Source organism: Chiloscyllium plagiosum, unplaced genomic scaffold (assembly GCF_037043375.1).
Source record: "Chiloscyllium plagiosum isolate Xiang-an unplaced genomic scaffold, Cpla_swu_hap1 HiC_scaffold_38, whole genome shotgun sequence".
In the NCBI taxonomy this organism is placed as follows: Eukaryota; Metazoa; Chordata; class Chondrichthyes; order Orectolobiformes; family Hemiscylliidae; genus Chiloscyllium; species Chiloscyllium plagiosum.
This window is the reverse complement of record NW_028270176.1, coordinates 70,070,752-70,142,840: the sequence shown is the minus strand read 5'-3', so window position 1 is coordinate 70,142,840 and position 72,089 is coordinate 70,070,752. Positions and strand designations below refer to the sequence as shown.

At 44.1% G+C, this 72,089-nt stretch overlaps 1 non-coding gene across 1 annotated transcript; it reads left to right on the top strand.

Moving 5' to 3' along the window:
• Window positions 1–37,638: 37,638 nt before the first annotated feature.
• Window positions 37,639–37,720, top strand: trnas-gcu (transfer RNA serine (anticodon GCU)). Its single transcript has one exon. It is a non-coding gene; the product is annotated as a tRNA-Ser (tRNA).
• The last annotated feature ends 34,369 nt before the right edge of the window (window positions 37,721–72,089 follow it).

The window sequence follows — 72,089 nt, the reverse complement described above, 5'->3', positions numbered from 1 at the left end:
AAAATACACATTTGGCCCGTGTGGTTGCAGGGTCCTAAGGTGGAATATGGGACGTTCTTTCTCCAGGCATCGGCTGGTAATACATTATTGAAACATCAGGCGGTGGCTTGTGCCTGAAGCAGCGATTCTCTTCTCCTCAGATGCTGTCTAACGTACTGTGCTTTTCCAGCACTACACTCTCGACTCTGAGCTCCAACACCTACAGCCCTCACTTTCGCTTAACTTTTCAGGGGAAATAGTCGAGCTCAGGCACCACCTTAGTAAATCTCCTCTGACCACCCTCCCGTGCAAACACAGGTTTCCCGAAGGCTGGCGATAAGAACAGAACAAAATTATCCAAAGAAAAGCAGACATATCGGAACAAAACCAGCAGGTTTAGTGGATCTGGGGAGAGATTTTCGAGCCAAACGATCCACCTTTGGAACGAATGGTATGGGTAGGTGGGGCAGGAACGTGAAAGAAGGTGGACAGGGTCTAAACTGATTGAACCTGAGACTGGGGATTGAAGATTGCACCATGTCTCAGAAGAAAATGACGTTCCGCTCTTTCAAATAGCGCTGTGCTATGCGGGAGCTCTGCAGCAAACCAAACTGAAATGGAGGCATGGAAACGCAGTGGGCTGTTGCAGTGACAGGAACCTGGAAGCTCACGGTCTTATTTTGCTTGCAGACAGAACGAAGGTGCACACACGTTGGTCACCCGCTCTGTTTTTCTCTCCCCAGTCTGGATGAGATCACATTGTGAGCAGGAAATGCAGTTTGCTAAGTTGAGTGATGGGCAGATAAATCACTGAAACTTACACAATGAGGAGAGACATCATAAACGATCAGCATTGCACCTTCTTGGATTTCATGGAATGGTGCCATATGGGGAAGTGCTGGAAGTCAAGAAGGATTGGACGATGGCGTACAGAGAGAAAGTTTCCTGCATTGTGCCGGTATTCAGTGGTATGGGCTAGTGGGGAAAGGGCAGAATGTATATCTTCCTGTGCTACGTGCTATAAATATTTAGCTCACTCCAGAGCTAAAGTATTTAATGATTTTCATTCAAACACTGACAGTAGGTACAGCTTGCAGAAGTCACGTGTTTGCGCTATCACTGTCACTCTGTCTCCCCGAGAGCATCAGTACTCCCCCACGTTGATTCAGACAGAACAGTTCTTCCTGTGACATGTCCCTTCGAGAATGGAAGGACAGGTGTTAATAACCCGTCCTTGGAACGGAGTAACTGTATTGCTCAGTAACAATCACTGAACTGTCCGAACTCCATTTTAAATAACTTTACCCATAGCCTTGTATGTCTTGGCATCACAAATTCACATGCGAATATTTCGGAAAGTTATGGGGATTTCTGCCTCTTCGATCCTGGCATACACTGTATTCCAGATTTCAACCACCCACTGTTTGAAAACGTTTTTCCACGACTCAACCGTGATCGAAGTCTCCATCAAAGTGTAACATGTACTTCAGTCTATTCTATCCATATCCCACCGTACTTTTTACATCTTAATCAGGCCCCCCTCAATCGCGTCTGCTCTAAGAAAAACAACTCTAGTTTGTCCAATTCCACTTCTTTAGCCCAGACAATATCTTATCAAATCTCCCCTGCATCGTTTCCCGTTCTATTACATCCCTGCTGCAATGTAAATTGCATAATGACACACATTGGTCTCGCTTGAGCCGAATGAACAAGTGAAATAAATGATGCGCAATTCGACAAAAAACTGGTGTTTTTTTTTGAATAAAGTTTATTTTCCTCAATGCTGCCCTGTACCCTTTTCCTGAGCCTGAAGTTTCAATAATCGCTGATGCATGTCAGTAAAAGCTGCGACATGAGGATTGATCTCACAACCGCGGTATCCAAATGGATCAACTAGTTTGAAGGTCCCGATGGTGAGACTTGGGCATGGTCAGACAGCAACAGTGAGTGCAGCAACACCAACTGAACGGGGTCAATGTGAAAGTGATTGTAAAGGAAATGGGAGGGGGGACTTAAAGGAGGTATGTGATTGCGGGAGGGAAGGAAGACTCCGAGAAGGGGTGAGTCTGAATCCTGAAATATGACTCGCAGAGATGTGTGAGAGAGAGGGGTTTGGTGGCAAAGTAATCATAATCTCTGAGAATGTTTTCATGTAAAATCAACTAATTTCTTTCTGTGTGTTCTCTGCATGAGTCACAAGGAATAAAATGCAGTGACTCGGATTCGTACGAGCTTACTGCGGCCACAATGCAGAATATTTTATCATTGAAACCATTACTGAGTCATGCAGAGACACGCGTTTAAAAACAACAATAATTACAGTGACAGAAGATATGTTAGTAAGAGTAGCAGATGCACAACAGGAATATTAGGCGAGGGATAGCAGACATGTGGGAATTCAGAATTGGCTGAATTTTAAATTCGATATCCTCAGACGCTGTTGTGGTTCCATCGGACTGCATGTTGAAGACTGAGAATTTGATGAATTTCGAGAAACAAAAAGTTTCAGGGGATAGTGCGAGATATTAGTGCAATGTATGTTTCAATAACAATGAGATTGAAAACTTTTGCTTCACTAACTTACCCACACAAGGAGGTACCCATTGCTGCAGTCAGTCACATAACCCCAGTACCTAGAACCAGAATCAGGCAAACTTTGTGGCACAACCGCTAATATCAAACCGGAAGTGCGGGGCGGAAATGAACACGTGAAGCTATTCTGTGGCACCAGTGACATGATTGGTAAAGGTGCGGACATTGAGTCATAGAGATGTACAGCAAGAAAACAGACTCTTTGGCCCAACCTGTCCATGCCGACCAAATATCCCAACCCAATCTAGTCCCGCCTGCCAGCACCCTGCCGATATCCCTCCAAACCCTTCCTATTCCTATACTCATCCAAATGCCATTGAAATGTTGCAATTGGAACAGCCTCCACCACTTCCTCTGGCAGCTTATTCCATACACGCACCACTCTCTGTATGAAAAAGTTACCCCTTAGGTCTCTTTTATATCTTTCCCTTCTCAACCAAATCTATGCCCTCTAGTTCTGGACTCCCCGCCACCAGTGAAAAGACATTGTCTATTTATTCAAGCATATGAAATGCTGAGGATGGGAGTGCTTCTGGTCAAAGGCGAGGTGGAAGGGCATCTTGGTCTCAATTTATTATATTATTAAGATTCAGCAGCAGCGTTAACCCACACGGAGAATTGGCTCGGAGGATGCGTGCTGGAGCCTTAAGTGAGAGGCCGATATATTGAAAGCATTCTAAGAGATTTTCCTTAACAAAGCGGTATTTTGTTACTTTGACAGTAAGAACTGATTTTGCTCACATCGTCTCCACATCAGTCTCTTGCTCCAGTAAACATTCCAATCCAGCGTACATTGCTTCCCTTCCAACACAGGAACGCGTAGTATTCTTTCTCCATCCGGGATAATCAAAATTGACAATGTCGTTCTTTGAATGGAGAAATGCAGCAGGGAGTTGTGAGTGCAATGGCGATATGTTGGGCGAGTAATCATGAAGACTGGAACGGGGCAGATGCTGTCATTTAAATTCGATGAATAAAATCTGGAAAATGAACCCAATCTCAGGAACAGAGAAAATAACTTTAATATGCTGAAAACTCATTATTCATGTCCCTTCGAAAGGGAAATCTGCCCACCATAACGAGTCCTGTCAACATGTCACTCCAGACCCACAACAATGTGGTTCACCCATAACTACCCTCTGACGTATTCAAGGTGAATGAAGAATGAAGAACTAATGGTCTTCTGACCAATGATAACAACTTTTCGTCGGAGAATAAGGAAGCATAAAAATACATGGACAATGGGGGAAATGGGAATCATGTGGACTCGAATTCAATTATTTATCAAACTAAATAGACAAAAGCATACCCGCAACGCCAAGAAGTCAGGGCCATGGGGTGACTGCAGGAAGGGATTCAATTACCCGCTGAGGTGTAAACTCACTTGCTCAGTCGGAACACGCACAGGTCACTCACCACATCCATATGTGAGAAGTAATCACTCTGGAGAACAACTGACAGAGTGAACAGCAAGTTTAAAATGATAGCAGGAGTTCGATTCTGCTGTTATCGCAGCTGTTAACCCCAACCAGCAATGAACATTGTTTGCATGTGTGTTTCCAGTGGAGTTCCACTGTTTTTTGATGTAGACCAATGATTTAGACTTAGTTGTAGGAGCCATGATTCAGAGGTTTGCTGATGATTCAACAATTGGTCGTGTAGTTGACTATGACGAAGAATGTCAGAGACTGCAGGGATGTATAAATAAGACGGAAAGGAAAAATAGCGAATTGCATTGAATTCAGACCAATGAGTGTTAACGAAATTGGGGAGAAGAAACAATAGCAATGAGTATTCTGTGTGGTGTAAACAGACAAAGAGATCTTGGAATGGACATTCATGATCGCTGAAGATCAATGGACAGGGGTATCAGTTGGACGGAAGTGCGTACTATAGATGCTGGAGATCAGAGTCAAGAGTTGAGTGTTGCTGAAGAAGCACAGCAGGTCAGGCAGCATCCGAGTTGCAGACAAAAAATGACGTTTTGGGCAAAAGGCCTTCATCAGGAATAAGGCTTGGAGCCTCGAGGTTGGGTAGATAAATGGGTGGGGTGGGGTTTGGGAGAATTTAGCTGAGACAGCAATAGGTGGATGGAGGTGGGGATAAGAGTGTTCGTTCGGAGAAGAGGTTGGAGTGGATAAGGTGGGAAGGAAGATAGACAGGTGGTACAGGTCATTAGGACGGTGCCAAGCTGGAAGGTTGGAACTAGGGTAAGGTGGGAGGTGAGAGGAAATGAGGAAACAGGTGAAATCCACATTGATGCCATGGGGTTAAGTGTCATGAGGCAGAAGATGAGACGTTCTTCCTCTAGGCGTCAGGTGGAGGAGGCCAAGGACCTGTATGTCCTCGGAAGAGTGGCGGGGGGAGTTGAAGTGTTCGGTCACGGGGCGTTAGGGTTGATTGTTGCCGGTGTCCTGGAGATGTTCTCTGAAGCGGTCTCCGAGAAGGTGTCCGGTGGCACCACTGTAGAGGAAACTGCATCGAGAGCAACGGATGCAATAAATGGCATGTGTGGAAGTGCAGGTGAATCTTTGATGGATGTGGAAGGCTTCTTTGGTGCAGTGGGCGGAGGTGGGGATGTGTGGGCGCAGGTTTTACAATTCTTTTGGTGGCAGAGGAAGGTGCCAGGAGGGGACCGTGGGTCTTTGGAGGGCGGGGACTTGACTGGGTAGTCATGGAGGGAATGGTCTTTGCGGAAAGTGGATAGGGGTAGGGAGTGAAAAATATCCCTGGAGGTCAGTGTTATTGATATTTTTTAGAAACCCACTGACTCCCACAGCTATCTGGATTTCAACTCCTCCCACCGCACCTCCTGCACCAATGTTATCCTGTGTTCCCACTCCTCCGCCTCTACCGCATCTGCTCCAAGAGGACCAGTTCCAGAACAGAACACACAACAGATGGCCTTTTTTCTGTAAAGACCGAGCTTCCCCTCCCATGTGTTTGAAGATGCCCTCTAACGCATCTCTTCTAAGTCCTGCACGTCCATCCATGAACCCCATATCTCGAAACACAACAGGGACAGATCAAGGACAGAGGAACTTCCATTCCACCCACCCCCACAAAAATCACATCATCCGCCGACATTTTCGCTACGTCTAAATTGACCACACCACCAGGGATATATTTCCCTCCCCAAACCCATTCGTTTTCCTCAAAGACATTTCCCTTCGCGACTACCTAGTCATGTCCATTCCCTCCCAGCACCTTCTTCTTCCACCGCAGGAATTGCAAAACCTGCAGCCACATCGTACCCCTCACCTCTGTCCAAGGCTCCAGTGGAGCCTTCTACTTCCATCAAAAGTTCACCTACACTTCCACAGATGTCATTTGTTGTATCTGCTGTTCCAGATGCGGTCACCTCTAAATTGGGGAGACCGGATCTCTTCTGACAGAGCACTGCAGAGAACATCTCCAGGATACCTGCAAGAATCAACTCCACTGCCCTATGGCCAAACATTTCAACTTCACCTTCCACTTTCCTGAGGACATGTAGGTCCTGAGCTACCTCCATCGCCACTCACTCACTACCCAACGCCTGGAGGAAAAACGCCTCATCTTCTTCTTCGGGACCCTTGAACGCAATGGCATCAATGTGGACTTCATCAGTTTCCTCATTCCTACTCCTCATCTTACCCCGGTTCTAACCTTCCAGCTCAGCACCGTCCTCCTGACCTGTCCCAACTGTGTATTTTCATTCCCACCTATCCATTCCACCTTCCTCTCTGACATATCACCGACAACCCCCACCTCTGTCCACCTACTGCACTCTCAGCGACCTTCTCCCCAGACCCAAGACCACCCATTCATCTCTCCACCCCATAGGCTGCCTGCCTCATTCCTGATGAAGGTCTTTTGCCCGAAACGTTGATTTTTCTTCAGATGCTGACGGACTTGCTGTGCTTCTCCAGCACCGCTTTCGTCTTGAGGGGAATAAGTTGATTGAGAGGGATTTTGGATTTTTCTGTTGTTGACCACAGACTGTTGCAGCTAGTAGAACTTTAGCAAACACCAGTGTAGGGAATAGCTAAACGTCTGAGCACAAGTCTGGTCACTGCATTAATCAACAATTATTAAGGTTTTAGATTGAAGATGGCGGGCTGAAGTATGCAACTTTTCCCATCAAGATTGATTCACCACTCAATGGGTTTATCATTGATTCCTTTCAAAGTCAGGTTGCTATTGGCCTTGGAGGGGACCTTGCAAATGGTGACGTTTCGTTGCATGTTCCAACTTTTTCCTGTTAGTCAGTACAGCTGTTCAGCTTTGAAGGTTCGGTCAAAAACTCTCGGATGACTTACTCCAGTGCATCGTGCAGTTCTTGCACTCTGCTGCTATTGTGCCTTAACGGTGAAGGGAATAAATATTCAGGTATGGAATCGGATACAATCAAGTGACTGCATTGTCATGAATGGTGTCCAGTTCCTTAAATGTTGTTGAAGTCACACCCATCTCGGCAAATGGAGAGAGTTCTGTTCCACATCTCATTTGTACCTTGCAAACGATGTAGGATTTACGGAGCAATGAGTTGAGTTTACAATCCACAACTGTCTACCAACGGACATGTTTTTGTTGTGAAAGTGTTTATATAGCCGGTCTCAATCCATTTTTCCAAAATTCTAGCTCCGTGGACGATTACACAGGGTAATTAGGTTACAGTAAAACCATTGAATGTCAATGGAATATGATTAGGTTCTCAGTTGTCTGATTTATAATTACTCTATTTCGTTCTTGTGTGGACCAATATGATTCCAATCGTTTGCTGATTTCAAGTTCCAATTCTCAGCTGTGCTTGAAATTTCAACCGTTGCCTCACATAAATTTCTCCACCTGCCTTAATAATATGTAAGGACGCTATAAGGGACAGCAGTGATTTACAAACATGGTGCCAACCCTGTATAAAATGGAGCTCTATGATCACATAATTACAATTATAAACGTTCAATATTTGTGGGATCTTGACAGGGTAGATACGTTCAGGTGGTTTGCCCTCTGGTATGAGGAAAGCACCAGAGGACATGAACTCAGAATTAGGTATTACTTATTTAATTCAGAAATGGGGAGGAATTACTTTGCTCAGGGCCCAGTGATTCTGTGGAACTCTTTCCTGAAACTGTTTTTGAGGCCGATTTGTTGTGTATTTTCAAACTGTGCCAGACAGATATTTAACCAGAAAGTCGATGAAGCATGATTGAGGTTAGGCAGGAGAATGGAGGTGAAGATTATCAGATCAGCCATGAGTTCGTTGAATGGTGGAGAAGACTCGGTGGGCTGAATGGCCGACTTCCAATCCTATATCATTTGATGTAACGCCTTATTTTATTGATAAGTTTAGAAATCTGAGGGGATGGGATGAAGTGATAGAAAAGGTTTCTCAAACTGATTAGACAGATCAGGAACTAGGCTCATAAACTGATGAACAAGAAATGTGCTGTGGCTTGGAGACATAAAAGGCACTGGGCACACCACAGATGGGTATGTGCAGACGCTGTGATTGCTAAAGAAAATTCGTGGATCTTATGTTGTTGCCAACTTGGTGATCACGCTGGATGATGGATCGCGTTATGATTCACACAACAAAAGGTTGTCAAAGAATGAATGATTCGTTTCATTGGAAAAGTTTTCTGCGGTTCCAATTCAATTGACTGTTTAAAATACTGATCAGAACTTTGTGTGGAGTGTGACATTAAAATTCACAATCCCACTGGATAAACTATTGCACCCGATCTCTCCTTATTTGTTCAAAGAAAGTCAAGATGGAATGAAAGGAGGAAAGAAACGTTGCCCTCCTTTTCATTATCCCAATGTAACTTTCAACAGAAATAAATTGCTTAATTACAACTTTGATGAGGTATCGATTTATCACAAATCTCCAGTGCAATGAAGGGCAAGAGCAAGATCCTCCATCCAAGGTATCCTAAAGATACGAGACACAAAGGAAAACCACAGCTGCTTACGGTGGAAGTAACAGCTAGAGAAGGATTCAAATCCACACGTTCGCAATGGAAGAGCAACCCGTCGCCTTCACCTCTGGGCCACTTCAGCCCATGGAAAAGGCGCTCACACGTGAACACATCAAGATTACGTATGTTGCATCGAGGGGATAAGAAATTCCCTGAGCGGAATCGAATCCATTCCGTTATGTTTATGCTTTCAGCGGAATAATAATACCAGCAAAATCCAAGGAATTGACCACGTCCTTGGAAGGAATACCTTGTCCTTGATTTATTCCGAGTCGGAACTGTCTCAGAATGAACCAGCAAACATGAAAATCACGTCACATTCACACACACATTTAAACTTGACGCATAATGAGGGAGAGTCCATCACGACTACTGGCAGGTATAGGGGGGTAGGTATAGGACAGATGTTCGGGGTAGGTTCTTTACTCAGCAAGTCGTGAGTTCATGGAATGCCCTGCCAGTAGCAGTGGTGGACTCTCCCTCATTATGGGCATTTAAGCGGGCATTGGATTGGCATATGGAGGATAGGGGGCTAGTGTAGGTTAGGTGGGCTTGGATCGGCGCAACATCGAGGGCCGAAGGGCCTGTACTGCGCTGTATTCTTCTATGTTCTATGTTCTATAATTTCTTCAGACAGTTTCTCTGTCACGTGAAGAAGTATATATGGAGAGAGAAGTGAAGGTGATGTTTTATTTCGATGGGCTTTCTCATATGGCTGAACCTGAAGTGGATAGAATTCCCAGAAATGCAGTGTTGTTCGTTTCATTTTATTAATTTTGCTGCAACTTCACACTGTTCATTGCAATGATCGGAAGTGAATTGGATTAATATGATTGAAACTTTTAATGTTGCATTCAATTTTGATCCGAGTTTATTTCAGCTTAAAGAAAATACTTATGAGAAAAGCAGAAGGTTAAACTACAAAACAAGATGCCAGTTTTGAGTCTCAGTTACTTGGGCAGATTTCATTGGGTATCAAATGAACCCAATATCATGGCGATTGTCCTCCCATCTTTAAGCCATGGGATTAAAGCAGGAAATCGATCTCTAAGAGACGGGTCACTTCCTGTTCATTATGGAATAGCTTTCCTTGACAATATGCAAAATCTGCTCAGTTCCATTTATAATGCTTCATGTGGAATATGAATAGAAATCTTTCAAAACTCTGAGTTTTTTTTGCTGAATCTTACTCACGTTTCCGATATACGTTTCCGATATTTCTTTGCATCTGAAGTCATCCAAATTAGACATTGTTTCCTCGCATCTTCTACCCGCCACCCCCCACCACCACACACCACTTTCACACTTTTACCTGGAAACAGGCTGTCTCTCTCCTGGTGAAACGCACTGCTTGTGTGACTCTAAATGTGCCTTTCCAAATGTTTTGGAAACGGATTCTCTGAGTGACAGAAATTCTGCTCCCATCATTTCTTTGTCCTACATCGATGGTTTTGAAAGCCTGATGTTCAGAAATATACGAACTTGAATGAGTGAATTTACCACTTATTTACTCTCTCCAAACCTCAAATACTCCGGAAAACTTCCATTCGGTTTTACTTGGTTCAGTTTCAAATTTTCCAACACACAAATAAATAAAATTCCATCCCCACTAAACGCCGTCAGCATCGTCTCTAATGTCTTAGCACCCTAATAAACACTGGCAGTGTCTTCTCTGATAGAATCACAGATTCCCAACAATGCAGAAAGTACATTTCAGCAAACCGAGTCTGTAGGGACATTCTGAACAGCACCTCAACCAGACCGAGCTCCCTTCTCTATCACCGTAGGCGTCCGACTTGTGATTTCAAATAAACCCTTTGGAATAAAACCTGGCATCATGTGACTACTGACCTTATTACTGCGTTACCCATGGCTAATTCACTTAACATACTAAATTCACTCCCTGGACACGTCAGCACAATTTAACATGGCCAATCCACCTAATCTACAGACTTAACAGCAGTGCGAACCACTGAGCAAATGTACCATCACATTGAAAATGATCTGTATCATGTGTAATGGCTTTACACTGGTAACTCCGCCTCGTGAAAGCAAGCTGCGCCCACCAACCTGTTTTCAATGCATCCAAGCGCGGTTCTACGTTGTACAACCTCATTAGTGCTGCTGGAAATATTTCTGCACTCAGATCTGAATGGGTTTGCTCTGTTTTCTTCCTCAGATTCCTGCTTTAAATAAACACATCAGTCAGGAACAACTCTATATAATAGTTTTCATTCCAACACAAACACAATGTGCAGTTTGCTGAACTTCCATGTTTGCACTTTCACTGACACTCTCTCTCCCCAGGAGCTGCAGTCCTTCCCCAGCTGATTCAGACAGCACTGTCCTTCCTGTGACATATCCAATTGAGAATGGAAGGCCAAGCATTAATGATCTCAGTGGGGAACAGAGCGACAGGTTTAAAACCTTTACGATGCCCTCAGTGGAGAATTGAGCCCTGTGACAGGAGGGGACACTAACCACGATACTGTGAAGGAGGACAACATCGAAGGAAGCCCTTCATCCTGTTGTGGCCGCATTTGTCCAACGCAACTGCTTAACCACCTGAATCAAGTTTTCCATCGTTTAGCCCATAGTCTTATATGTTTTGGCATCACAAATTAACATCCTAATTTTTTTAAGGTTAGAACGATTCCCGCCACTCTGACCATTTCCGCATATCTACTCTAACCTTTCTATCTTTTTCCGAAATCTCTTGGCCCCAGTGTTCGATCCCTCCATCAATAAGAAACGCTTCTTTCAGCCTATCCAATCCAAATCCCTCAGCATTTTGTACACCTCAGTCATGTCTTCTCCAATCTCCTCTGCTCGTTGACAAACTACCCCAGTCTGTCCAACCTCTCCTCATAATTGAAACTCTTCAGCCCAGACAATATCCCAGTGAATCTCTACTGCAACGTTCCCAGTGCGATCACATCCATGCTGTACTGTGAATTGCAGAACTGCACACAGTAATCTAGCTAGAGCCGAATGAACTTTTTTTCTGTTATGTTACAGTATGAGGGCGTCGCTGGTTCGGCAGTAATTATTGCTATCCCTAATTGCACAGCGGGCAGTTGAGACTCAACCATATTGTAGTGAGTCTGAAGTCACATGGAGGCCCGAGCAGGTAAGAATGGCAGTTCCATTCCTGAAAGGACGTCAAATGGTTTTGATTTTTCAACAATTGAACATGGATACAGATGAGTTATGAGATTCGTAATTCCAGATATTTACTGAATCCCAATTCTACCACCTAGCATGGTCGGAGTCAAACCCGGGTCCCTGGTGTCTGAATTAACAGTTCAGTGGTTAGTCGTAATAGCGCTCGGCCATTGCAGAAAAGCAGTGAAACTGATCTTATCCAATGAAGTCCCTTTTCCCCGATACTGTCCTCTGCCATTTTCCTGAGCTTGACCCCCCCCCCCCCACCCCCCACCAATGATCTCTGGTCCATGTCGGTAAAAACTGCTACATGAGTATTGATCTCACAACAGTGGTAACCAAATGGATCAAATGGTCTGCAGGTCCCGATGATGGGTCTGGGCACGTTCACCCAGCAACAATGACCGCAGCCACACAGACTGATCGGTATCAATGTGAGAGTCTGTATTAGATTCTGCAATGCCTTAGTGAAATAGGAAATGACTCCACAAACACATGATGAAAGAGCAGCGCTCTGAAAGCTAGTGCTTCAATTAAACCTGTAAGACCATAACCTGGTGTTGGGTGATATTTAACTTTGTACTCCATAGTCCAACGCCTGCATCTCCAAATTAATGAAATGGGGTGTGGGACGGAAAGTTCGGTTAGTGGTCGGAGGAGGAAAGAAATCTCTGACAATGGGTGGATTTGAATTCTGACATATGAAGCACAGAGATGTGACCGAGCAGAGCTTGAAGGAAAAAAAAAATCACCTTGGAGAAAATCACCATGTTAAAACAACTGATTCCTTTGTGTTTCACAAAAGACTGGGACACATAGAGCAATTACTGTCGTGACTCGGATTCAAACCGAGGTTGCTGCGGCCACAACACAGAGTACTAATCACTATACGATCACGGCAACCCAACGACAGACACACTAACCACGAGCAATAAATAAAGTATCATTAGAAATGCTAGGCAGAGCACCAAATGCAAAATATCAGTGCTTATCAAACCGTGGCAGATATATGGGAACTCAGAATGGGCTGACCGTTTAACATCAGTGCCCACAGAGGCTCTGGCGATTCCATCATTAATGTGCTGAAGGCTGAGTCGTTGGACTAAAAAATGTTACATGGAGTTCAATCTGAATAAATGCAGGTATTGCATTTCGGTACAACAAAAAGAATATGGCTTTGCGTATGTGCAGGCAGCTTTTGTTACCTGCACAACCACCAAATCATTTATGGTATCCGTTGCTCCCGGTGCGGTCTCCTCGACATTGGGGAGACTGTACACCTCCTAGCAGAGCGCTTTAGGGAACATCTCTGGGACACCCAATCAACCACACCGCCCTGTGGCCCAACATTTCAACTCCCCCTCCCACTCTGCCAAAGACATGGAGGTCCTGGGTCTCCTTCACCGTCGCTCCCACACCACCAGACCCCTGGAGGAAGAACGCCTCATCTTCCGCCTCGGAACACTTCAACCCCAGGGCATCAATGTGGACTTCAACAGTTTCCTCATCTCCCCTTCCCCCAACCCACCCCAGTTCCAAACTTCCAGCTCAGCACTGTCCCCATGACTTGCCCTGACTTGTCCTACCTGCCTATCTTCTTTTCCACCTATCCACTTCAGCCTCTCCCCCGACCTATCACCTTCATCACCTCCCCCATTCAACTATTGTACTCTATGCTACTTTCTTCCCACCCCCACCCTCCTCTCACATCTCTCCACCCTTCAGGCTCTCTGCCTTTATTCCTGATGAAGAGCTTTTGCCCGAAACGTAGATTTTACTGATCCTCGGATGCTGCCTGAACTGCTGTGCTCTTCCAGCACCAATGATCCAGAATCTGGTTTCCAGCATCTGCAGTCATTGTTTTTACCAAGCTTTTGTTGAAATACATGCTTCAATAGCAATGCAGTTTAACATCGTATACTTCACGAGTTTCCCCCACAAGGCAGTAACCACTGCTGCTACATAGTCCCAGTTCCTAGCCCCAGAATCAGAGGAAATGAGGCGCAGTCGCGAGAATCCAACTTGAAATCGAGATGGGAATGAGGTCGCAGAGATACTCGAGGGCTCAAGTGACACAACCGGAGAATGCATGTTATTTCTATGATGGTTTAGAGGCCCAAGCAATTCCGAGGTTGGGAGTGCTCCCGGTCAAAGGCGGGACAGAAGGGAAAATGTGTTCCCGTTTATAATAACAGCAATCTACAGTGCATCTTGCTGAGACAGCTGAGTGCCACAACTGGAGCGGGGGCAGCTGGTTTAAAGTTTAATTTTGCCTCACTATCACCCAGTTCCCTGGAATGAATTGCTTTCACCATTTTTATTTCCAATTGTTTGATATCTCCCTGCAGTTTGCGGATTTCTTCCTCATGGTTAATTGCATGACTAACTGTTGTATGATCTGCACACTGCTAAATCACGGCCACTATAAGTAAATATGAATCATTGATCTATATGAGAAAACAGTGGGACTCACTGCAGGCATGCTTCGTAGGCTTGCAGGCGACTCCAGAATTGTAGACAGTGAGGAAGTTTATCTAAGTTTCAAAAGGATCTTAATCCAATGAGTCGTTGGCCTGAAAAATGTAACATGGAGTTCAATCTGAATAAATGGCAGGTATTGCATTTTGGTCCAACAAAAAGAATATGGCGTTGCGTCTGTTGGAGAACATGGAAGCTCGGTGTGCAGGTACATAATTCCTTGTAGTTTGCATTACCTACAGACAAGGTGGTTCAAAGGTATTTGACACACTTCCCTCCATTGCTCAGTCCTTTGTGTATATTAGTTGGGACGTTATGTTGAAATTTTGCAGGACATTGATGAGGCCTCTTCTGGAATATTATTTCCAGTTCTGGTCGCCCAGTTGTAGGAATGATATTATTCAGCTGGAGCAGGTTCAGAAAAGGTATACACGCATGTTGCTGTGTGTTGCATGTTTGAGTTATAATGAAAGGCTGGATAGGCTGAGACTATTTTCAGATTCGAGATTGGGGTGCTGGAAAACCACATCAGGTAACACAGAATCCGAAGAGCAGGAGAATCATTTCTTTTCGCGCAAGTGCCGTTCATCAGGCTCTTCCCCGAAACGTCGATTCTCCTGCTCCTCAGATACTGCCTGACCTGCTGTGCTTTCCCAGCACAACACTCTCGACTCTAATCTCTGATTTGCAGTTCTCACTTTCTCCTAGTTGAGAGTGTATTCACTCTAGGTTAGGGGTTTGAGCGGCGACCTGACAGAAGTTTATGAATTATTGAGAGGCAAGTTAGAGTTAACGATAGCTGCCTTTTCCCAGGATGTGGATTTCAAGGCGAGAGGGCATATGTTTAAGATGAAAAGAGAGAGATTTGTTTTAAAAAAGTCATGTGAGGCTTTTTTTTAGGGAAGGTGTTTTACGTGTGCAGTTACCTTGCTGAGGAAGTGATGGATGAGGGTACGTTTGCAACATTTAAAGGACAATTGATTCCAAACATGAATGGGAAAGTGGGATTTTTAAAATAAATTTATTCATGCCTAGTACGTCAGTTATTTCCCAGAGGACATTTAAGATTCAACCACGATATTATGCATCTGGAGTCTCCTGTGGGACAGAGCAGATGAATATCACAGTTTGCTTCCCGAACTGACATGAGTGAATCAGATGGGATATTCCACACAACTGATTCAGGTAATCACGAGACTCTTCAATTCCAGATGCGTATTGAATTCAAACTCCACTATCTGTCATGTCAGGACCTGAACCCTTTGTCCCCAAAATATTACCAGATTTGTCTGGATTAACAACGCAGTAATAAAACTACAAGGGCATTATAACCACTCAACTGGTACAGAAGGAGGCAGATGGGACAAGGTTAGTTTGGCAGTATGTTCAGCATAGATTGGTTGGACTGACGGGCCTGTTTTCATGCTGTATAACTCTATGATTGACGCTATGGAACAAATAGCTGGTTGGGATTAACAGCAGCATTGACAGCATAATCGAACACCAGATGGGATAAGTAATCCTGCTGAAGTGTCCGGAGGTTGTTTTGCTCAGTGACCCCTTCCCACACACGGGACTGGTGAACAGTCTCTCCCCAGTGTTACTGATTAAATGAGTTTCCATTTCTGCGGTTAATTGAATCCCTTCCAGCATTTCCACATTGCTCTGCTTTCTCTGTGGTATCAGCGTCCTTTTTTCTACCCAGGGTGAACGGTCCTTTCAAATTGTGTCCACACAGATACAAATCCCTTTTTCCATGTTGTGAATGTGTTTTCCTTGTTTCTCATTCACCCACAGGGTGTGAGTATGACTGGTCAGGACAATATTTATTCTTCGACCCTCGTTCGTTGCTGTCTGGCTGCACCACAAACCCGGGCGCGATCCCAGCCTCGGGTGACTGTCTGTGGAAACTCTGCACATTCTCTGTGTGTTTGTGTTTTTATTTCTCCCTCTGACGTAAGATGTGCCAGTTTCAGAGACCGAAAATGGAAAATGCAGTCTTATGGGATAGGGAATACCGTGAGGTCTGGTGGGATGCGCTTCGGATGGATGTGTGGACTGGAAGGGCCGACTGGACAGCTTCCCACACAGTGGAGATTCTTGGATTAAGGGTCAGCTCATGTTTTGTTCTGGTCCTGGAGTCTCTCGTAGGCAGGACTGGGTGAAGACGGGAGAATCCCCTGCATAAGAGACATGAATGAATGGGATTGCAGGAACTTAAGGTCATGATCTCTGTTCCTGAGGTCAGGCTTGCATTTCAGGTTTTATTCGTCGAACTTAAACATCACCCTTTCCGTGTTCCAGTCGCCAAGGATGACAAGTTTAAAATATCACTCCAACACCAGCTTCTCCAGATTGAATTCTTGACTGTGTGGAAGAAACTGATACTTAGCTGATGCGAGCAAATGTAGCTTCCACTGCCAGTGTCGGAAAAACAGATCCAAATAGCAAAATCATCTTTTAAACCCACCACTGCAAAGTTAAGGACTCAACATGCTCCAGTTGTGCCACTCAGCTGCCTTAGAAAGATGCACCAGAAATCGTTATGATAGTATAAACGGGGACAACCATTCCCTTGAGCAGGACCACACTCAATCTCGGAATTTCTTGTGCCTCTATACTATCATAGAAGGACAGCACGCTCACCTGTTGCATCACTGGAGCCAAAGAGTAACTCTGCGCACTCATTCCCATCCCCATTTCCGGTCGGATCTGGGCGGCTGTGCCGACGTTAAGCTAAAATGCTATTAAAGCATACATTTCAACAATATCCTGTATTGTCCCCCGAGACTTTGATGTTTTGTCGAAATCGATCAATCTCAGTTTTCAACCTTCTCATTCAAGGGATCGCCACAGCCTCTGAGGACATCGAACTGAAAGATTCAGCTCATTCTCAGTTCCCGCATGTCTGTCACTGTTTACTGAGTACTGATAATGTACATTTGATATTCTTCCGAACATTTCCTCTGCTAGTATACTTATTGCTGCTTGCAAGCATCCAGTTCTGTGATTGCTGTGATCGTGGTTGTCGGTATTTTGCATTGTGACCACAGCAACCTCGATTTGAAACCAAATCACGGCACTAAGTGTTCTCTCCGTTGTCCTTTTTGTGACACATGCTAAGAAATTAATTGTTTTACCTTCAAATTCCGCTCCCTTGCATCTCTGCGTTTCATACATCAGGATTCAAACACACCCGTTGTCGGAGATTCCTCTCCTTCCCACGATCATTAAACCTCCTTTCCATCCCTCCCCCCATTTCTCTGAGGCAATGCACAATCTATCACTCTCTTTCACACTGATGCTGTTTTGTCTGTGCTGCTGCTGCTGTCACTGTTGTTGCGCGTTGGTGCCCCAATCCCACCAGCGGGACGCCCAAACAAGTCGATCCATTTGGATACCGCGGTTGCGAAATCAACACCCAGAGAGCAGCTTATGCTGACATAGTCCAGAGTCAATTGGAGGCTCAGGCTCATGAAAAGGACGCAGGGCAGTTTTGGGGACAAGATATTTTATTAATAAAGATCATCTTTTGTGGTTTCTGCGATGGTCTTGTGTCAATTTCATCGTACTGATAATCCAGAGACCGAGCTAATAGTATGGGTACTCGGGCTTGAATCCCACCATGCTAAGATTTTAAAATTTGATTCATTAAACATCTGCAATGAAGAATATATTGACTACCATAGATCCATTGACAATTGTTGAAAAAAAATCTGTTTCAAAGATGGCATTTTGCGGTGGAATCGGCTATACTTTCTTGATCTGGCCTGCATGTGATTTCAGACTCATAGCAGTATGGTTGAGTCTCAACTGCCCTCTGGGCAATTCGGAATGGGTAATAAATTCTGCCTAGCCATAATCACCCTCATACTAATACAAAAATTTTAAAACAAATGCTCATTAGGTTCAAGCAAATGTTTTGTGTGCAGTTTTGCCAGTCACATTATCGCAGGCATGTGATCACACTGAGAAAATTGCAGGAGATATTTACCGGTATACTGTTTGGGCTGAAGAGTTTCAGTTGTGAAGAAAGACAGGACAGAGTGGACTGTTTGTCGCAGTGCAAAGGAGATGGGGAGAAGACATGATTGAGTTAGGGTATGGACAGGGATGACTGAACGAGTTTCCCACTGATGGAGAGATCGATCAGCAGGGGCCACAGATTTAAGGAGAAAGGCAGAACGGTTTGAGAAGATGTGCGGAAAAGCTTTATCAGCCAGCTGGGGGATTGGAATTTGGAATAAACTGCCTGCATTGTTCAGAGCGGCAGAAACCTTTACGACCTGAATACATATTCAGATGTGAACTTGTGATGCCAAGATATATTAGGCTGTGGGATAAACATTGGGAAATGGGATTCAGTTTATTAAGCAGTTGTTTTTGACAAGTGCGGCCACAATTGGCTAAAGGACCTCCTTTGACACACTTGTCTTCGGTAGTGTCCCTGCCTGTCACAAGGCTCAAATCTACGCTGGGGACAGTGTAAATATTTTAAAACTGTCGCCCCATTCCCAAGTGCGAGTATTGATACTTGTCCTTCCATTCTCGATGGGGCATGTCACAGGAAGGACAGTGCTGCCTGTACCAAGGTGGGGAAGGGTTGCAGCTCTCAGGGAGGCAGAGTTTCAGTGAAAGTGCAAATATGTGACTTCTGCAAACTGCATCTTGTGTTGGAATGAAAACCATTTGACAGAGTTTTTTCCGGATTGAAATGTCTACTGGAAGCAGGAAGCTGATGAAGAAACAGGGTAAAAGTATCCAAATATGATTGCAGAAACATTTCCCGCAGCACGAACTGCTGTTCGGTCTGAGTCTTGGTTGATTGGCCAAGTTAAATTGCCCTCTAGTGTCCAGGGAGAGAATTAAGTACGTTAAGTGAATTAGCCATGGGTAACTCGGGGACAAGGTCAGAATTCAGAGGACGCCAGTTTATCGTCCAACAGGTTTATTTGACATCATATAGGGGAGGGATGCCCCTTCTTCAGGTGAAATATAAGGGAATAGGGCGGGGAGATAGGTCTGGGTGAGATGCTCTTCAGAAAGTGGAAACTGGATCGATTGACTGAAATGCTCTTTCTGCACTGTAAGATTCTATGATTCTATCGGAGAGGATAATGACGGTGTTTACTGGGATGTAAAGCCATGACAGACGATGCTGACGGGGTTTACTAAGGATGAGATTTTATTCACTTGCTTTCTTGGAAAATTTAGAACAATTATCCCTGAACCAAGGAAGACTTATTGGGGTTTTTTCACGTTATGAAATGTTTGGACAGAGTAAATAGGTGGAAAATTTCCTCTTTCAAGTAAGTATAAATCTTAACATCAGGCATTCAAAACCTTTGATAAAACTTTGAAGGACAAAGAAATGATGAGAGCAGAATCGCTGTCACTCCCAGAATCTGTTTTTCAAAGCATTTGGAAAGGTACATTTGGTGACACACAAGGAATAAATTTCACAAGGAGAGACAGTGTGTAGCTAGGTAAAGGAGTATGGATGGGGTTTAGTTGGTTGGAAGCCGCGGGGAAATAATGTCCAAGCTGGTTGACTTTAAATGTAAAGGCATTTCGTGAACGTGTGCACCTGAATTCGATTCGGTTCCAAACCTCTGGACTTTGAAAGATTTGTCACAATATTCCACCAAAAGCATTATAAATGGCCCAGTGGCTCAGTGGTTAGCCCTGTTGCCTCACGGCACCACCGTCCCAGGTTCGATTTGAGCCTCAGGTGGGGTTTGCACATTCCTCCTGTGGGTTTGCTCCGGTTTCCTCCCACCGTCTAAGATGTGAGTCCGCACCAACATTCAACAAACTCATGGTTGATCTGATAGTTTTCAACTCCTTTCTGCTCACTTACCTCGATAAATTTTCATCATCTTTCTGATTAACTATCTGACACATCCTGAAAGTATCCAACACCTCAAACTCAACAGTGGTTGCGGCAAAAATGGCACAGACTCTCTGGCCCCTAAGCAAAGAAATTACTCCTCATTTTTGAATTAAAGAGGCAATATCTAATTCTGAGATTATGTCATCTGGTGCTCTCCTCACAGCATAGACAAGCCACCTGCTTGTATCTCCCCTGTCAAGACCCATGAATATTGAACGTTTATAATTGTTATTGTGTGATTATAGAGCTCCCCTCCACCTCCCCTGTCTGAAGCAGAATAATCCCAGCCTAACCAATCGTGCAACGAAGCTCCATTTTATAGAGTGTTAGCAACACGTTTGTGAATCTCTGCTGCCCTTCACAGCGTCCTTACATATTTTGAAGACAGGTGGAGAAATTTTGGCGAGGAAGCGGGTTGAAATTTCTCTTTGTTCCTGTACACCACTCAGAATCCTCACTGTTATTGTTTCAACTCCCCAAATGCATTACCCCTTATTGGTCTGGACAAATTCCATTCGCCGTTTTTCCCTTCCACCTCATTGATACATTCCTGCGATCCCTGATATTATTCATCACAGTCAACTACACGAACAATTGTTGCATCGTCTGTAAACTTCCACGACAACTAAGATTGAATTATTGATCTACATCAGGAAACAGTGGTACTCCACTGGAAACAGGCATCCAAGCATGGTTCATTGCTGGATGGGATGAACACCTGCAATAACAGCAGAATTGGACCCTTGCTATCATTTGTAAACCTGATGGTGACTCAGCATGTTGGTCTCCTGACTGATTCCTTTCACATGTGGGAGTGGTGAACGACCGGTCCAAGTTGTGACTGAGCAAGTGACTTCACACTTCAGCGGGTAATTGAATCCCTTCCTGCAGACCCCGCCCACATGGACCTGACTTCATTGCGGCGTGGGTATCCTTGTGTCTGTTTAGTTTGGATAAGCAGTTGAATTTGAGTCCATGCTGAGACGACTCCCAATTATCCCCGTCATCCATGTGTCTTTTTTATCCTTCCTTATTCTCCCACGGAGTGTGACCATCATAGTCTGAACAGCACTTGTTGTTCATCCTTAACTCTCCTTGACCTGAGTGAGAGGGAATTTATGGGTGAACCGTACTATTGTGCGACTGGAGACAGAGATTTGCTGGTCTTGTTAAGGACGGCAGATTTCCAGTTTGAAGGGAAATGAAAGAATGGGTTTTCAGAAAATTAAAACTTTTTTCACTCTTTCTCTGAGCGGGTTTATATGCCAGATTTTATTCATCAAATCTCATTACTACCAGCTGCCATGCTCCAGTCTCCAAGGGTTGCTGGCCCAAATATAGCCATTACATTTGCAGATGACACGAAGGTTGGTGGAGTAGCAGAAAGCATAGGGGACTGTCAAAGAATGAAGGAGAATAGAGATAGACAGCAGAGTTGAGCAGAGAATTGTCTGATGGAGTTGAATCCAGACAAATGTGAGGTAATGCATTTTGGGAAGTCTAATTCTCGAGCGAAGTCTACTGTAAACGGAAGGGCCTTGGGAAAAGTTGATGAGCAGAACGATCTGGGAGTTCAGATCCTTTGTACCCAGGATGTAGCTGCATAGGTGGATTGAGTGGACAAGAAGGCATATGACGTGCTGGCCTTCACTGGACGGTGCATTGAGCATAAGAGCCTGCATGCTAAAATTGTACAAGATTTTGGTTCAACCGCATTTAGAATGTTGTGTACTGTTCTGGTCGCCAAATTACCAAAACGATGTGCACGTTTATGAAAGAGTGCAGAGAAGGTTTATGAGGGTGTTGCCTGGTATGGAAGGTGCTAGTTCTGAAGAGAGGTTGAGTAGGTAATGTTTGTTTTCATTAAAGAAAACAAGATTGAGGGGGACCTGATTGACATCTACAAAATCGTGAATGGTATAGCCAGGATGGATAGAGATAAGCTTCTTCCCAAGGTGAGGGATTTTATAATGAGATGTCACACATTCAAGGTGAGAGGTGAAACGTTTAAGAGAGTTCGACGTTGGAAGTATTTTACACAGAGGGTGGTAAGTACTTGGATAGTGTTGCCAGCAGAGGTAGTAGAGGCAAGCACGGTAGATTCATTTCAGGTGCCTCTGGACAGATGCATGAGGAGATGGGGTGCAGAAGGATACAGATGGTTTGGAATTGGGTAATAGGTTTTGACAGTGGATCAGCTCAGGTTTCGACGTCCAAAGGGTCTGTTCTTGGGCTGTAAATTTTCTGTTTTCTCTGTTCTTCTGTGCTCCCTACACGACCAACTTCATGCTACATTGCTACATCTCAGAGAATGACATTGTCAATTCCAATTATCACAGAGGGAATTCGAATATGACATGCGGCTGTGTTGGAATAAAAGATATACGCTGGATTGGAGTGTTTACTGGGAGCAAAAGGCTGATTTTGAGACGATGTGATCAAAAACAGCTCTTACTGTCAAAGTGACAAAACAGCGCATTGTTAAGGAAATTTTCAGAGAATGCTTTCAATTGAACGACCTCTCGCTTAAGACTCCAGCACACTTCCACTGAGCCAATCTGCAGTGCGGGTTAATGCTGCTGTTGTATCTTAATAATCTAATAAACGGAGACAAATATGCCCTTCCTCCCCGCGTTTGACCAGGAACACTCCCAGCTTTGGCATTTCATGCGCCTCTGTACCATCATATAAGAACCACATCCTCACTTTCAAACCAATCATTCCATTTCGGTACCGTGGTTGTGAGATCATTTCTCATGTAGCAGCTTTTACAACATGGACCATAGATTATTGGAACATCAGGCTCAGGAAAAGGACACAGGGTAGCAGTGAGGAAAAGAAAATTTATTTGAAAGTACCTCTTTCTGTGGACTTCCACATCATTTATTTCACTTGCTCATTTGGCTCTATCTAGTCTATTGTGTGCAGTTCTGTAATTCGCATGATACCACGAATATGATAGCACTGGAAATGATGCAGGACAGATTTATCAGGATATTGTCTGGGTAGAAGAGTTTCAATTATAAAGAGAAATTGTATAGTCTGGAGGAGTTTTTTCTTATAGCAGAAGAAATTGAGAGGAGACATGATTGAGATGTACAAAATAATCAGGAATATGGATGGTGAAGACTGAAATAAACGTTTCTCTTTGATGGTGAGATCGATCACGGGGGGAGGGGTAGGGTGGCATAGGAAACATTTGAGTGAATGCGCAGACAAATGTTTTGAAACAGCGGTTGGTTGAAAATTGGAAGTCAGTGCATGCAAAGTTTGGAGAGGCAGAAATCCTCATAACTTTCAGAAGTATTCAGATGTGAATTTTGTGATGCCAAGTCAGACGAGGCTATAGGCCAAGTGATTTTAAGAAGTGTTCAGATAATTAAGCGAATGTTAATTTCCAGCAATACCAAATAGGCTTCTTTTTGCATAAAATTCCTGGATAGTACCACCGCCTGTCACTGCGTGAGATCAGGTTCAATTCACTTCCAGGGTGAATGCTTGCATATTGGGATAGCTCAGTGGGTAGAACTGCACCTTTCCACGCCAGAAACCGGCATTCGATTCCAGACTTGTTTGACTGACTGTGTGGAGTTTCCACTCTCATGCTCTCTCTCTTCCTTGTGAGTTTCCTCTGGCTGTTCCGATACCTTCCCACAGTGCAAAGGTGTGCAATTCGGGTCAATGGCAAACAAAATCTAAATATGTTGTAAATCAGAGACAAAAGTCAGAATTGCAGCTCGGGGAAAATGGAATGACCATTTAAGGTCAACATACCCTTCCTCGGAACTGTTTTTAATGAGCAATGCTTCTCTGATTTCTCTCCACTGATGCTGCCTGACTCGGTGAGCTTTTGGAGCAGTTTCTATTTTCGTAGGTGGATCATAAATGCGGATTTAGAAAGATAGAATGGTGCAGTGTGAATCTCTTCCATGGCACAGTGCAGACTCAACTGGCCAAATGGTTGTATCTGTATCTAATTGCATTAACACTGTATCTATACGTCTTTGTCCTTTTTTAGTCTTTGTTATTCACATCTATCCTGTCATGTGAATTGCAGAACAGGACAATCGACATTCCGGGCATAAACCACCACCAAACCGTTACCACCTGACGTCTGGAAGATGAACGCCTCATATTCTGCCTTGGGACCCTGCAACCACACGGGAAAAATGTGGATTTCAACGACTTCTTCATTTCCCCTCGCCCCACATTATTACAGTCTGAAGAATCCAACTCAGCACCACCCTCCGGACCCATACATCCCTCCCCGTCTGACATATCACCTCCTCATCACCTCCTCCCTTGCCTCGATCCACCATTTGCTTTCCCAGCTACCTTGCACCCAACTCCAAACCCCTCCCATTTATTTCCCAGCCCCACCCACAAGACTCATTCCTGATGAAAGACTTATGCCAGGAACGAAGATTCTCCCGCTCTCGGATGCTGCCTGACCTGCTGTACTTTTCCAGCATGACACTACCGCCATGGTGAAGAAAGACGAGCTCTGCTCAGGCTCTTTATCTGAGAGTGGAGAAGGCTGAATGAGGAAGTGATTAAGGTGCACATGAAGGGGATCGGTATATGTAATAGGAACAAACTTCTTATGGAAAGAGTTAACAACCAGGGATTTTCCGTTAAACACAAGGGAGAGGATGCTCAGACGAGATGTCGGAAGAGCGTTTTCACTCTTAGAGTGCTGTTTATTTGGAATTCACTGTGTGAACCGTGTGGTAAAGGTATGAGTCAGTAAAACATTTCAGGAGTATTTAGCCGAATACTTGAGAAGCTAGAGCACACATGGATAAGGACCAGGTACTGGAAAGTGGGGTGAAGTTAAACAGATGTCTGATGAAAGAACCGAACACTGTACAGATAATACAGAGCATGAAAGCATGGGAAGGGCGATCTGTTACAAGGGGTCTGCGGAATGTTACACTAATCAAAAGATTACTGGGGCAGGATGGAGCCAGTGTGGCAGAATGGGATAGGAATAGTGGAAGGCTCCTAAACCAATTAGCAGAGTCAGACTGGACTGCAAGGTTACTATGGCAGGCTGAAATAAAAACAATTAGTAAAGTCAGTCTCGCCTACTCAATATCATCATGGCAGTTTGGGACAAGTCGTGACAATACATACTAAGGACATGACTTTAAATAATTAATTGATAGTTCAGTCAGCCTGCTTGAAAGACGGAAAGATATGACATTAAATATCTAATCAGTAGTTAGCTTGGAACAGGGAAACATTGTGATAGATGGGCTAGCTATGTATCTAATCATGACAGGTTAGTCTGGGATGGAAGTTCATTGTAGCACAGGTGGCAGTAGAATACCTAATAGTGACAGTCGAATAATATTAAGTAGAATTATGAAAAACCATAGTGGCAGAAGTAGAACGATAATGGGAACTAACACTATTGTTTTATTGTACAGCTGGACTGAGGTAATTCTGACTAATACAGTTGGGCATTCTGATCAGCTAAAAAACATGATTTTAAAAAAAGGAAAGGAGTGATGGAGTTTAATTCAGATACATGCGAGGTGCTGCACGTTGGAAAAGCAAATCTTAGCAGGACTTATACACTTAATGCTAAGGTCCGAGGGAGTGTTGCTGAACAAAGAGACCTAGGAGTGCAGGTTCATAGCTCCTTGAAAGTGGAGTCGCAGATAGATAGGATAGTGAAGAAGGCGTTTGGTATGCTTTCCTTTTTTGGTCAGAGTGTTGAGTACAGGAGTTGGGACGTCATGTTGCGGCTGTACAGGACATTGGTTTGACGACTGTTGGAATATAGCGTGCAATTCTGGTCACCTTCCTGTCGGAAAGATGTTGTGAAACTTGGAAGGGTTCAGAAAGATTTACAAGAATGTTTCCAGGGTTGGACTTTGAGGTATCGGAAGAGGCTGAACAGGCTGTGGCTGTTTTCCCTTGAGCGTCAAAGGCTGAGGGATGGCCTTATAGCGGTTTACAAAATTATGAGGAGCATGGACATTATCAATAGACAAAGTCTTTTCCCTGGGTCGGGGAGCTCAGAACTAGAGGGCATAGTTTTAGTTTTAGAGGGGAATGATTAAAAAAGAGACCTAAGGGACAACTTTTTCACACAGAGGGTGGTATGTGAATGGAATGAGTTGCCAGATGATGTGGTGGAGCTGGTACAATTGTAACATTTAAGCGGCTTGTGAATAGGAAGGGTTTGGAGGAATATGGGCCAGTTGCTGGCAGGTGGGACTAGATTGGGTTGGGATATCTGGTCGGCATGGACAAGTTGGACAGCAGCTTCTGTTTCCATGCCACATATCTCTATGACTCTATGCCATGGACCCTGAGGTTCGAGGGGATTCAAGCATTTGTTTTATGAATGTCACGGTTTTTGCTTGCAAATAAAATATTTACTCCTTGAAAAACTCTCTGCATCTCCTGGTGATTGTTGACATTTTCTCCATGACCACCGCAACTTTGGGTGCAGTAAAATTGTGGTGACTGCAGCTCTGTGGCGCAATGAAAAGCCTGTTAGATTGGTACAAATTTGGTAACTTTGCTATTCAAAGTTTGTGGGTTTTAATCTCACCAGAATTGGAGTTTAGTTCAGTTTTCAGCTGAATCATTGATTGTTGTGCTGATTTATCGCCAACTCCTGTCACCTGGAGTTCTCGTCCCTGCTACTGACCAGAGGAAATTCCTTACCTTCTTGGTTGTGAGTTTTTACGGAGTCATGATCAGACCAGAATCAGATGCTCACCCGCAAAACCTGCAAACATCGTTCAGAAACCCACTGTCTGTAAACACATTTCCCTCTCAAAGTTGCACAGAAATTGTCGATTGCTTAAATGTCTTTATCCCGTTGTGTGACAGGTTGTTGTGGATGACCTGGGGAAAGACATTGACGTGTTTGGTCAGCCATGATGATATCAAACGGCGGGTAGTACAGGTAATTGGAATAGCCTCTTTCTGTGCTGTTTCTTACAGAAGGTTTTCAAAATTAACATAATGAGAGCAATGTGAATCGACACTACGGATTTTCAAAGTGCTCCACTTTACCCCACCGCTTTCGCAGCCAGAACAGACAGCTCCTATTGCGGCTTTAGATCAGACAGTGAAGGATTCTCCGAGGCGCTCTGTCAGACTGCAGGCTCCTTCACACAGGTTTCCAACTGGGCACATGGAACAAGCAAACGTGTGGATGTTGGGATTCAGGGACAGATTTCCACTCTGCTGGGCTGCAGTTCTGGTCACATGAATTTCTGACATGCTGAGTCTTTCTGTGCATTCTACCACTTTACGATTTAAACTGTAATTGAATTTTTATTATTGCATAACATTCTAACATCTTCAATATTCATGCAAACTGTGCAACGAGTTCTTGGATGTAGGAATGGTGAAGATTATTCATGAATGCAATATATTTCATGTTACCTGTATGAACTTTCAGAAGGAAGTTGGTGAAGTTTCATTGATTCTAATTCTCTGCCGATTGAAGCTGATCGAATGAAAAGCCCTGTGACAGCGTCAATGTAACATTGTCTGTAAACAATGCAGGAACCAACGGAAACCCATTTTTCGATGTAGTCCATTTTTCACATTTTTTTTGTCCCTTTTGTGTCCTTTTCGTGAACCTGATACTTCAATAATCACAGGCTCATATCAGCTTCACCTTGTCTACCTTAGGTTTAATTTCAGAACAAGACGGTTCCTGGAAATGAAGTAGGGCAGGACATCACCACCAAAGATCCCACACTGTTGCGGTTCAGTGGTTAGTATTGCTGACTCAACAGGGTCCAAAGTTCGTTTTTAGCCTCGGTGGACTGTCTGTGTCGAGTTTGCACTTTCTCCCCGTGTCTGCGTGGGTTTTCTCCGGGTGTTCCAGTTTCCTCCCACAGTCCAAAGATTGTGCAGGTCAGGTGAGTTGGTCATTCTAAATTGCCCATATTGCATTTGTCAGAGGGGAAATGGTTCTGGTTGTGTTACTCTTCGGAGGGTTGGTGTGGACGTTTGGGTCCGAAGGGTCTGCTTCCATATTGTAGGGAATCTAATAATCACGGCAAAAGTAGAGCAGTTGAGTTAAAATTCCCAAGGTACGTGTTGGTCACGTGACAGGTTCGCTGTCTGCGGCTCTCGTCACGCAGTTGGTCAGCGCTGAATACTTAAAAGTGCATAACATGCCAAGGCTGTAAGTTCAATGCTTATCTAAAGATGTTGTTACTGACATTGACCAGGGATTACTGAAGCATCAGACTGAAGCGCAGTTGAAAACAATGTTGAGTAAAGTAGCATTTATTTGAAAACACCAGTTTCTGACGTGGGGAAAAGTTTTGCCTTTGTTAAACATGCCAATTATTAACAAAAAATCTGCAAATTTCCCCACGTGAATATCCATCTGTGGATAGAGAAACAGAGGTGAAGTTTTAGCTTGATGACTTTCCGCAAATCGCTGAGCCAGCACTGGATTACGTCCTGGGAAAGTCTGTATAAATCGTTTCATATCATTCAATTTCCTGAGAGCTGCACAGCTCATTCAACCAATCGAAACTATTAGATTTATCTCTTTGTGGAGTTTTACTGTTGTCGGTAAACCTGGTAAAGGATCTGGGCAAGTAGTTTTGCTGTTGGGAGGAACAAAGGGTCAAACTGGAATAAGGTTGAGTCTTGACGCAGGATTTTTCAAACGGAGATAAAAGTGTTTTAAATAGGCTTACTCCCCTTTCGGTTGATTATGATCAAGTGTTCAAGGCAACAGATGGCAATGATAATGATGTTTTACATCGACAGGCCAAATCTTGCTCACTCGAGGCACCACAGTATTACAGATCAGGTGAGCGGGGGAGATGATGATCATTGTGGACACCTGAGACAGTGAGAGAATTAGTCCCACACTGTTTGTCTCACTTTTCTCATAAACCAGTTAGTCAGCGGACTAAGCTAACCGACTTCCATTCAATGCAGAGCTAAACCAAACAGCTCAGTGCATTCACAGTATGTAATATTTGATGTTGAATGAGTTGCTGCACCTTCCAACTCCACTAGCTCTTCTTATAATTAACATTTTCAGTTGCAGGTGTCATGCAATTTCTTTCCTATGAATGTTAACGAATTCAGGAATGTTTCCATTTTTCATCCCCATCCAGGCAGCCCAGAATGACTGTCGCTGTTTAATTTTCCCCGTGTCTGCGTGAGTTTCCTCCGGGTGCTCCGGTTTCCTCCCACAGTCCAAACATGTGCAGGTTAGGTGAATTGGCTGTGTTAATTTGTCCGTAGTGTTAGGGGCAGGGGTAAATGTAGCGGAATGGGTCTGGGTGGATTGCGCTTCGGCGGGTCGTTGTGGACTTGTTGGGGTGAAGGGCCTGTTTCCAAACTGTAAGTAATCTAATCTAATCTAATCTAATCTAATCTAATCTAATCTAATCTAATCTAATCTAATCTAATCTAATCTAATCTAATCTAATCTAATCTAATCTAATCTAATCCAATCTAATTCACTCCTTGTCTTTCTGCACTCGCTTTTCAAATATTCTTGAATCAGCTCCTAAAATGATTCTATTTCTGAAAATTCATCTCCGAATTCAATAACTCTCAGAATAAAAAATGCCTACTCCAAACTTCTTTGTCGTGCCCCGATGGGTTTGATGTTCTAACCTCTAGTTTCCACTCACCTAAAAGAGGAAATTTCCCTCGTATTTCCTCTTAACAACTTCACATCAGCTGGATAACTTCTTTTCTGACACAACTAAGTCTTTCCTGATTTCTCCCGCATTATTCCTTATCTATGCCACCATCCCATTAAACCCCCTCTTTTCGTTTCTAGTGGCTTTATCTCCCATTACACCTCATTTACATCTTTTCTACCGACATGGTATAATGGCCGTGTCATTCCTAACGTCTTTATAGTCCAGTAAACACTGCCCGTGTCTTTCGTCATGTCTTTATATCCCTATATATTTCAACTTGAGAAAGGATGCTGGGTCTAATTCAATGCATGAAAACTCACCACTAAGCTGTGCAATCTTATTACCGACACAGGAAAGGTGGAAGCAATTTCAATTACAGCTGAATGGATTGGTTGCAACAGAATCGAGTCAAATCCCAGTCACATACTTGACTGTTGTTCTTATAGTTATTTGTTCTCTACGTGTGCTGAAGTAACACAGTGAGGGATCAATTACTATTGCCAGACATACATAAGGGGGTGGGTGTGAAATGCTGAAGTTGTGAGACCAGGGCAGTTTTTATTGACATAGACAAATCACTGTTCGAATATCAGTCTTAGGAATTAGACAGTGAACGATTTTGAGCGAAATTTGAGCAGGGAGGTTTACCCCATGACGTTACACCAATTTGTGTAGTTACTTTGTTGTTTACCTCATTTGTGTGTTTTGTCTCATTGAGGATTTTGAAGTTGTCCCCTCGATACAGAAGTTCCGTGCTTTTGCACCATTATACAAAAGACGCAGTACAATGACACCCAACGTTGTTTCAGTCTACTTGTACAGATATTGGCCCCGAGAAACAATTTGCTACATTCCCGCTCATATGGCTCTTTTCATTACATCGGCTTCTGTTCTTTACGGAATCTGATTCATCAGATCTTGTCACTGAGTCACTTCTTTGTATGTGTTCAGATGATGTGAGCAGAACATCACATTCGTAACACAGAATTCAGACCATAATCAAGGAACCGTACTCTGCTCTTGAACATTTCAAGAACACCAGGAAGAAATATCTTCAAAATTTACTCACCTGTTTTTCAGAAGAAAGATAAACAGTTCCAGATTTCTGCTTTTGTTGTCACACGGACCAAGGTTGTAAATGCTGAAGCCAGTTGAGACTGTCCGCTCTCCCACATCCATTTTCTCCCCAGGAGGTGTTAAGACGATGGTATGAATCGGATTCTTCTGCAAAGAAGAATCTTTTTATCCATTAATTTCTGGTGTATGGGCCCACCAGACTCCGGCTGGGCCTCCCTGTTAGCACTGACTACAGCAGTTTCCCGCAGTCTTCAGCTTTTTGTAGCATGTACCTTCGAGGATGACATCAAAAGATATTCACTGTTACTGTGTGATACTCTACCAATGGAGACAGCTGTACCAATGGAAGCAGCTCAGTCTGCGGTCATGGGACAAACAGCACCATCCTGCATGGGGAAATTCTGCAGTGTGTCCTGCAGATCAGATACAGTGAACTGTATCATTCAGATCATACCAGAGTGAGAGCACTCGAAAAGGCTAATTGGTCACTCGTATCTGTGTCAGCTTTGGAGATACAAAATATTGGTTAAAGCGGAAACACTGGATTTTGGATCAGGGTTTCAAGTGTTTACGTGAGGCAGGAAGCGGAAAAAGATACACTGTGAAGAGATTGGGATCTGACTACAGGAGCAGCAAATAGGTTGTACAGCGCAGAGGAGAGCTTTGAAGTATTAAATTCTGATTGATGGGCTGATCATGCTATCACTTGGCCACGCTGCTACAGAAGATAATATGTCAGTGTCTCTCGGAATTGTGATGTCGCAGGCAAATATCACCGTTACACTGTAGGAAATCCAATGAGAGGGCAGTCTGTACGTAAATTAGCTTCAATATTGAACCCTTTCTCATAAATAATTCTACTCCATCTCAGTGTGTTGAATTGTCTCCTTTCCACTTTACCTGTCATTGTGCCTGCACTGAAATTGATTTTCTCCTTCAGCATGTCTTTAACAGTCTGGGTGATATGATGCAGTTGCAATGACCCACCTTCTGACAGAATGTTCCACTTCACTTCAGCCCGCCCTAACTTTGCTATCGGATACCATTCCCGTTGTTTAGGTGTTAAGCGCTCGTCTCAGATCCAGCCTACCCTCACCCAAAATAAACGCAAAACTCAGTCACATTGCGATCACTGCAATCCAGGGGAATCTTCACTCCGACGTCATTGATTATTCCCAGGAGAAAGTTAGGACTGAAGATGCTGGTGATCAGAGTCGGGAGTGTGGTGCTGGAAAAGCATAGCACGTCAGTCAGCATCCGAGGAGCAGGAGACTACACGTTTCAGGCATAAGCCCATCACCAGAAATAAGGCTTGCGAGTCGGGACTGAGAGATGAATATTAGGGGTGTGGGGTTTGGAGGATGAAGCTGGGAAAGCGATAGTTGGATGAAGGTGAGGGCGAAGATTATGGTTCAGAAGAAGCAGTGATGGAATGGGTCCAGAGGGCGGTGCCAAGTTTGAGGCTTCGGACATGGGGGAAGGGATATGAGGAAACTGTTCAAATCCACACTTCTCCCGTGAGGTGACAGAGTCCCAATGCGAAATACACGGCGTTCCTCCTCCAGGTCTTTGGTGGTTATGGTTTGGCGGTGAAGGAGTCCCAGGACCTGTACGTCTTTTACGGAGTGGGAGGGGAAGTTGATGTGTTCAGTCATGGGATTGTGAAGTTGGTAAGTGCAGGTGTTCCAGAGATGTTCTCTGAAATGATCTGCAAGAAGGCGTCCTGTCTCCCTGATGTAGAGGAGATTACACTGTGTGCAACGGAAGCCGTAGATGACATTGGAAACGGTATAGGTGAATTTCTAACGGATGTGGAAGGATCCCTTGGGGCCTAGGACGGAGATGAGTGAAGTGGTGTGGACGCTGGTTATACCCTTCCTGCTGTGGCAGGGAAAGATGCCAGTAGTGGGGTGTGGGCTTATTGGGGGTTGTAGACCTGACGAGGGTTCGAAGAGGGAATGGTCTTTTCAGAATTCTGATAGGGGTGTAGAGGGAAATATATATCTGATGGTGGAGTCTGTTTGGAGATGGCAGAAGTGGTGGAGTATGATGTGTTTTATGCGGAGGTTGGTGAGGTGAAAGTTGAGGACCATGGAGTTCTGTCCTTGTTGTGGGAGGGGTGGGGTTTGAGAGCGGTGGTGAGTGGAGTGGAGGAGATGCATTGGAAAGGAGGAGGGAATTTGCGATTATGGAAGAAGGAGACCAACTGGGACTTTCTGAAGTGGAATTGGTCATCCTGGGAAAATGATGTGGTAGAGATGGAGGAATTGGGAACCAGAGATATCGTTTTTACACGAGTTGGGGTGGGAGGAGGTGTAGTATTGGTAGCTGTGGGCGTCGGTGGGCTTGTAGCTTATGTCTGTCATTCGCTGGAGACGGTAATAGACAGGTCCGAAAAGGGGAGGGAAGTTGCCAAGAAGATCCCGGGGAATTTGAGGTCAGGGTGAAAAAAGTTGGTAACGTTGGTGAACTGTTCAACCTCCAAGTTGGATGAAGTGGCGGCAATGCATTCATCAATGTAGCGAAGGAACAATAGGAGTGAGGTGCCAGTGTCACTGCGAAAGACAGATAATTCCACATATCTGACAAACAGGCAGACATAACTAGGTCACATGCGGGTGCCCATGGCTACCCCTTTGGTTTGAAGGTAGTGGGATTATTGGACAGAAACGTTGTTGAGGATGAGGATCAGTTCAGATAGGTGGATGAGGGTGTCGGTGAAAGGGTACTAGTTGGGCTGGGGTGAGATGAAGACACAGAGGGCTTGGAGATTTTCGTCATGGCAGATGGATGTGCAGAGGGACTGGATGTCCAAAGTGAAGATGATGCATTGTGGGCCAGGGAAACAAAAGTCTTGGAGGAGTTGAAGTGTATAGGTGTTGTCATGAACGTAGGTGGGGATTTTCTGGACTGGAGAGATAGTAAGGTGTTGAGGTAGGAAGAGATGAGTCGGGTCGGACAGGCGCAGGATGAGACAACAGGTCTTAGGAAGGAGGTAGAATGGGACAATGCGGGGTTCATGGACAATGAGGTTGGAGGCTGTGGATGAGAGATTCCCCAAAGGATATGAGATTGTGATGGTCTGGGAGATGATGCGAGGTGAAGCTGTGATCGGGGGCAGTACGAAGAGTTGTCTGCAAGTTGGCGCCTGGCTTCAACAGTGTGCCTCACGCGCTCTCACAAGCCTCATTCCTGATGAAGGGCTTACACCTGAAACGTCCATTCTCCTGCTCCTCGGATGCTGCCTGACCTGCTGTGCTTTTCCAGCATCACACTTTCGATTCATTCATTATTGCGGTTTCATTTCACACTACCAGGTCCGTCCTTTCTGTTTGCCTCCAGAAAGCACCGTTCTCATAATGTGCTGCAACATCTGCCAATCTCAAACATAACCAAAAATTGCTGTAAAACCTCAGCAGAAGTGCCAGCATTTGTGCAAATGAGTCACAGTTAACGTTTCAGATTAACTGGGTCCGTCCCTCCACAGATGCTACCAGACTTTCTGAACTTTTCCAGCAACCTCTGTTTTTGTTTGATTTTCAACATCGGCAGTTCTTTCGTTTTTTTTTTCTTATTCTCTACGAATATGATTTGGCTCAAGATTATGTTAAATGTTTTGAATATGACTGCGATCGAAAGGCCAGATTGCACCAATCCGCTCCTGCTACTTGGTTCACGTGACCGATGCCTTTCCACTTGGTCACCGTGCCCTACAGCTGCACGGCATATAAATTAACAAAATTATGGTATTCTCTCAGATTGGTAATCAGGAGCGAGATTGTTTGAATTGTTGAAACAGTAAGATAAACTGAGAAAATACCGGATATTAAATGGGGAACCAATAGGGAAAGGGAGAACAGTGAATTATAGTGTTCTGGCAAAATTTAAATGTCATTGCTCAAGATTCCGAAAATGCTATCATTCACAAACATACCACAATTTAAAACGTAACTTTTCGGACAAGGAATGGAAGCAGATTACAAAAACTTAGTCTGAAAGTCTTGCTGCAACTGCTTTAGTTTTAATGAACGCACACATGGGCTTCAGTGCTGTAGTAATCTCCTAAACTGTCGAAGAAAATCTTTGCCTTCGAGGATACGTGGAGAAAATTCACTGATTCATTGCAGTAATGGCAGGACGGTCCTCTGGAAGCTTATAAGTACAACTATTCAATGCTCCATGGAGTTTCAATAAGAGGTGAAGGGAATGTCTCCATTCACAAATTAATAATTCAGTAGAACTCAATACAGGGACACATGAAGTGATGAACAAAGTGGGCAAGAACACGGAAATACGATACAAAAGCTACGACAACTACAATTGGAAAGTGTTGATTTCAGATCCACGGTGGCATTTCGTAATGATATTTACTGTCCAGAATCAGTCTGCACTGGAATGACTAGAGCCCGACTGTGATGTATTTGAACTTCAGTTATCATTAGAAATAGCTGCGACTCACTCGGGTCATGGAGATTTAGAGAAATTATATTTAAAAAGCAAAGAGTTCATTGCATAACTGTGAAATCTTTAGGTCACCCTCAGTGAGAGCATTGTGTGTAATCCTTGTCCTCATTCGCCACCAAAGACATGTGAAGAGGTTAAAAAAGGCACATACGCTGCTTACTGAATATCAAGATATTAGGAAGCTGAGGGACAGGGTTTCCCGAGATATAAAGATATCGGAGAGGATAGAAATGGTTTCATCGGCATGATAGAGAGAATGAAGGAGTTTATTCACGAGATGTGGAAATGCTGGACCAGAAACACTCAAGTTTAAAAGTAAACAAAAGAGATTTTCACATAATGTGAGGTTTGAAGTGACTAAATCGGGGAAGTTTCCTCTTTCGAGTGAATCAACAACTTTAGTTAGAGCTTCAAAACTATTAGTGAATGATTAAGAAAAGATTGGATGAGAGTTTCTTCCACTCAATAAAGTTACTGAAATCCTGAATGACTTTCTGGAAATAAAACGTAGATTTCTGATTTCGTAGTGTTTTAAAAGACGCACGAACTAACGTACAAGGAGGGAATTTACCCATGAAAGAAAGAAATCGTGTGGGTCTCGATTAATTTCGAATATGGTTGTTTTCAGACAAAAAGGCATTTCATGAACACGTACAGCTGAATAAGATTGAGTATAAAAAGTTCATGAATTTGACAGGTGTAGCGGATTCTTCAAGGTGAAACATTCTAAATGCGGCTGATGTCCTAAAATAACTGCAGACAGAAGTTGCATCCTAATGAGTAGCAATTGAATCGTCACTTGGAGACGCAACACCTACTTTAAAGACGTGACCACATTCACATGATATTACGTGTATTTCACGCTTTCTTATCTCCACCACCAAGTAGACCCTATCTTTTTTGTATTTTTAACCCTCTGTACTTCTCTGCATCACACCGTTTCAGCTGAAAGATGCTCAGACTAAAATTGAAAACAATATTCCGACTGTCCTATGAGATCAGTTTTTTTTTTATTATTCCAATGACCATTGCGAGTTTGCACAAACTGCATAACATGGGAACCAGGTCAACATCGATTTTTCCGGAATGTAACGCAGTGCACATGGGAAATATCATCATTCTACTGAAAAATCACCTTTGGCTCTCTTTTCACACACATCTCTTCACGTTTTAACTATTTGCAGTATGTTTGTTCATCAAGGAGTCATTATCCAGAAAAGGCCGTTTCTCAATTCACAAAAACTGGTACATTTCCATAAACTTGTCTTTGCTCAATATCACCTTCCATCCGTACCTCTGAACACGACAACAAATCGAAGCTGCTCCATGTGAGGCTCTAACTTAAAACTTTGGCACAGCACAGCCAACTATACTGGCACAGAGACAACTTGCACTGGTCACCTGCAGCACTGGAGCAACACATTAATGCTTACCTCCACATTCCTGGCTGTACCATAACGGTAAGGAACCGAGTTTCTCTGATTCCGTAACTGGCATTATGCGATCATCTTCACCAGTGGTTCTGACCCTTTGTAAGGAATGTGGTGAGCCACTCATTGCAAAGATGGGTAGTTTGTTGAAACGTACAATTTCAACATTTGCATTCACTGACCCATGAGAATTTTATTTTGATTTTCATCGGTATAAATGTTAAAATTGACATCTTGAACAGACTCAATGACAGATCTCCATTGTATCTCTGGCAGCAAATTCCAAAGGGTAAACCACTTCTGAACTCTTCCACTGCAGTCCGCTATTTGGGAAGTGTCCCTGTTGTGGGAAATGCACTTCCCCGTGTGTCAACTGCTGCTCCCAGCATGAACTCTGGCACTGCACTCATTTTCCTTCTGACACTTGCTCACTGTGTTGCTGTGATCATCTTGTCGCATGGCCCAGGAAAATGATACAGATCAAGGTTTTTGCATTGTTGAATTCAATTGTCAGTTTAGCCTTATTTAGGATTTTGAAATTGTCTGTCCTGTACACAAGTGCGTGTCAAAAATATCTGAGTGGAAGAAAGGTGTTCCGAATAATGACATTGAGCACTATGCACTCTCCTCCAGTTTGGAAAACAATTCCTCACACACAACTTTACATCTCCTGCTGTCACCGGCTCTCCACTCCATTGACTTCAAATCTTCACAAAATTGAACAGATCTTGTTGCAGTCATTTCCTCATTTTTGCTCTGATCACTGTGAGCAGAGTGTCACAGTTGGAGTGCACTTGCCCCACACCCAGAGGTCAGACGATACTCTTAGAACCATATGTGCTATTTATCATTTCAACAATACCAAGGAGAAATATCTGTGTACATAATTTACGCAATTCACTTATTCATAAGATCAGAAGGCCAGTCGTCCATCTGGCGAGGTGGCCGAGAGGTTAAGGCGATGGACTGCTAATCTATTGTGCTCTGCACGCGTGGGTTCGAATCCCACTTTCGTCGCTATTGCCGACGATTTTCAATGTGGCTAGTTTTGGATGATCACAGCTGTCTTACTGAAATTGGAACTCCAAGAGTGTGTTTATGTGCATCGACGCTATTATAAAGTCTCAAAGAATAATTTGAGCCTGTTGCCTAAACTGCATTGAAATGTAGATTGAATTGGAATAATTAAAAGGAACGCCATTTACTTTTCCAAGTCAAGTTGCCGTGAACTTTTATTGTCTGAAAGAGATCCATGAAAACCAAATAACGAGAGATGGGAAGTGCATGTTTATGAATGGGATTCTTAAGAAGTATTTTGTCAGATGAAATCTGTAGCAGGTTGGATAGAAGTGATTCACCTTGGTGAAATGAGCACAGAAAGACAGCATAAAACAATGGAGATATTTCAAAAGGGGCAGGGGCTGGGTGTAGGAGCACCGATAACTGTCTGTAAATGCACAGTAGAGAATTACCGATGTGGGTGCTGTGCATGGGCACGGACAGACTTGCACATTGGTCTCATCCTTTCCCCTTGCTCTAGCCATTGGTTAAAGTTGGACATAAGACACATATAAACACAAGCTCCCTCTCGATATACACGCACTTGATGCATCACATTGAACTATGAAGAACTGGAGAAGTCAGCAAGTTAACTGCAGGGGCTGAATCTAAACTGTGGATCAATAACCGCAGATTAATGCAGCATAAACATGAAATGATTGCAAGAGTCTTTAAACGCATGTCATTACCAGACGTTTCGTTCTAATACCCTAGTGGCTGAATGAAGCAGCAGTGAATCCCATTTTTACCCACAGACTGAAGCACGCAGACTCATTTCCCCAAGAGTGACACAGCCCTCGGGAGAAAACAAGCAGAAAGGAAGATTTCACCCACTTGGCTGATATTGTCCCATTTGAGACTTCAACACCAGTGTCCAGTCACAGCAAAGAAAGGAAGCATTAAGCCTCTCCCGTCCCAGTGTTCCTGGCCCATTCTTTCCCCAACACTCTAGTTTGTACTTTTTCACCTCGTTCTTGCTGCCAAACGGGATCATTGCTTACGCCCGTTTTTTCCTGTCCTGCCGAACCGTAACGCTTGATGTCTTTGCTGTTTGAAGATCTGCCAATCTCTTCCTGATTACTCCTAATGACTCTTCATCAACAGCCTTCTGCAACAAGAAATTATACAGATCCAGAACTGACTGAGAGAATAAATGCTTCCTCAACTCTGTTTTAATTGTGAGATCCGCATTCTAATATGAAGTTATAAATCGCACAACACCAGGTCATAGTCCAACAGGTTAAATTGGAAGCATTAGCTTTTGGAGAGCTAGTCCTTCAGCAGGTGTTTGTGGAGTACACAGTTGTAAGACAGAATTTATAGCAAATGGTTACAGTGTGACGTAACTGAAATTATACATTGAAAAAAACTTGATTGTTTGTTAAGTCTTCCATCTGTTAGAATGACTACGTAAGGTTCACTTCTTTCTTATGTAAATCGCGAAACTTTCTTTTCATGGTTACACTCTCAGGTGAACTTTAACAATTAGTGTCAACCCAGATAATTTGTTGAAGGTGTTAGTCGCTGTATGCTGTGTCCATGCCAGAATGTTTAGACTGACGCTAAACTAAAAAAAAACAAGCTGCAGACAATGATGTTTTAAGGCATGGTACTTTGGTGAAACCGAGCCGAGGCTACAGAACGGATGAATGGCGACTGTACATCAATCAACAGACAGGTGTGCCCCTTCCATGTTGGGGAACACTTCAGTGGTCCAGGACATTCATAGCAGCAGAGATGCGGAGAAACAGATTGGGAAACAGATTTTGGAAAGCTGCAGAAGCTAAAGGGCAGTCGTCATAGGCGATTTCAACTTCCCAAATATTGATTGGAAGCTCTTTAGTTCAAGTCGATTGGACGGGGCAGTGGTTGTGCAGTGTGTCCAGGAAGCTTTTCTAACTAAGGATGTAGATTGTCCGAACAGAGTGGAGGACATATTAGATTTGATACTCGGTAACGAACCAGGACAAGTGATGGGCTTGTTAATGGGAGACCATTTTGGTGATGGTGACCACCATTCTGTAACTTTCACCTTGGATATGGAGGGAGATAGGTGCATGCAACAGGGTCGGTTTTACATTTGGGGGAAGGACAAATACGATGCTGCAAGACAGGATCTCACGAGCATAAGTTGAGAGCATAGGATGTCAGGGAAGGATGTCATTGAAATGTGGAACATTTTCAAGGAACAGATACGACGTGTCCTTGATATGTATGTACCTGTCAGGCAGGAAAGAGATGGTCGTGTGAGGGAACCTTGGTTGACGAGGGAGGTTGAATAGCTAGTAAAGAGGAAATGGGAGGCTTATATAAGGCTGAGGAAAGAAGGTTCAGACAGAGCGTTGGAGGGATACAGGATAGCCAGGAGGGAGCTGAATAAAGAGATTAGGAGAGCTAAGAGAGAGCATGAAAAATCTTTGGCGGGTAGGATCAAGGTTAGCCCTAAAGCCTTTTATGCCTATGTGAGAAACATGAGAATGACGAGAACGAGGGTAGGTCCGATTAAGGACGGTAGTGGGAGACTGTGTATTGAGTCGGAAGAGATAGGAGAGGTCTTGAATAAGTATTTTCTTCAGTATTTACAAATGGGTGGGACCGTATTGTTGAAGACGAGAGTATGGAAACGGACTGTTAAGCTAGAGAAGATACTTGTTAGTAAGGAAGATGTGCTGAGCTTTTTGAAAAACCTGAGTCTAGACAAGTCCCCCGGGTCTCACGGGATATATCCTGGGATTATGTGGAAGCAAGAGAGGAAATTGCACAACCGTTGGCAATGATCTTTTCGTCTTCACTGTCAACGGGGGTGGTACCAGGGGACTGGAGAGTGCCGAATGTTGTGCCCCTGTTCAAAAAAGGGAATAGGGATAACCCCGGGAATTACAGGCCAGTTAGTCTTACTTCAGCGGTAGGCAAAGTACTGGAATGGGTACTGAGGGATAGGATTTATGAGTATCAGGAAAGACACTGCTTGATTAGGGACAGCCAGCACGGATTTTTGAGGGGTAGGTCTTGCCTTACAAGTCTTATTGAATTCTTTGAGGAGGTGACCAAGCATGTGAATGAGTGTAGAGCAGTGGATGTAGTGTACATGGATTGTAGTCAGGCATTCGATAAGGTTCCCCATGGTAGGCTTATGTGGAAAGTCAGGAGGCATGGGATAGTGGGAAATTTGGCCAGTTGGATAGAGAACTGACTAACCGGTCAAAGTCAGAGAGTGGTGGTAGATGGTAAATGTTAAACCTGGAGCCCAGTTACAAGTAGAGTTCCGCAGGGATCAGTTCTGGGTCCTCTGCAGTTTGTAATTTTTATTAATGACTTGGAAGAGGGAGTCGAAGGGTGGGTCAGTAAATTTGCAGACGATACGAAGATTGGTGGAGTTGTGGATAGTGAGGATGGCTGTTGTCGGCTGCAAAGGGACTTAGATATGATGCAGAGCTGGGCTGAGGAGTGGCAGATGAAGTTCAACCCTGTCAAGTGTGAGGTTGTCCATTTTGGAAGGACAAATAAGAATGCAGAATACAGGGTTAACGGTAGGATTCTTAGTGAGGTGGAGGAGCAGAGGGTTCTTGGGGTCTATGTTTATAGCTCTTTGAAAGTTGCCACTCAGGTGGATAGAGCTTGTAAGAAGGACTATGATGTATTAGCGTTCATTAGCAGAGGGATGGAATTCAATAGTCGTGAGGTGGTGTTGCAGCTGTACAGGACCTTGGTAAGGCCACATTTGGAGTACTGTGTGCAGTTCTGGTCGCCTCACTTTAGGAAAGATGTGGAAGCTTTGGAGAGGTTGCAGAGGAGATTTATCAGGATGTTGCCTGGAATGGAGAATAGGTCGTACGAGGATACGTTGAGAGTGCTAGGCCTTTTCTCTTTGGAAAGGCGAAGGATGAGGGGTGACTTGATAGAGGTTTATAAGATGATCAGAGGTATGGATAGAGTAGACAGTCAGAGATGTTTTCCCCGGGTACAACATAGTGTTACAAGGGGACATAAATTCAAGGTGAAGAGTGGAAGGTATAGGGGGGATGTCAGGGGTAGGTTCTTTACCCAGAGAGTGGTGGGGGCATGGAATGCGTTGCCTGTGGGAGTGGCAGAGTCAGAATCATTGGTGACCTTTAAGCGGCAATTGGATAGGTACATGGATGGGTGCTTAAGCTAGGACAAATTTTCGGCACAACATCGTGGGCCGAAGGGCCTGTTCTATGCTGTATTGTTCTATGTTCTATGTTCTATGTTGTACATTCGACCTCAGACCTTTGGGTGACCATCATCCAAGGCGGACTTCGGAACAGGCAGCAGCTGAAAGTGCCCGAGCAGAGACTGATAGCTAAGTTCGATACCTATGGTGATTGCCTCAGCCGGGACCTTGGGCTAATGTCACAGTACAGGTGATCCCATTACCCTATCTACAAACAGAGACCCTCCGACACACACACACATACACGCATATATACATTTGTGGGGTGAATTTGTACTTGTAGAGTTACATTGTACTTTGCTCATAAACTACATGAACCCATGTAAGTCTCTGGTAACTCATTTTATACAATTAGCATCAGTCTAAACATTATGGAACAGACAGCAGCGCACGGGGGCTAACACCAATTGTTAAAGTTCATCTGAGAATGTAACTTCAAAATAAAAAGTTTTGCACTTTACATATGAAAGAAGCGAAGCTAACACAGCCATTCTAATAGATGGGAGACTTAGCAAACAATTAAGGTATTTTTCAATGTATAATTTCAATTACATCACACTGTAAACTTGTGCTATAAATTCTGTGTCTTACAACTGTGTACTCCACAACCACCTAATGAACGAGCAGCGGTCCGAAAGCTAGTATCTTTGCTGTTTTGTAATGTCAGGAAGTCATGTTCAATTTACGATTTTCATAAGGAACAACAAATATTTTTCCCTGACTGGAAATCAACATTGGGAGATAGCAGTGAGAGAGCTGAATTTCAACACTTTCACAACAAGGAAGACAGATGCAATGCTTGCAAATTTTCTTGGTGACTTTGTTTTTGTCTTATTGGTTCAGTTGAAAAATGACAGTCATTGAGTTTGTAAAAGCATGGCGAGAGGCTCTTCAGCCTATTGCATCATTATCAATAATCAAACATCTGGCTTGTAAATACAATTACCAGCACGTGAATCATCGCCTGGTGTGTTTTAACATTTCAAGTGTTCAGTTAAATTGTTATTCAATTTCTAAAGGGCTAAAGTGTTACAAAACACCTCTGTGAACTAACAGTTCTGAGAATGAAACTCTTTCTCAGAGCCGATTGTCAGTTTTCCTCAAGATCCTGTGGAAAATGTTTATGCACTCAGATCTGAATTGGTGTACCCTGTTTCTTCTTCAGCTTCCTTATTCTTTCTATTAAATGGTTTAGATTCCAGTACAGACACGAGGTGCAGGTTGCGGAAGTCACGTGTTTGTACTTTCACTGATACTCTGTCTCGCCGGGAGCTGCAGTCCTTCCCCACGCTGATTCAGACAGCACTGTCCTTCCTGTGTCATGTCCCATGGAGAATGGAAGCACAGGAACTAATAACCCGCACTTGGGAACGGAGCGGCAGTTTTAAACATTTACATTGCCCGAGCGAGGAATTGAGCTCCTATCTCCCGCATAACATGCGGCGACACTAACCATTATACTACGGAGGACAGCAGTTTCAAAGGAGACACTTTAGCCCGTTGTGGCTCCATTTGTCAAAAACAACTGCTTAACGACCCGAAGCGATTAGCCCATAGCTTTATAGGTATTGGCAGAACGCATTCACATCTGAATATTTCTTCAGGTTATAAGGGTTCCTGCCTCCCTGACCCTTACAGGCACAGTGTTGCAAATTCTAACACCTGCCGGACTCTCATGCTTTTCCACACATCTATTTAAACCTTTCTGTTTTTCTCATTAAATTTCTGGTCCCCTATGAACGATATCTCGTCGATGGGAAACGCTACTTTCAGTCTACCTAATACATACCCCTCATGATTTTGTACAACTTAACCATGCCTTCTCGCAAACTCTTCTGCACGGTGTCAAACAATCCCAGTCTGTCCTGTCTTTCTTCATGACTGAAACTGTTCAGACCAGACATTATCCGAGTGAATCTCTCCTGAACCTTTCCCAGTGCGATCACATCCATGGACTTATGTGAACTGCAGACAATAGTCTAAGTAGAACCGAATGAACCGTTTTTACGTTGTCGCACCAGCATGCGGTGTGGCTCTTCAGCATTTATCAGCTTGCGGTCCGGGGACACGTGGAAGCCAAAGGAGACATGGACGGCAATTTCCCTCCCTCAAGGACGTCAGTGAATCATATGGGTCTTTCAGGCAACGGATTTGGCATATCCTTAGTTGGAGATATTTCTTGCATTCATATTTTACCATTGTCGTCGTGTGGTGGGAATCGAACTCATCGACCTTGGAATGTTACCTGGCCTTTCGTATTAACAATCGAGCGATAATACCAGTAGGCTATCGCAGAAAGCCATCACGGCTGATCTGTTCCAATAGAGTCTCTTTTTTCCCAATTATTCTCTGTGACCATTTATTGAGACTCACGTTGCAATAATCTCTGGTCCATGTCAGTAAAAACCGCTAAAGGAGAATTGATCACACAGCTACGATATCCAAACGAATTGAATGATTTAAACGTGCCAATAAAGAGATTAGGGCATGGTCATCCAGCAACAGTGAGTAGATGGTATCAACGTGAAAGTGTATGTTAAATTGTGCAATGCCTCAGTCAAATGAGACGAGGGTCGGAAAAGAGAGTTAGGGTGAGTGGGAGGGAGAGACATCTTCAAGAACTGTTGGGGTTAAATACTGATACATGAAACGCAGAAATATCAGAGAACGAAATTCAATGGAAAACAAATCATCACCTCGGAGAATATTATCATGTAAAAACGAGTAATTTCTTACCGTGTTTCACCAAAAGTAAAACTTTGAGAGAACTGACTATCATGATGAAGAGTCGATCCGAAGTCGTGGCAATCACAAGACAGTTGACGAAATACTAAACGGTTGCAGCACACCACAGATCACGCTTGCCAACTGCAGCTAGTATTTTAGCAGAGGAAATGTTAGGAATAATATACAATATCAGGACTTAGCGACAGGCATGTGCGAACTAAGAATGGGCTGAATCTTTTAGTTCAACGTCCGCAGAGACTGTGGAGATTCCATTAATGAGGGTATTGCAGAATGGGATTAATGAAACTCTCGAAACTCATGGGACAGTGCAGGATATTGTTCAAATATATGCTTCAATAGCATTATAGTTTAACATCGGCCACTTCAACACTTTGAACACACAAGGCAATACTAACTGCTGCACGCAATCACACTTAATTCCAGTTCCAGACCCGGAATCAGGGAAACTGTGAAGCAGCCATGAAGATCAAATTCGAAGTTGGGATGGAATGACGGGAGAGCAGCGCGTGTATTTCCGAGGTCAAAAACGGGGCTGAAGGGAATACTTGCCCCCATTTATAATTTTATAGCCATAAGCAGTATATGTTGCTGAGACAGCTGATTGGCGCATCTAAAGAGTGTTAAGACTTTAACTTTGGGGTGGCAAGGTTCGAAATTTCATTTTCATGTTTGATCCATGTTTTTGACATTGGCAGTCGCAGCTGCCTTTCTCGCATCCGCTCAGAATCTGCTTCTTGTTCCCAGTAAATACTGCAACCTGGAGAAGGTTGTGTTGTGGTTATATAATAAACGAGTCATCCTTGTGACTCAGACACGGATCTGGTAATGTTAAAATTCGTCGAATAAAACCTGGAATGAAAAGCTGACCTCAGGAACAGATAACATGACTTTAATTTCCTGCAACCCCATTCTTGCATGTCCCTTACGCAGGGCATGCTACCATCTTTACCCAATCCTGCCTACTTCTGACTCCAGGTCCAGAACGACTTAGCTGACCCTTAATCTGACAATGCCGACCGTGTGGGAACGCAGGCCATTCGGCCCTTGCAGTCGACACCATCCCTCCGAAGCACACCCTATCAGACCCACACCCCATACCTATTCCATTCCCCTTCATTTCCCATGGCTGATCGCAGTAACCTGCACCCCTTCAGTGTGTGGGAGGAAACTCACACAAGCAAAGAGAGAATGTGCAAACTGCAAACAGTTACACGAGACTGGGATCGAATCCATGTCTCTCGTGCAGCGAAGCAACAGTGAATCAGGATGAACAACAAATGTTGTCCTGACCAGCGACATCCACACCCAGTGGGTATATCGGGAAGAATTAAAACACATTCACAACATGAACAACGAGACTTGCGTCTGCGTGGATATGATTTGAACCAATCGTTCACCCTGGGTAGATACAAGGACACCGATATCACAGAGAAACCAGGGCAATGCGGGATTCAAATACCTGCTGAAGTGGAAATTCATTTACTCAGTCAAACTGGGGAATGACTGTTCAACAGTCCCGTTTGTGGGGAGGGCTCAATGAGCAAAAAAAACTCCAGCGTAACCAACAAAATTACATATCCCAGAAGGAGATCAATTAAACTGTCAATGTTGCAGTTAATCCCAACCAGCTGCCAGTTTAATACCGTCAAAGGCATAGTCTCATGTAACATGAAAACAGGCCTTTCACTCCTACCAGCTCATACTGAACATAATGCCAAACTAAACGAGTCGCATCTGACGGCTCCTGTAATTGTTGAGAGTTAATAAAGCCCTTGTATTATTATTACTGCATTGTTAATATGAACGTTCAGATATAATTCTGTTCAAATCCTGGCATGGCAGATGCTGGAATTTTATTTCAATAAATACCTAGAGTTGAAGAGTCTGATGATGTTGAATCAGTTGTTGTAGATCTGATTCACTAATGCCTGATAGAGAAAGAAACTGCCATACTTATATGGTCTGGATGGCATGTGACTCCAGATCCATAATATCGTGGTTGATTCCTAATTGCCCTCTGGGCAATAAATAATGGACTAGGTATGCATGAATAGCTATTTTTAAATACGACTGAAACTTTCCAATTCATTTATCTAAATATCCTGTAAACATTGTAAATGTACTTTCATTCATCACTACCTAGGGAAGTGAATTGCACACATAACCCATCCTCTGTTAAAAAACAAGCCTCTCATGTCTTATTTTAAATCTCTCTCTTTTCAACGAAAACATTTGCCCTCTCGTTTTGTAGTCCCCCTCCTTGGAGAAAAGACAGTTACAGTTAACTCTATCCGAACTTTCAAAAAATTATAAATTTCTATCAGTTCGCCTTTCAAACTCCAGTGCTCGAGAGAAAATATTCTCAGCCTATCCAGCCTTTCGTTTTAACACAAACCTTCCCCACTAGCCATGCGCTGGTATACCTCTTCTAAACCTACTCCAGCTTAATAATTTCCTTGCTATTACTTGACGACAAGAACTGGACGCAGTACTCCAGAAGAGACCTCACACAACATCCTATTCAATTTCAACATAAGTACCAACTCCTATGCTCAAAGGACTGAGCAACGAATGCAGGATGACAATTTTTTTAACCATTCTGTAGATATGTGAAGCAAACTAAAAAGAATTATGCACCTGCATCCCTGGCCTCCGTGTTCCACAACACTATGCAACGCCCTATCACTAATTGTATAAGCCCTATTCATATTTGATGTAGCAAAATGCAATACCTTCCATTTATCCAGATTGAACTCCAAGTGACATTTTTCAGCCCAAAGACGCATTGGATTACGATCATTCTGGAATCTCAGATCACCTTCTTTACAGTCTCCAATTCTGGTGTCCTCTGTGAGCTTATGAACCATGGCTTCTGTGAGTTCCATTGTTTTCTCATATTGGTCAACGATTTTTAATTATTTGTCGTGGTGATCATTTAGCAGTGTGCAAATTATGTAACAATTAGCCATGTTGTTAACCATGAGGAAGAAAGCCATAGACTGCAGGGAGATTGGAAACAATTGGCAAGAAAAAGTGCTGAAATGAATTCAATCCAGTGAAGTGGGTGATAGTGAATTTGGGGAGAAACAATGATACAAGAGTGAATACTGAGTGGTTTACAGTAAGAAAAGAGAAATTGGAGTGGGCATTCACGAATCTTTGAAGGGGATTGGACAAGGGATCAAATAGTCTCGAGGGGTTGGAGATACTTTTTGTTCTTGATCGCAGGTGGGAATATAAGAGCACGAAAATTATGCTGGAACTTTAGCAACTGCCTGTTCAGAGATGAGTCAGAGGACTGGCAACAAGTCTGGTCATTGCATTCATCTTTTTTATGGAGAATGATAAAATAGAAGATGGAGGGCGGAAATAGACCATTTGGCGCATCAAGTCTGGATCAGCACTCAATCAGATCTTCGCTGACAAGTCAGGCACGTTCCTTGGAGAAGAACTTGCAAATGGAAGTCATTCGATGCATAAGTCCATTAGACGATAGAGCAGAAATTAAACCATTCAGCGCAGTGTTTCTGCTCTTCCATTAAATCATGGCAGATACTTTCTCAACCCAATTCTACAGCTTTCGCCCCATAAACCTTGATATCCTTGACGACCACGCTGCTACATACTCCAGTCTTACATATAATCACAGCCCTGGCTTCCACAGCCTTATCTGGCAACGAATTCCATACATTCAGCACTCTCTGGCTGAATAAGTGTCTCTTATTATTGCTCTCAAATGTCTTCTCTTTTCTCCAAAGCTGTGCCTTTGTGATCTAGTCTGTACTAAAAATGGAAACACCTTCCCAGCATCCACTCTGTCTTGGCGATTCACGATTCTATAAGTACCAATTCGATTTCCTCTTATTCTTCTAAAGTTCATCGAGTATTGACCCAGAGTCCTCGAACGTTCCTCATGTGTCAAGCTTTTCATTTCTGTCACCATAATGGTGAATCAGCTCTGAACACACCGCAGCACCAGTGCATCCTTCCTGAAATTTGAGGACCAAATGTACACTCAGTAATCCAGATGTGGTCTGACCAGATTGTTATAGAGCTGCGGAAGTGCATCCCTGCTTTAATATTCAAATATTCCAAAAATAAATGTCAGCATTGCAGCCGTCTTCCAAACTATAGCTTCAATCTGCAAGTTCATCTTAAGAGAATCCTGGGCTAATATACTCAAGTATCCTTGCACGACAGGCATGTGCACCTTCGCCCCATTTAGACAACAGTCCGTGTCTTTATTCTTCCTACCAAAGTGCAACACCTCACACTTTCCCACATTATGCTCCATCTGCCATTTATTTTCCAATGCTCCCTACATGTACATATCCTTCTGCAGCATGACCGCTTCCTCAATGCTACCTGTCCTCCTGCCATTGCATTATCTGCAAATTGATACACAATGCCCTCAGGTACTTTACCTAGATCGCTAATGGAGAAAATGAAAAGTTGTAGCCCAACACAGCCTTGAGGAACGCCGCTTGTCACCAGCTGCCACTCTGAGAAGGATCATTTTGTTCCCAATCACTGCTTTCTGTCCTGAGAGCGCAGCTTTCCTCTGAAACCATGGACCCTTACCTTATTCAGTAGTCTCCTGTGCGGCAAAGATCAAAGGTCTTCGTGAAGCCCAGACACATAACATCCAATGGCTCTCCTTGGTCTATCTTCCTCGTTACTTCCTCAAAGAAGATTTTTTGCAGATTTGTCAAGTATGGCCTCTCCATGATGAAACATTACTGACTTTGCCTTATTTTAACATGCACTACCAAGTATTCAGAAATTTCTTCCAACGGAATGGATTCCAGGATTGGTCTATAATTTGCCAGGTTTTGTGTTGTTTCTTTTTAAAGTGGGGTGTCATGTTCGTGATTTTTCAGTCCTATAGCACACTTTCTAATTCTAGCGATTCCTGAAAGCTCTCCGCTAACATATCCACTATTTCTTCAGTTGTCTACCTTAGAACTCTGGAGGGTACTCTATCTGATCCAGATGATGTATCGACCTTCAGGCCATTCAGTGTTTTTTGCACTTTCACAGTGATGGCCACTAGACTCACATCTGTTCCCCCCATTCTCTTGTATATTTGGGTATAACTCATGTCTTCCACTGTGAAGAGCGGCAGAAAATATTTTTTCAGTTCCTCAACAATTTCCTTGTTCCCCACTACTTTCTGTCAATTGTCATTTTCCAATGGCCCATTGTCAATTTCTACCTCTCTTTTGCGTTTATATGAATAAAGAAACAACTGCAGTCTTACTTTATATTAGTAATGATTCGGAGATGCCGATGTTAGACTGGGGTGTACAAAGTTAAAAATCACACAACACCAGGTTATAGTCCATCAGGTTTAATTGGAAGCACACTAGCTTTCCGAGCGACGCTCCTTCATCAGGTGATTGTGGAGGGCTCGATCGTAACACAGAAATTTATGGACTATAACCTGGTGTTGTGTGATTTTTAACTTTATATTAGTAATTATCTGATATTTAATCTTCTCCCTCGTCATTGGTTTTGTTGTTGCCCTTTGTGCATCTTTGCGAGCTTCCCAATCCTCTGATTACCCACTGCCCTTCGACACATCATATATTTTCTCTTTTGCCTTTATGCTATCGATGACTTCCTCAGTCCGCCATGGTTGCCTCATCCTCCCTACACCATGCCTCATTTTCCACAGGATATGTCTCTGATGTGTCTGATGAATTACGCTCAGACACTCCTGCTACTGCATTTCCACTTTCCTGCGTACTTGTTAGGCTCCTCTCCTCACCAATTTCACCAAGCTCCTCCCTCATGCCTCTGTACTGGCCTTTATTCAACTTTAATACCGTTACCTCTGATTGTATATTCTCCCTCTCAGGGTAATTGCAGGGTAAATTCAATCATATTATCATCACCGCCTCCTAAGGGTTCCTTCATCTTCAGCTCCCCTGTCTCGTCTGCCTCATTGTACAATGCTAAATCGAGTATTGCCTGTTCCCAAGTTGGCTCCACCACAAGCTGCTCCAAAAATCCATGTCGTCGACATTCCACAATTGAATTGAATTGAATTCATTGTCACGTGCATTGAGGCACAGTGAAAAGCTTTGTCTTGCAATAAATGCAAGCATATCACAGAGTTAAGCTGCATAGATGTATAAATAATATGCAAACATATAATAGGCTGTCCTTTGCATTTGTCCGGGTCGAGTTCACCACTCGCTGTAACCGTCTCTGACCTTGAATGGTACAGGTGCCATACCAGGTAGTGATACGTATAAACTTCTTGCAATAACGTCGTGCAGGATACACTTTATCACTGCTCTGGGGCCTTTTTTTGATAGGGAATAACTTGACCATTTTTGAAAACATTGCGACAATAACTAGGATATATTTGTATTCCTCCTTCTGAGGCATGTGGGAAAGGTAAATTAGAATGTGGGTGAAATGACCCTCAGGAATTTTTATGTAGTCATGTTTGGCCATCGGCTTCCCTGCATTTTTCGGTGGACAGATGAGACACTGTGACAGCAGGGCTTGGGCAGCTGCAGTGAATCCCGCTGCATAGCAGGAATGGCGAACAGCATCTTGTTTCTGTGTCCGCTTCCGTATGCTGCCTGTGCTAATAAGTGCAGATGGGCTTTCAGGTAGATGATGCAGGGGTGGGTAAGAACCTGCAAGGACGGTGATTGTAGGCACCAATGCGGGCCCATGTGGCCCTCTCATCTGGTGCGGCGGCTTGCTGTGCTGCTCGGATTGCATCGAGAGGGTCAGGAGACTCTTGAGGTTTTTCCACACTTTGGGGAATGTCGGGCATAAGTAGCCAGTGATAGTGCATATTCCAGGGTGACTGCATCAGCTGAGGCATTTGCTTGGGTGACGGGATCGGTGGCAGAGTTATTGGCGTCACATTTTATAATTGCGACAGCGGCAGGTAGCAGGACTACTTCTAGGATGTTGGCAATGAGTGCTGCATGTTGGAGTGGTCTCCCTGCTGAGCTGATGAATTCCCTCTGTTTCCATATTATGCCAAAGTCCTGAACGACTTCAAAGGCACATCTGGAGTCTGTGTAGATATTGGCTGTGCTACCCTGTGCCAGGTTGCAGGCTCTAGTGAGAGCAAAGAGGTCTGCTGCCTGTGTGGACACCACATCTGGTAAACCAACTGATTCGAGAGTGGTGAAGGGGGTGCAGATGGCTTGGCCTGCTAATATGTATTGGTCTGATGGCCAGAAGGAAGAGCCGCTGTTGCAAAGAATATGGTCAGGGTTTTCTCAGACCGGTCAGGACACCTGCTACACCAGGCGAAAATGAGGACTGCAGATGCTGGAGATTTGAGTCAAGATGAGAGTGGTGCTGGAAAAGCACAGCAGGTTAGACAGCATCTGAGAAGCAGGAAAATCAACGTTTCTTGCAGGAGCCCTTTGTCAGGAACGCTGAACCAAGTCCAAGCAGTTGTTGTCTGCAGAATCATGTTAGCTGAACGGAATTAGGGTTCCGGGGTTCAAGGCTAGGGCGCGGTGTACGGAAAGGTTTGCCGAGATCAAAGTGACCTCATGACCAGTTCTCTGATTTGCAGTAAAATATTGGATTGCTGCTGAATTAAGCAGCAGGGAGAGACACAGTAGGACCAAAACAATAGACAGGTGATCTAGCACACTGGGGTGGCCTTATCTGCTGTTACTGTGGCTGCTGCCACGGCACACAAACATGCCAGCATTCCGCTCATAACAGTTGGTAACTAAACATTATAAAAAGTAAAAATGCGATGGAGATCCCGATGAAGCTGTGCCAAAATGCCAAGCACGAACCCGTCTGGCTTGGTTACTAACAGATACAAGAACTGTGAGTAATCTGGGTCTGCCAAAGCAGGAGTGGAAATTATTTGTTGCTTCAATTCAGTGAATGCCCGTTGAATTTCGGATGTTCACTTCACTCTGGCTGGCTGTTTAGGCAAAGCTGCCTCCCGCAGATATGTATCAATAGCACAATGGACAGGAATCCAGGGCTGCAGTAATTGACAATCCCCAGCAACACTTGCAGCAGCCTGTTTGTGGCAGTTAGGGGATTCTGCGTGATGACACCCAATTGCTCCTTGGACAGTGCTCTGAGGCCATTGGAAATGTCGCGCCCCAGATATTAGACATTTTGCTGACAGAGCTGCGTTTTCTTGATACACACCCTGTGCCCATTCTGTGCCAGACTGCAGAGCAAAGCTACCGTAAACTGCTTGCATGGATTAGCAGAGGTGGCAGCCAATAGTAGGCCATCTGCATACTGGGGGAACGTGCTGTGGCATGGGGATGAAGGGTGGACAGGGTGAGGTATACTGCAGCAGCATAAATTTAAGGCTCTCCGAATAGCCTTAGGGAAAGCCGGTCCATGAATTTTGGCAGCCGCCATATGTAAAAACATAAAGTTTCAGGGACCAATTTAATGGAGAATGATGCTGAGCAAAGGTCGATTACAAGAATATCAGGTGGAGGAGGCGGTGATACTCTATTTGATTGGGCGGAGAACAGCTGGCCTGCATGGTTCTATTGCTGTGCCCACAGCACACACAAAACTCGCCCTGTCAAATCAGTGCAAGCTCGACGAAGGGGTCTGTGTCTTGCCTAAATGGTGTGAAATTTATAGTTGGTTGTGCGACATGCCCTATCTGGTGGGCATGTCCAGGGGCAGGAGACAAACACTAATGTCACAACTAACAGCAGGGCTATTCCAGACTAATGTTTCAAACATCCTGGAGCCTTAGTGCACCGCCACATTCCAGAAAGTGCTGAAAAGAGAGAAAGAAAGAACACAATAAGAATGGGCCATAAAAAAAGTGAATTTCACCAATCACAGTCTCGATTAGATTTCATTTCCCTTTCGCCGTCTCCAGGACAGAAATGAAGGAAAGGGGAGAAATGTAAGAACATATGTCATCGCAATTCATTGGAAGAGCAAATAACGGCTGATAGCTTCACAGTAGGGCTTTGTTTCACAGTCTCTCTTCGGCTTCAGTGAAACCTCAACTTGTCTGGAAAAAAACCCAGCGGCAGTCGAGCGGCTTGCGATTTTACATGTCGGAGGCGAACTCTCTCACACCGCCGTTAATTCTCCAAGAAGCAAACCCACCAGACCTTTTTTTTTTATTTGAACACGCACTTAAACACGCTGCAGCTTTGTTGTTTACCCGCAGAAACGGCAGTGGTGGGATTGGAAACGATGCCTCCTTAGAGGCTGGAACCTGGACCCAGCGACGTAGATCGCTCGGCTACTGTTACACCCGCGCGCACCGCCATTTTCATACATTTCCAATTGTGCTCCTGCATAACAACAGAAGGAAAATCACAGGGGAAGCATTCCGCGAACCATGTCCTCTTCGCAAAGCAGCTGAAATATGTCCCACTACAATATCAATTTCTCAGCAGTTTATGATAGCCGATCAAACCACACAAAACTCAATGGAAAGCTGAATCTATGTTCTGACAATATTTCCAGCGACAAATGTATATGCGAGTGTTAGAATGCTGTTCCGTCATCATTTGATAAAATAACCATGAGCTGCTTGACATTACTGCAATTTCGATTCTTGCTTTGCTAAATGATTTCACCCATTGCTCGAAACAGGACAACTTTCACGTTTACATGGAACATGAAATACAGCGGACTACAGGGAAAATGCACAAAGCTGAGCAGGCCGTGTTCCACATCATACCGTGCAGCATAGTTTCAGTCACTGTGTCTGTTTTGCAGAAGAAGAGTCCAAAAGAATGTTCTCCACCCTAAAACCGGAGGTCGCATTACAATCCAAGCACGACAGATCACATTGTGAGGATGCTCTGACCACGGGGCCAGTTCGAGATACTACTTTCTCTTGCCTTTTACCATAACCGTGCAATTTGCTGCTGAGATGTTCACACCAGGACATGAGCCACATGGATACCCACTGAGTTGGAAACCTGTGTGGGAATCGATAAGAAGCGACTCAATCAATTTTGCTGAATTCCATGGTGCTTATTAGGAATTCTGTTCACGTCAATCTAAAAGGCAGTTTCTGACATAGTAACAGAAGTCAAAAGGTAATTACCTCACCCCACCCCCACTCCGGAAGAGGTGCTAACTGCCCTTGAGTGCTTTTTGTTCTCGATGTGAAGAGCTTTCACGCCTGAGTCACCTTCACGTCTCTGGTTGCTGAGTGAATCACAAAGAAGGAATTTCACCAGAGCTGCAACTGCCTCACTTCCCCACTCGCCCTCCCCGTTTACATTTTCCTGCTCGTCAGTGATTTAAAGAAAACCAAATGGATGCGATCTCATTCTGTAGCCTCTCTGTCGAATCCCCCGTTTCAGTTCCAACGTGGCTTAGATCTCGAGGCGCACCTTAATACTAGCGACGCTATGAAAGCACAGGTCCAGAGGTTCTCTGAGAGTGCAATTTCTTTCATTGCTGTTGCTGATTGAATGAGCCACTCACGTGCGAACTGATCCAAAATATGATTCAGGACCTCTGGTGCCAATTCTCGCACAGACAGCTTCCAAATGAGGCCTTTCAGAAACGACTTTGGGGTACATTTGACAGACAGACGAGTTCAGGAATCCGTGGTGCACTGTGACACCAGCGCATCAGCTTCTTCCCTGTCTTTGAACCGGGCCACCTGCGCAAGGAATGCAAATGCGGTACTGCTTTTCGTGGAAGGATCAGAACGCGGTAACTAGACTCTCAAACAGAATGGCAAATGATCAGAACCAGGTTGGAGAAAAACTTTACAATGCTTTGCATAGGGAGAAAGTGAGGACTGCAGATGCTGGCGATCAGAGCTGAAAATGTGTTGCTGGAAAAGCGCAGCAAGTCAGGCAGCATCCAAAAGCAGGAGAATCGACGTTTCGGGCACGAGCCCTTCTTCAGGAATGTTTTGCACAGTAATTCCATGGAATTGCATTACATTTCACTACGAGAGCAGATTTGTTCAAGCAAATTCGAAGGCAGGTTTGCAGATGGGAAAGCAAGCACAAAAGCTCCGTTCTTGTCCATGTAAAAGGCTGCAGTTGAAGAACAAAGGAGTTCCAACCCAGTTTCGAACTGGCGATCTTTCATGCGTTAGGCGCACATGATGACTACGACACTACAGAAACATGCCGCAGCAAGCTTCGCTGCAGCTCGGTGGTGTCCAGCACTGAAAGTTGAAGCCATTCTCCATTTCACCTTTCTGTTTCCAATAGGTCGTCGTTGTCCAGCGTAATTGACATCTTGAAAACGTGAACGAAATTGATGAGAAAATATTGACAATTATGTAGTCAATGTTTGGACCGTAGGGCGAGGTGGAATAGGCTGGGACTACTTTCTCTACAGCGTAACGGCTGCCACATGATCTTATGGAAGGGTTGTAAACTGAGTATTTACGTGTTTTACCCAAGCTGGGGCGAGTTGAAAACCCGAGAGCATAGGTTTAAGGTGAGTGGGCTGAAATTGACAAAGGACCTGAGGCACATTTCCCACACAGAAGGTTGTGTGTGTGTGGAATGAGCTACCAATGGAAGTGGAGGAGGCTATTACACTCAGAAAATTGCAAAGGTAACCGGATGAGTTTCTTGATAGGTTGGGTTTAGAGGGACTGTGGCCAAATGCTGGGGAATGGGACTTGTTTAATTTTGGCTATGAGGTCAGCATGGACGAGAAACACTGGAAGTTTCTGTTTCCATGCGGTGTACACCAATAACGTTGTGTTGCTCACACCGGCTTTAAAGGATTACGTTTTAGCGGGGCTTGCCGTCGCAGTCTGTGGTACAATCATTTAATCTGTTCGACTGCTCACGGGAAAGGTGGTATTGTGGAACACTGCAGAAACGAACTACTTCCTTACTTTTGCTCCGACTGGACATACTCCGTGAAATTTTCCCAGATCCTCGGTTGAGGATTTTTGCTGCTGGAAGTTTTTCAGAAACCCTGTTAATTCGTAATGTATTGAGCGAGTCACACAAAAAAAAGCATTTAACATGGAACACAAACAAAACTGGCAAACCAAATGCATTTTCAACCACAGGGAAGCATGAATGCTAAATGTGAGACAGTCCGAGGGCATGAGCCATAAACTCATCTCACAACTAACAGCAGGGCAATTCCAAACTACTCTTACAAACATACTGGAGCTGCAGTGCACCACCACTTCCCAGAGCGTGCTTTAAAGAGAGAATGAAAGAACAGAAACACCGTGGGCGGCACGGTGGCGCAGTGGTTAGCACTGCTGCCTCACAGCGCCAGAGACCCGGGTTCAATTCCCGACTCAGGCGACTGACTGTGTGGAGTTTGCACATTCTCCCCGTGTCTGCGTGGGTTTCCTCCGGGTGCTCCGGTTTCCTCCCACAGTCACAAAGATGTGCGGGTCAGGTGAATTGGCCACGCTAAATTGCCCGTAGTGTTAGGTTAAAGGGGTAAATGTAGGGGTATGGGTGGGTTGCGCTTCGGCGGGTCAGTGTGGACTTGTTGGGCCGAAGGGCCTGTTTCCACACTGTAAGTAATCTAATAATATGAATTGGCGAGAAAAAGTGAATTTCACCAATCACCGTCTCGATTAGATTACCTGTCCCTTCCAATGTCTCCAGGACAGAAATGAAGGAAATGAGAGAAATGTAAGAGCAGATGACATTGAAATTCATTTGAATTATGTTCCCATTCGCCAAAACACCAAATAACGACGATTTGAGTCACTGGAGGACTTTGTTTCACAACAGCGATGAAATAACAGTCTCCATTCGGTTCCAGTAAAAACTCAACTTGCCTGGAACATAAAGCAGCAGTACAGCTGCTTGCTGTTTTCCGTGTGGGAGGCGAGCACTACCATGACAGCACAGACACTTTGAGAAAATCTGTAGTCTCCCACACCACAGTTATGCTCTCCAGGAATCATACCCAATCTGTTAAAACCTCAACTTGCCTGGAACTTAAAGCAGCTTGAGCCCGCGATTTACTGTGTGGGAGGCGAACACGATCATGACAAGATTGACACTGACCCCTGTCTCCATAAAGCAAACTCCCAGTCCTGCTTTTTATTTGAACATGCCGCAGCCACAGAAATTGCAGTGGTGGGGTGTGTGTGTGTGTGTGTGTGTGTGGAACTTCTTTAGTAATTGAGCTCTGAAGCAGCCGCCTCCGGCTCCTTGGCTACCCTTCATAGGGCTGATTCGGTTCCAATAGTGAAATTTGCTGTGTCTGATCCACAGGACATCCTGCAGGATTTTCAGACAGCGCCATCCTCCTTGTGACATGTTCGTGCTGGATAAAATTCTGTTGTGTCATGTGTCCCGGTTTTGCCAATATCACCGTTGATTAACTCCCTACACCCTGTTTGTCGAACTGTGATTCCACTCAGAATCGCAAATGTGTCACAAACCACCTTAGCTGTGCTGGCTCTCAACAGAGATAAATGTGCTTGTCTTTTCGTATCATTCTCTTGCCTTCTCCCTGTAACTCTAGACATTTTTACTTTCAACATGAACTTGAAGTAGTTTTTCAAAAACTTGATTGAAACTGCGTCTTTGTCAATGTCAGACCCTAACCACTCCCTATCTGAAAACATTTCTCCTCATGTACATTTTTCTTCTTTTACTAATGTCTTTAAAACTCTGCTGAATCGTTCTCGATCCTTTCAGGCGTAGGGAGCATTCCCCCTTCCTTATTCCCTCTCTCTAACCCACTCATGTCTTGGAAATGTTTCAAAAGGCCAGCTTTTGGCCTTTTGCTCTCCAAGGAGACTTGTCCCAACTTTCCAAATGACATTTATTGTCGACATTCCCCGTACACCACACCATTCTCATCAACATGTTCAGCGCTGTTTTCAATCATTTCACGTTCCCACTTCCTGAAGTTTCACACGCAGAACTGTGCGAAAATCCAGATCGTGGATTTACTCAGAGTGGAATTCTGTGGATGAACGTCCTACAACACTTGTTTCACTTTCACCACATGTGGTACTGTGCCATGCCCACTACAATGACACTTCTGACCCCAAAACTCAAAGGTATTTCAAAGGGTGCAACTTAATGATTTACATCTTTTTCTCAAACAGTTGATAGGACGACCGGGCAAAAGTGAAATCAAATAACCAAGGCTCGATGGCGATTTGAAGGAAGACATTCTCACATGCCAGTATTAACACAAGCTAGTAAGCGAAGGTCATGTCCGAGACACTCTTACATTTCCAACACCAAACCAGTTGAGATTCGGTCAGGTCCAACTACATCCCAATTTGTTCTCAGATTTCTAAGCATCAAAGTGTTTTAAGAATATCGCCTTCTCATTCCGTCTCCTTGTTCACCGGACAGTGCTGTTTATCCCTTCCGTTTGCACTAAGAAGTCTCCATTGGCAGAGTATTCAGCTATTTCCCTCCACCGGCAAGCAGTGTGAAGAGAGGCAAGCGCGGACACACTCGAAACCTCGCTGTTATCGGCACAGCCAGTTCCCTCAAGTGCTGGGAATCAGCAAGTTTGATTGGGAGCTTCCTGTAAATATCATTTCTCTGAGAAGCGATAAAGATATTGAGCTGATGGGTAAGACACAAGAGTACTCCGGACTCTCTACCCTCAGGTAAATTCATGTGAGGGCATTTTTGTGCAGCTTGTTTGCTATTCAAAGTCCATCTTCACACAGCAATTCTGCAGAAAGGCTTTTGGAACAGTAACATCGTCTTCTTTGCTGCAATCGGGCAGCAGTTAACATCTGAGCCCCAACTTTCCCAGATAAAGACAATCCGAGTGAAAGTCTCACCTACTGAGAGCCATCCCCACATCCCTGAGCTGCGGGGCTGCAGACAGTTTAACGCAGAAGATAGGGTGAACAATGAGACTTTGTTTCACCATCAGCCACTCTGTCCCAGAGACAGGAAGCGGACAGCATCAATGTGTGGCGTCACTCACGCGCCGACAGAAGCTGTCCAGCCCATCGAGTTCATAGCGACTCTCTGCCGCTTCTATATCCCTGTGGTTATGGATGTCCTAATAATGCGGAGTTGTGCCTGTATCGCAATTCTGTCTCCAAAAAATTGATCCAATTGTAATTTACAGCTTTTCATTTCACAGGGACAACACTGCTGTGTGAAACGGCGTGGAAAATAACTGCAGGGCGTCATGCGCATCGAGCACTCTACAACTGATGTGACTCACGTTCATCAGTTTATTCCCAGCTCTGGCAAGAGATTTTGCGAATCAGATCAGAGCACACCGACAGAGAACAGGAAAAGAGCTTCCAGAACTTCACAAGTGTATTTCCTCACTTGTGTAAATTTCCCGTGTGTATCAGTATGAAATATTCATTTCAGATACATTGAATGAAAGGAAAAGGAAGGTGAAACAACATGTAATGCGTAGAATGGAGAACGATTATAGAGGAACACTGGCCGGGCAGTACACACACTGAAACGTGGAATTGTCAACGAGTAGAGGATGTTTTCAATCCATTAATTTCATGGTTATGAGCCCAATATGCTCCCGCTGGGCCGCTCTGTTAGCGCTGACCATAGCAGTTTCACACAGTGTTCAGCTTTTCGTCTGGCGTGTGGCTTGTACCTCAGAGGATGATTTCAAAAGGTCTTCACTATTATTGTGTGACACTCTGTGGCGCAGATGTGTCCCGGCTGTGTCAATATAGCCTTTGACTAACTTGCCATGACTAACTTGCCACATTCTGTTGGTTTAACTGTGATTTCACTCAGAATCACAAAATATGTCACAGTGCAAAGTGAGGCTATGCAGCCCCCAAACAATAAGGAAATGTCTATGTCGGTCGATTGATTGACATTATTTGATTGATTGATGGTCACATGAACCTCAGTACAGTGAAAACTTGTGTTTGCGATTGGTAAAGGCAGATCATACTAATCAAGGACATGCAGATCACAGCATAAGTAAAACAAAATTTTGGACAGATTAACGCTTTCTGGTTACTCCGCACAGGACGTGCACTCGGCAAAATCCACATTAACAGGATCAGCATCATTTGAAGTTAGGGAATCCATTTCTCAGTCTTGTAACGACCTCAAGAAGTTGCTGTTGTGTGTCTTTAAGCTTCGGTACCATGTTCTGAACTCGAGCTCATCAAAATTATACATTCTGCGTCATACATAGAACTAAATGCAAAACTCCAGTGCTCAAGTGTGACTTCTCACACGGACATCACCCCCCCGAGGCGATATCACACCCAAGACCAACAAGCCAGAACCGCACCAGAAGCATGATCCATAAATCAGTTGAGTTTCCTTGTTTAAAAAATAGGGTTTTTCTGTTGTTTCGGAGGGAAGGTCGCACTGAGTTTTAATAACAGCTCCTTGCCATTCTGACTTCCGGTTCCCCGGAGGCTGTGCGAGCCACTTCTTTTGCGAGCGGGCTCCCATCATTGGCAGCTGGACGAACTCATCTTCAATTGGCAATTAGTGTTATGAGAGATAAACATGAACGCGCTTTCCAGCCCACTATCAAACACGGTGTTGTGGAGCGCGAGAGGGGGTTAGAGGTAGTGGGAGTTATGGAAGTTCTGTAAAGCTGTACAAGAGATCGTGCATGCATAGGACTTAATATTCTTTTGGGAAACTTGTGCAAATAATGCCATTTGAGACAGATAGAAATGTGAAGGACTGCAGGGAAAGAGAGAATCTCTTCCAATCATCTGTGTCTGTGTCCTTCTCGAAGTCACAGCGAGGGCTCTGCTGTCTGAATCAGCATGGGATGTTACTGCAGCGAGTCCTGTCGCTCAGGCACATTGCACCTGATGTGTATAAGCTTTATCACATTACCGCCAGCTCAGAGAGTAGACTTCACAGCTCCCATCATCCCAGAGTGACAGGGAACAGAAGAAAGCGATTCAGACCATCATCTGAACACCTGCTGGGGAGAAAACGGATGTGGGAGAGCAAACAGTCTCGACCATTGCATGTTTCCAGCATTTACAATCTTGGTCTGTGTAACAACAAAAGCAGGAACCAGGAACTGTTTATCTTGCTTCTTAAAACAGGCGTGAAAATTGCACCGCATAGATACATCTACATGCTGTTAGTGAAATGATGAAAAGCAGACTATAGTTCAGAGTATGACCTCTGGGCTATGGGCTCAGCACGCTCCAACTGGGACCCTCTGCTCACCGGATTTGATCACAAAAAAGAAATGACTCAGTGACGAAATCTGTTGAAACGGATTCTGTGAGAAATTGAAAGCGGTGGAATGAAAAGCCCCTTGACAGCGGGATGTAACATTATCTGTGTAGGAATCGTTTTCCAGACTCGAGGAGAGTGCGCAGTGCTGTTTCCATGGATCAATATCAGGATAGATAGATAGAATCAGCGTCGAATGTTATTGTCGGGATCCCTGTCGCTTAGACACACTGCACCTTTTGTACAATGGTGCAAAAGCATGGACCTTTTGTGTAGAGGGGACAATTTCAAAATCGTAACTGAGGTAAAATGCACATATGAGCAAAACAACAAAGCAACCACAGAATCTGGTGTTACGTGACGGGGTAAACCTCCTCTGCTAATGTAAACCAGCAAAGCAGAAATGATTCACCCCGTACTGTATTCTGTTAAAATTCCAGAGGCAAAGAACCAACCCAAAAATCACTACTTAAAGTTAAAAATAACAACTTTATTGCTTTTTATTGACAGAGAATAATCAACCTATAACTCCTTTCTCTAAACCTTCTGCTCCACAATACCTTCCCTCAACCCGACCCCAATAACTTTTACAAAAAAGTTCAAATTTTAAAACCAGCTAGTTGCCGAATCTTCTCTTTGTATCTTCCTCTGTCGATTTTTTCTCCAGGTCGGTGTTGATGCTTTTTTTCTGTGCAATCTATTTCTCCAGATAGGCACCTCTTGGAGATTTTACTAACATCCTACATCTGTTGGTCTTTTAGCTGCTCTCTTTGCTGTTCTTTGTCGCTCTGTACAACTGTTCCAAATGTCCGATATTTGTCCCACAAAACGTTGGAACGTTTCATTGCTTTTAACATTGTAAAAATATCAAATTCTAACTTGATTGGGGCATAATTTAAACTGATTGGCCGAATTCAAATTTGATTTTTGTATCCATGTAACACAGCTCTTAGTTGCTTCGACCAAATATTATGTTGTTGCCTTGTTCTGGACTCCTTGTGCTAGCCAGACATTTCAACACCATTAAAAGTACGTTACATCCACAACTTCATAACATCGGCATTTGCCAAGACAGTCTATTTCGCTCAACATCGCTCTCTATCAATCTCTTGTGCCTGAGATTTGAACAATCTCTAGTCAATGTTAATCAAAACTGCCCTATTCTCATAACCTCAGATTTAACACGCCCCCTTACTTATGTCTAACAATATTAATTTATTTCTCACTGCGTTACTTCAGCACACGTTGAGAAGAAATAAAAATGAGAACAACAGTCACCTATGTGACTGCGATTTGACCCAATGTTGCTGCAGCCAACAGATTCAGCTGTAAGTGAAATAGCCTTCATCTTTCCTGTACCAGTAATGAGATTGCATAGCATGTGGTACGTTTTCATGAGTTGAATTAGACCCAGCATCATTTCTCAGGGCGAGATTTACTGATGAAATACACGGGGTTTGGGGGGTTCAATTTGGTTAGGAAGGATATGGTCAGAGTTCCCTTCATACAAAATCGTTAGAGACGATGGAAATGAGATTTACTGGGAGGTATAGCCTCGAGAAAAGAAAAGAATGGATTTAATAGGATGGTGGAATAGATGAAGATTCACCTGACATAAATATGGAATGACTGAGTTGTGTCCTAATGGAGATTTTCCAGTGGATGTGAGGTTGGTAAAGGTAAATAAGAGGGAAGTTACCTCGTTGAGGTGAGTATATAACTAGAGGTTAGAGCTTCAAAACCAGCGAGGAACGACAACGAAGTTTGCAGCAGGTATTTTTTATTCTGAGATTTTGAAATCGCAGATTACTTTTCAGACAGAAAAAAAATTTAGAAGATGATTCCAGCATATTTCAAAGGCCAGTTGCAGACACACAAGGAGCGAATTTAACAGGGGCAGGGATTCTGGGCTGCCTGGATGGGGAGACAAAAGTGACACACTCACAAATTGTTTAACGTTCATCGGAAAGAAATTGCATAACACCGGCAACTGAACATGTTAAGTGTAAGAAGAGCTGGTGGTGTTGAAAGGTACAGCAGCTGATTCGACGTGAACTACTACAAATTGTTAATGTGCTGAGTTGTTTGTTTTAGCTTTGCATTAAATGGAAGCCGGTTACCTTGATCCACTGGCTAAATGGTTTATGGTATAGAGTGAGAATAACAACGTGGGATTAATTGTCGCACGGTCTCAGGTTGCCATAATGATCATCATCTCCTCCGCTCACGTGATCTATCATACAATTGTGACTCTCGTAAGTAGGAATGGACCTGCCAATGTCAAGCATCAGTTTCTTTGCCATCTGTTGCCTTGAACGTTTGTTCACAATAACCAGGAACGGGACTGAGTCCTTTTCATACTCACTGATCTCTGTCCGAAAAATCCAGCGACAAGAATCATTATTACTCCTGTTGGAACCCACTGTTCTGCATAGCAGCAAAACTATCTGTCATGACTGTACCAGATTCGCTGACAACATTCAATCTACCCTAAGAGAGAAATCGAATTCCTTTCGAACGGTTTAATGAGCTGTGTGAGTTTGCAGCAAACAGGATGATATGAAACGAGTTTAACAGCCTTTTCAAGAATGTCATCCAGTGCAGTTTCAGAGATTTGAAAAAGGTCATCAAGCTAAAATATCACCTCTGTTTCTTGATCCACAGATGAATAGTCACGTGGGGGACATGTGCTGATTTACGGTGAATAATTGATACCTTTCCCAAAGACAGAACAATCCCACAAATCATAAACTCCAGTTTTAGAATCGATGCTGCTTTATTCGACATTATTCTTTAGTCTGATGCTCCAATAATTCCTGATAAACGTCAGTAAAACCAGCGTTAGATCAGGATTGAAATTACAACTGCGGCATTTTTGCACACTGTTCAGTGCCATGCGCTGATCAGTTGCTCCACTGGAGCCGCCGGCAGCAAGCCTATAACGTGCCCTACTCGTACCTCTGGGACCTTCGACCCGTGTGTTCTACTTTTGCTGTTGTTCTGAAATTAAAGCTAAGGCAGAGAAGGAGGAACTGATATGGACCTGTGACTATTTGAGCATCAGGTTCAGGAAATGGGACACAGAAAAATGTTGTGCAAAATAGACTTGATTGAAAACTGGGTTTCCGTGGGTCGCTGCGTTGTTGAAAGACAATGTTATATTATCGCTGTCACAGGGCTTCTCATTTGGTCTGCTTCAATTTAGCACAGAATTCGATTCAACGACACTTCACTAACTTATTCTGCGAGTTCCTACTGACCGCATGAAACATACTGCACTCACCATCAATCTTCACCATGGCTACATCCAAGGACATGTTGCACGGTTTTCATGAATACTGAAGATAGAAGAATGTCATGCAAGATTAAATTGAATTTCAGTTTAAATTGTAAAGTGATAAGAATCCAGAGTGGGATACTGAATTTCCCAAATTCATGATTATTACCGTGGCCAGAACTCTAGCCAGGCAGAGGGGAAATCTGTTCCTGAATCCCCAATATCCACACGGCCGTTTGCTCCATGTGTCCAGTTGAAAACCTGTGTGAAGGAGCATACAGTATGACAGAGTGCCTGGGAGAATCCTCCACTGTCTGATCTAAAGCTGCAACAGGGGCTGTGTATTCCAGCTGTGAGAGCGGTAGGATAAAGGGGAGTACCTTGGTATTCCGTGGAGTAGATTCACAGGGTCCTCATCATGTTATCGTTTAAAACCCTCTGTCAGAAACAGCACAGACAGAGAGGAAAGAAGGGAGACATTTCGCTCGCCAGCGCTTCTCCACCATTTGATGTCACCATGACTGACCAAACACATCAACGCCTTTTACCAGAACATCCACATCAATATGTCGCCCAAAGGGAAAAAGGCACAGAATAAACCGAAAAACTCTGCAACTGTGGGAGAGGGATGTGTTTATAGACAGTGGGCTTCTGCAGTGGGTTTTTCGAATGAGAAGTCGATTCTGGGCTGATCATGTTTCAAGTGCTATGATTCCCTTAAAACTCACCACCCAGAAAGTGAGGAATCTTCACTGTTCAGTAGCAGGGAGCAAAACTCCAGACGACAGGAACTGATGATGAATCAGCATTCATTCAGCAGAAATCTGAACTAAACTCCGATTCTGTTGTAACTCAAACTCACAAACTTTGAATCGCAATCTTAACAATTCAGTAGAAGTCCAACACGTCTTTCAATGTGTCACAGAGCTGTACTGGCCTCAATTTTACTGCACCAAAAGTTATGGTCAAGTCTTTCATCAAGCATTTCTTTATTCTCGCCCCAGCTTACAGTACTTGGTCCTTATCCATGTATGGTCTAGCCCCTCAAGTGATCGGCTAAGTGCTTCTGAAGCATTTTAATAACCCTTCGCTTTACCACTCGTTCAAATAGTGAGTTCCAGACAAACGACACTCTCAGGATGCAAACTTTCTTCCTAAAGCTTTTCTGAACATCCTCTCTCTAGCGTTTTATCTATATCCCTGGTTAGTATTCCTTCCCATAAGAAGTTTATTCCTGTCATACATATCTATCCCCTTTCTGTGCACGTTAATCAATTTCTCTCTTAGCTTTCTCTGCTCTCAGATGAAGAACCCCAGTCGAGCTCATCTATCTTTGCAGTGACGAGGGTGTAGTGCTTTAAAGGTACAGCAGGTCAGGCAGCATCCGAGGAGAATCGATGTTTCGGGCATAAGGCCTTCATCAGGAATTAGACTTTTGAGTCGGTGTTGAGGGAGGGGAGTGCGATTGGTGGTCAGGTAGCTGGGAAAGTGATAGGTGGATGCAGGTGAGGGAGAAGGTGATAGTTCAGAAGGGTGATTGTTGGCCGGGTCCAGAGTGCAGTGCCTAGTTGGAGGCTTTGGACTGGGATAATGTGGGGGCAGGTGAAATGATGAAGCTGTTGCAATACATATTTATCCCGTGTATTTGCAGGGTCCGAAGGTGGGATATGAGACGTTGTTCCTCCAGGCATCGGCTGGTAATGGAATGGCGGTGGTTTGTGCTCAAAACATCGATTCTCTTCTCCTCAGATGCTATCTGACGTGCTGTGCTCTTCCATACTACACTCTCGACTCTGAGCTCCAGCACCTGCAGCCATCACATTCGCTTAACTTTGCAGATGGAATGGTCGAGCTCAGGCACCACCTTGGTAAATCTCCTCTGACCACCCTCACTTGCAAACACACTTTTCCTGAAGGCTGCCGATCAGAACAGAACAAAATTATCGGAACAAAATCAACAGGTCTCGTGCATCTGGGGAGAGATTTTCCAGCCAAACGATCCGCTTGGAACGAATGGGATGTGTAGGTGTGGCAGGAACGTGAAAGAAGGTGGACAGGGTCTAAAATGATTGAACTCGATGTTGGGTACTGAAGATTGCACGGTCTCTCAGTACGAAATGTCGTGCCGCTCTTTCAACTCGCGCTGTGCTAAGCGGGAGCTCTGCAGCAGACCAAACAGAAATGGAGGAATGGGAACACAGTGGGATGTTGCAGTGACAGGAAGCTGGAAGCTCAGGGTCTTTTTTTGCTTGCAGATGTCACGTTTCATACCCGCTCTGTTTTTCTCTCCCTAATCTAGACGAGATCACATTGTGAGCTGGAAATGCAGCTTGCTTATTTGAGGGAGGGGCAGATAAATCACTGTAACCTTATACAGTGAGGAAAGACATCGTAAACGAGCAGCATTACACCTTCTGGATTTCGTGGAATGTTGCCATACGGGGAAGTGCTGGGGGTCAAAGAGGATTGGACGATGGTCTACTGAGAGAAATTGTGCTGCATAGTGCTGGTATTCAGTTGTATGGGCTAGTGGGGAAAGGGCAGTAAAATGTATTTCTTCCTGAGCTTTCTGCTGTAAGTAAACACCTCTCAATGGAGCAAAACCGTCAAATGATTTTCATTCCAACACTGGCAGTAGGTACAGCTTACAGAAGTCACATGTTTGCACTGTCACTGTCACTCTGTCTCCCCGGTAGCAGTAGGACTCCCCCACGTTGATTCATACAGCACAGTTCTTCCTGTGACATGTCCCTTTGAGAATGGAAGGACAGGTATTAATACTTGGAACTGAGAATCTATATTGCTCAATAACAGCCGTTTAACTATCCTAACTCCTTTTCAAGTCATTTGACTCATAGCCTTGTATGTCTTCGCATCACAAATTTACATCTGAACACTTCGGAAAGTTATGTGCATTTCTGCCTCTCCGACCCTTGCATACACTGAGTTCCAGATTTCAACCACCCACTTTTCGAAAACGTTTTTCCACGCATTTACCCTAATCTTTCCGCCTCTGACCTTAAATCGATGGCCTCCCGTGATCGAAATCTCCATGAAAGTGAAACATGTATTTCAGTCTACGCTATCCATATTTCTCAGTAATTTGTTCATCTTAATCATGCCCCCCTGAATCTCCTCTGCTCTAAGAAAATTAACTTCAGTTTGTCCAATCTCTCTTCTTCAGACCAGAAAATATCCTGGCAAATCTCCCCTGCATCGTTTCCAGTGCTATCACATCCCTGCTATCATGTGAATTGCACAACGACACACAATAGTCTCGCTAGAGTCGAATGAACAAGTGAAATAAATGATGCAGAACTCGACAGAATTTTGTATTTTTTGAAAAAAATTATTTTCCTCAATGCTGCCCTGTGCCCTTTTCCAGAGCCTGATGTTTCAATAATCGCTGGTCCATGTCAGTAAAACCTGCGACATGAGGCTTGATCTCACAGCGGCAGTATCGAAAAGGATCAACTGGTTCGAAGGACCCGATGTTGAGACTTGGACATGGTCACCCAGCAACAGTGAGCACAGCAACACAGACTGAACGCAGTCAATGTGAAAGTGATTGCAAGGGAAATGCAAGGGGGAGCTTAAACGAGGTAAGTGATTGCGGGAGGGAGGGAAATCTCCGAGAATGGGTGAGTCTCAATCCTGATATATGATTCGCAGAGGTGTGAGAGACATAGGCGTTTGATGGAAAGAAAATCATAATCTCTGAGAATGCTTTCATGTAAAATCAACTTTCATGTAAAATCAACTAATGTGTTTCTTCAGCATGAGTCACAAGGAGTAAAAGGCAGTGACTCGGATTCGAACGAGCTTACTGCGGCCACAATGCAGAATATTTTAACATTCAAACCATCACTGAGTCATGCAGAGACACGCGTTTGAAAACAGCAATATTTACAGTGACAGAGGAGATGTTAGGAAGAGTAGCAGATGCACAACAGGAATATTAGGCGAGCGATAGCAGACATGTGGGAAGTCAGAATTAGTTGAATCTTTAAGTTCGACATCCCCAGATGCAGTGGTGGTTCCATCGAGTACTGCATGTTGAAGACTGAGTTTGATAGATTTCTAGAAACAAAAAGGTTCAAGGGATAGTGCGGGATATTGGTGTAATGCATGTTTCAATAACAATGTGTTATTAACAATGTGTTAATCACAGTTTCTTCACTAATATACCCATACAAGGAAGTACGCATTGCTGTAGTCAGTCACATAACCGGAGATCCCAGAACCGGAACCAGACAAACTTCGTGGCGCAGCCGCGAATACCAAACCGGAAGTGGGGGTGGAAATGAGCACGTGAAGCTATTCTGTGGCACCACTGACATGATTGGTAAAGGGCCGGTCATAGAGTAATGGAGTTATAGAGATGTACAGCACGGAAACAAACTTTTCAATCCAACCCGTCCATGCCGACCAGATATCCCAACCCAATCTAGTCCCACCTGCCAGTAACCGACCCCTAGCCCTCCAAACCCTTCCTGTACGTACTACCAACCAAATGCATTTGAAATGTTGCAATTGTACCAGCCTCCACCACTTCCTCTGGCAGCTTATTCCATACACGCACCACCCTCTGCATGTAAAAGTTAGCCCTTCTGTCTGTTTTGTATCTTTCCCTTCTCAAACTAAATCTATGCCCTCTAGTTCTAGACTCCCTGACCCCAGGGAAAAGACTTTGTCTATTTATCCAAGCACGTGAAATGCTGCGGCTGGGAGTGCTTCTGGTCAAATGCGAGGTGCAAGCGCATATTGGTCTCAATTTATTATATTGTTAAGATTCAGCAGCAACATGAACCCGCACTGAGAATTGTCTCATAGGAAGCGTGCTGGAATCTTAAGTGAGAGGTCGATGTTTTGAAAGCATTCTAAGCGATTTTCCTTAGCAAAGCTATATTTTGTTACTTTGACAGTAAGAACTGCTTTTGCTCACATTGTCTCCACATCATTCTCTTGCTCCAGTAAACACTCCAATCCAGCGTACATTGCTTCCATTCTAACATAGAAATGCGTCCTATTCTCTCTCCATTTGGGATAATCTGATTTGACAATGTCATTGTTTGAATGGAGAAATGCAGCAGGGAGTTGTTAATGCAGCGGCGATGTATTGGGCTAGTAATCTTTGGTGACTGGAACGTGGCAGCTGCTGTTATTTAAATTCGCTGAGTAAAATCTGGAAAATACACCCAATCTCAGCAACAGAGACAATAACTTTATATTGCTGAAAACTCATTCATTCATGTTCCTTCGAAAGGGAAATCTGCCGACCATAACGAATCCGGTCCACATGTGCCTGCAGACCCACAACAATGTGGTTCCCCCATGAATGTCCTCTGACTCAGTTCAAGGTGAATTAAGAATGAACAACTAATGGTCTTCAGACCAATGATAGCCACATTCCGTTGGAGAATAAGGAAGAATAAAAATACATGGACAACGGGGAAAATGGGAAGCGTGTCTGTGTGGAATCGAATTCAACTGATATCCAAACTAAATAGACAAAAGGATACCCGCAGCGCCAAGAAGGCAGGGCCATGGGGTGACTGCAGGAAGGGATTCAATTACCCGCTGAGGTGTAAACTCACTTGCTCAGTCACAGTGCGCACAGGTCATTCACCACTTTCATATGCGACAAGTGATCCTGAAGGCGACCAACTGACAGAATCAACAGCAAGTTTACAAATGACTGCAGGAGATCGAAACTGCCGTTATTGCAGCTGTTAATCCCAAACAGCAATGAACTCTGTTTGGATGCGTGTTTCCAGTGGAGTGCCATTGTTTCCTGATGTCGATCAATGATTTAGACTTAGTTGTAGGAGCCAAAATTCAGACGTTTGCTGATGATGCAACAATTGGTCATGTAGTTGACTATGACTAAGAATATCAGTGATTTCAGGGATGTATCAATCAGGTCGAGAGGAAAAATGGCGAATGGAATTGAATCCAGACCAATGAGTGTTAACGAAATTGGGGAGAAGAAACAATAACAGTGAGTATTCTGTGTGGTGTAGACGGACAAAGAGATCTTCGCGTGGACATTCGCGATCGCTGAAGATCAATGGACAGGGGAATCAGTTGGACGGACGTGCATACTGTAGATGCTGGAGATCAGAGTCAAGAGTAGAGTGGGACTGAGGAAGCACAGCAGGTCAGGCAGCATCAAAATTGCAGAAAAAAATGACGGTTTTGGCAAAAAGCCTTCATCAGGAATAAGGCTGGGAGCGTCGAGATTGGAGAGATAAATGGCAGGGGTGGGGCTTTGGAGAAATTAGCTGAGAGTGCAATATGTGGATGGAGGTGGGGATAAGAGGGTTAGGTCGGAGATGAGGGTGGAGCGGATAGATCGGAAGGAAGACAGGCAGGTGGGACAGGTCAGTAGGACAGTGCCAAGCTGGAGGTTTGGAACTAGCGTAAGATGGGGGTGGGTGGAAATTAGGAAGTTGGTGAAATCCACATTGATGCCATGAGGTAGAAGTGTCATGAGTCAGAAGATGAGGGGTTTTTCCTCCAGGCGTCGTGTGGTGAGGGAGTGGCGGTGGGGGCGGCCCAGGACCTGCATGTTCTCTGGAGTGTGGCGTGGGGGAGTTGAAGTGTTCAGTCACGGGGCGTTGGTATTGATTGTTGCTGGTGTGCTGGAAATGTTCTCTAAAGCGCGCTGCGAGAAGGTATCTGGTGGCCCCACTGTAGAGGAGACTGCATCGGGAGCAATGGATGCAATAAATGACATGTGTGGAAATCCAGGTGAAATTTTGATGGATGTGAAAGAATTCTTTGGGGAATTGGGCGGAAGTGGGGGGTTGTTGGCGCAGGTTTTGCAATTCCTGTGGTGGCAGAGGAAGGTGCCGGGACGCGAGGGTGAATAATTGGAGGGCGTGGATTGTACTCGATAGCCGTGGAGGGAACAGTCTTTGCAGAAAGTGGGTAGGGATGGGGAGGGAAAATATCCCTGTAGGTCAGCGCTACTGATTTTTTTTTTACAAACCCACTGTCACC